The 60131-nt window shown below is 47.7% G+C and overlaps 2 protein-coding genes across 3 annotated transcripts; both read left to right on the top strand.

Moving 5' to 3' along the window:
* Nucleotides 1-2523: 2523 nt before the first annotated feature.
* Nucleotides 2524-28343, top strand: SUN3 (Sad1 and UNC84 domain containing 3). Its single transcript, XM_060247772.1, has 13 exons — nt 2524-2592; nt 4884-4970; nt 5934-5992; nt 6944-7034; nt 10277-10332; nt 12286-12371; nt 13931-13959; nt 14786-14957; nt 16684-16768; nt 18298-18413; nt 21499-21666; nt 25645-25734; nt 28118-28343. Exons 2-13 carry the CDS (start codon nt 4903-4905, stop codon nt 28220-28222), a joined length of 1125 nt encoding a protein of 374 aa, XP_060103755.1. The 5' UTR covers nt 2524-2592; nt 4884-4902; the 3' UTR covers nt 28223-28343.
* Nucleotides 28344-34962: 6619 nt separating this feature from the next.
* Nucleotides 34963-50673, top strand: HUS1 (HUS1 checkpoint clamp component). Of its 2 annotated transcripts, XM_060247770.1 has the most exons (8): nt 34963-35217; nt 38501-38628; nt 41207-41383; nt 43163-43270; nt 45718-45792; nt 46852-46951; nt 47703-47828; nt 50376-50673. In XM_060247770.1, exons 1-8 carry the CDS (start codon nt 35166-35168, stop codon nt 50456-50458), a joined length of 849 nt encoding a protein of 282 aa, XP_060103753.1. In that variant the 5' UTR covers nt 34963-35165; the 3' UTR covers nt 50459-50673. The 2 variants fall into 2 exon arrangements, with proteins under 2 accessions (XP_060103753.1, XP_060103754.1); XM_060247771.1 differs by lacking the exon at nt 47703-47828 and having other exon boundaries at nt 35008-35217.
* The last annotated feature ends 9458 nt before the right edge of the window (nt 50674-60131 follow it).

Below are 60131 nucleotides of genomic sequence, written 5' to 3'. Positions count from 1 at the left end.
TATGTTTAGGTCATCACAGGGCAGTGACATGCTTCATTTCTAAGGTGGAACAACTTCAAATTTGCATGGTCTACACGCATGTACACTGTATCCCCTAATCCACCACTGCCTATTAAATCTGTAAAGCATCCAAGTATAAGAATCTGCCAGTAGTTAAAGCATAACTAATCTGCATTAGAACCAAGCATGAGACCAGTGGCGCGTTTAAGAACAATAAACATGCCACCGAATTCAAACTCTGTTCTACTGCTTCCGCCCAACGTGGCTACCCACCTGAATCTATCATGGGTAATCCCAAACATGCACTTGCTGAAGAACATAGGTAATGATTTGCTGAATTAGACCGTGGTCCACCTATACAGCATTCTCAGAAGGAAACTCACTGGCCAAAATGTATCAGAAGGTCTGCCAGAAATTGCTCTGTGCACACCTCTGGATTGTGATCTACTGTCTATTCACAACTGCTTTATTTTTCGTGAATGTCACCGAATCCCCTCTATCAGAATACCAGAATATATGTGTGGGGAACACAAAAAACTCCTGCCACTGATACTGTGCCTTAACCTGGTAAAGATCAGCTTCGGTAACTTATTTACTTATTGCTCTTATATCCCACCCTATCCCATAATGGATTTCTCAACCTTATTCCAGCAAACACAACACCTCTTTGAATTTGTGTCTGTGATTACCAGTTAAAAGGCACAGAGTACTTGGGGGCGGGGGTGTTGTTAACCCACCAAAACAACTGTTTTGGCCCTATTTAGAGGGACCCTTGGCCTGCAGCAAGGTACCTCTTATTGGATGACAAGGACCTGAACAGAGGCACATTCTCCCCCCCCCCCAAAAAAAAATGCACCACACATACATAAAGAAATGTAACTTCCTTTTGCCCAGCAAGGAGCCCCCTGTCCCCGTACCTAAAACACCCCCAGGCTGAGCTGCTATTCCAGGGGTGGCCAAACTTGCTTAACGTAAGAGCCACAAAGAATAAATGCCAGATGACTGAGAGCCACAAGACACGACTGTCAGATGTTTGAGAGGCGCAAGACAGGAAGGAAGGGAGGGAAGGAGGAAAGCAAATTGAAGGGGAGTGTGAGGTAGGAAGAAAGCAACTTTAACTTTAAATGCATTCTCCAACCTGCCAGCTGGCTTGGCTTGGCCAAGTGATTTAAAAAGAGAAATGCCTTCTCCCAGCTGGCCAATGTGGCAATGGGGGCTTCAAAAGCCACACAATATGTGTGAAAAGAGCCACAGTTTGGCCAACTCTGTGCTATTCCAATTCACAGTCAGGCTTACCAACCTCCAGGTGGGGCCTGGAGATGTCTCAGAACTACAGCTGATCTCCCTATGGCCAAGATCAGAGCCCCTCTGGAGGAAATGGATGCTCTGAAAAGTGATGTCTGCGACCTTATACCCCACTGAAGAGCCCCCTTCCCCTACCCTGGTTCTACACCCCCTCCCCAATCTCCAGGAATTTTCCAGTTCATAGTTGGCAACCACATCAGGAGCAAAACCGGGCGAGACCGCGGCAGGATCGGTGGGTTCAAATCCACAAGGGCCCCCTTCTTGGGGCTGCCCCAACGGTAGGTTCAGGTGGCCCGGCTGACCTCGCAGGGCTGTTGAGAGGATGAGAAAACCCCACCCACCCCCTTAGGGTTGCCAAGTCCAATTCAAGAAATAGCTGGGGACTTTGGGGGTGGAGCCAGGAGACTTTGGGGGGCAGAGCCAGGAAAAAGGTTGCGACAAGCAGAATTGAACTCCAAAGAGCGTTCTGGCCAGCACACCTTTTATATGCCTTCTTCAATCCATTGGAAATAACGAAGGATAGGGGCGCTGCATTTTGGGGCTCACGGTCCAACCTTTTTGAAACTCAGCGGGTCTTTTGCGAAGAGGCATCAGATGTCATGTTGAAGATTTGGTGCCTCTACCTCAAAAAAACAGGCCTCCCCCCCCCCCCCCCAAGAGCCCTAGATAACCACAGATCAATTCTCCATTCAATTCTATAGGAATCGGCCTCCCTAGGGAATAAGGGAGTGCAAGGCAGCCGTCTCCCTTCCCCACACCTCTTTCTGATGACCCAAGCCAGGGGGTCTCCCGTCCCCACCTGGGGATTGGCAACCCTAGGCCGGCACCGGCCGACCTCGCAGGGCTGTGGAGAGGATGTGAAAACGCCGCGCATCCCTCTGCCTTGCTGGAGGCTGCGAAAGGCAGGCTCGGCTTCCCCCCGCCCCCGCCGCGAGAAAGGGGGCTCCCTCACCCTCGCCGCTCCCGCCGGCCGTCCAGCTTCGTTTGCCGCGGGGAGGCGGAGGCGACAGAACCTCGCGCGCCCCTTTACCGGCTTCCCGCCGGCCGCAAAAGTTCGAAGGAAGAAGAGCCTCGCGGCGGCGGCAGCGGCGGCGGCGGCAGGGAGAGCAAACAATCCGCGTCTCCTTGGCAACGGAACGCTCTCCTCTCCCCCCGCCCTTCCCTTCCTCGCGCTCCAGTCGCCGAGAGGAAGGGAAGGGCGGGGGGAAAAGAGAGAGGAAAAGAGAGAGGCGATTTAGTAGGCGGGGCCGGGGAGCGCCTCGCGCCGCGGAGGCGAGGCGAGGCTTGGTGAGGCGAGCGCCTTTTTCCCCCCGCGCGCTTTCTCCCCGCCCCCTTTTTGCCATACCCCATCCAATCAGGGACGGGCTGCCGCTGCCCCTGTAACGGTTCAACGGCCTTCCCCTCGCCGAGTTTGAACTGTCCTTGTGAAGTCTTAGGAGAGGGGAAGGGGGGCAATGGGGTTGCCATCTCCTGCTCGGGAGCGGCCGGGAGGTTTGGGGCTGGAGCTTGCAGGGGACGTTGGTTTGGGAGGGGAGGTCATCAGAAAGAGGTGTGGAGAAGGGAAATGGCTGCCGTGCACTCCCTTATTCAACGGGGTTGCCATCTCCTGCTCGGGAGCGGCCGGGAGATTTGGGGGTGAGGCTTGCAGGGGACGTTGGTTTGGGAGGGGAGGTCATCAGAAAGAGGTGTGGAGAAGGGAAGTGGCTGCCGTGCACTCCTTTATTCCCTATGGAGACCGATTCCCATAGAATTTAATGGAGAATTGATCTGTGGTTATCTGGGGCTCTTGTGGGGGGGGGAGGCCTGTTTTTTTGAGGTAGAGGCACCAAATCTTCAAAGCCGCCACTTTCCCCTCGGGGTACTAATCTCTGAAGGGTTTTTTTAATTGTTTAAAACATTTCTGTGCTTGGTTTAAGGTGGTTTAAGTCGTTAAAAGCATGCTGAGCTAAAATCAGTTATATTTCTGGAAGAACTTCAGCCCCCAGCCGTCTCCATAGGGAACAATGGAGTGCCCAGCAGGCATTTCCCTCCCCCTCCCCCCACTTTCTGATGACCCTGAAGTGGGGGGGAGGGCCTCCAAACCGGGGGATCCCCCGCCCCCACCTGGGGATTGGCAACCCTAGCCATCCTTTTGCAATCTAGCCTACCTCACAGGGCTGTCGTGTGAGGGAAATGGAGGCAGGGAGAACCACCTAAAACCGCACTGAGCTCCTGAAAAGAAAGGTAGGACGCAGATGTGTGGAGGTGAAAACTGGGACACTCACTGAGTACTTCATTTGTACTTAGCACACCCTACCATTTTAAGGATATGAAGTGGGGCGGGAATTACGTATGCTGCTTAGTTCATTTGCTGCCACAAACAATGGATGCACTTTTATAATGAATTATCATTTTTCACATTTATAATGAATTATTACCGAACAATTTGAAACAGTCTGATCATATGCAGAAGGTACCCGAAGGCTGGGCTGTTTCACACAGTTGTTGTTAGAAAGAGCTTGTTTTTTGAAAGAGACAAAACAATGCAGAAAGAGATTCCCCAGCCATAATGTGGAATATTTTTGGTTTGCTGGCAAACAAGAATTGAGTATCTCATTGCCCCAGTTGGTTGGGCTGGGAAAATGAATGATCCACTGGGATTGGACAAGTCTCAACCAAGAATTGGCAACCCTAGCTGGCCCAGGAATGAATGAAATTACACAAATGTGGTGCTGTAAAGGTATTAGTCTTTTGACCTTGAAGATTTTTTTCAAATACTTTCTGTAGACAACTAACAGCAAATTGACTAAAGTGGGCTAATTCATTTTTACCCTACATTTTGCAATGCAGAAGTCATACAAAATAGGTAAAGGTAGTCCCCTATGCAAGCACCAGTCATTTCTAACTCTGGGGTGACATTGCATCACGTTTTCACGGCTTTTTACAGGGTGGTTTGCCATTGCCTTCCCCAGTCATCTACGCTTTCCCTCCAGCAAGCTGGGTCCTCATTTTACTGATCTTGGAAGGATGGAAGGCTGAGTCAACCTTGAGTCAGCTACCTGAACTCAGCTTCCACCAAGATCGAACTTAGGTCGTGAGCAGAGAGTTTGGACTGCAGTACTGCAGCTTTACCACTCTGCACCACGGGGCTCCTCATAGAAGTTATGCTACAAACTTCAAAATTAACTGATACGGGGCACACCATAGTCATTTTTATAATTAACAGAAATGCCAAATCATGTGCAATGATTTCCATGTTCTTTGGTGATTCCCAAGTTTATAAGATAGCCTCCTATGGTTATTCTTCACAAACATATTTAGAAGAAGAAGAAGAAGATATTGGATTTATATCCCGCCCTCCACTCCAAAGAGTCTCAGAGCGGCTCACAATCACAATTTAAATTCTCTTTGGTTGTTCTTCTCTGTTCTTGAAGAAACATGCTGCTATGTGACAGTACCTTCCAGAAACCACTTCAAAATAATTGCAGGGTTTGACTTGTTTCTGCTGCCCCTGAATTTACAATTCCACTTTGCAAGCTGTTAGAAGTAGCGACTGTACAGCAGTTATTTTCCTCATTCTTTTGTCATTGTTCCAACAGCATCCCTGCACGTTAAAACATGGACAGAGTTGCAAGGACCTCAAACGACAACTGTTCAGATTCGGAAACTCAACAATGTTCACAGAAGTACGTTTTCATCATCACTAACTGATTGTAGTATGTTTGTATTCAAGGAACACATAAGACTAGAAGGAGATGTTTTCTCCATGCTCTGCCAAATGTGCTCCTTCGGCTTTTCGAAGGAGTAGCAGTATTTCAGTCAAGTGTCTGCGGCAGAGGTTTCCAACGCAGCGCTCATGGGCGCCATGCAGTCTGCTGATGCCTTTCTTGGCGCCCGCCAATTTTTAAGTGGGTGGGGCCAGGTTCAGCTTTTGCTCAGCAAAGATTCTGATTGGCTGTTGGCGATTTGATTGGCAGGTGTTTTAAAAGGTTGCTTTAGCAGCGGCTGCCGCCACAGCACAAGGACATCATTGTGCAGAATGTAAATTGCAGCTGCCATGTTCTGGCTATGCCAGAGCCCAAAGGCTCAGAAAGGTTGGAAACCCCTCAAACTTTTCACTTGACTTCAGCAGGTGGAGACCAGTGTTCCCTCTAAGCTGTGTTAGCGTGAGCTAGCTCGCAGTTTTTTAGCCTCCGGCTCACACATTTTTGTTTGAGCTCTGGAACGATGGCCCCAGAGCAAACTAATGTATGCAGTAGTTGTTATGTCTTGAACATAAGCTGTGTACCGCATGGCGATCGCTACTAAAGGCGACCGGTGGGTCCCCGGATGTGGCTCACCAGAAGCCCCGCCCATCAAGATCTGTGGCGGGAAGTTTGACTGGCCAGGATTGGACTGGCCAGACAAGGGGGCAGTTCCGGGTAATGTATATAAGCGGGGCCCGGTCCGCGTGTTCTCTCTCTTGTGATGTGCTACTGAATAAACTATGTTGCCTTCAAACCGTCTCGGTTCTCAGTACATTACAGTAGCTGACAATTTGAATGCCAGATGCTCATGAAGTAGCATTTTTTCTCACAAGACTTCACAGCTTACATAGCACAAATCTTCTGATCATCCTGTAAATCTGATGGTCACGTGTTATCTTTCAGCTGTGCCAGTAGTCACCCACTCTTCAATCAAGCGCGGAGAAATGCATGGCTACCCAAGAGTAAGTAAAATTACTGTTACAGCCAAGTTAATTTTGCTTTTGCATTTTCATGGGTTTTTTTTTTTAAATGGTGTATGAACCTGAACAGGTGTTTGTAGACAGAATTCATGGTCTTTGGATCTTTCATGGTGGGTTGTCAATCAAAAAAGGTGCAAGCAAAACAAAAAAGGATTGGGCATTGATTGCCTTTTAAAACATGGTTCCTGAAAAACCACTTTGGTACAGTAGAAATTATATATTTCCATTATTCTTCCTTAATAGTGCAACCCTACCTGGCAACCACCCATCAAGCAATGGGCTTGCAGTGTGCCTGATGGTGACTTGAATGTCCTTGGTAGCTGAAGACGCCAGTATTTGGGTCAACAGGATAACAAATAAGGGAATACCCTATATACTCGAGTATAAGCCTAGTTTTTCTGCCCAAATTTTGGGCAGAAAAAACCCCTCCTCGGCTTATACTCGAGTCACTATTCCGCCCGCATCCCCGGAATTCCAAGGACAGCTAAAGCTGCCCCCTGCTCTCCTCTCCTCAGTGAAGGGGGAGGGGTCGTGCTGGGACTGGTGTTTTCAGTCTGACCAGAAATGACTTCTGCCTTGGTATTGTTGATTTGTGTTCTGCACCACCATTCTCCTCATCTTTCATTGCAAGCAGCATTGTGGCCTTACCTGCCACAGGAATAGTAACTGCTGCGTTTCCCACCCTCGGCTTATACTCGAGTCAATAAGTTTTCCCAGATTTTTGGGGTAAAATTAGAAGCCTCGGCTTATATTCGGGTCGACTTATACTCGAGTATATACGGTAATTAAGTGCTCAGCTTACATCCCCCCACTACTTTCTGATGACCCTGAAGATCATCTGATGATCCAAACCTGAAGATCCCCTGCCCGCACCTGGGGATTGGCAACTCTATTCTAACTGTGTGTCATATTGCTTCATTTTGTACTTTCTAGGAACCATCACCAGGACCCTCTTAAATGTGATCTTCCTAAGCCTAATTACTCCATTTTGCTTAGGGAAAGTAGCCTGCTGCATTGCATTCAGGTAAAAGAGATCGCAAATTGTTTTTAAAGTATTTACTGAAAAAGGCTAACCTGTCATTCCACACCAGCACAGTAGCTGTGTCCACTGGTTGAAACAGAAATAAACAGGAATATAGTATCACTTAAAATACTTCAGGCATAAGCTTTTGTATACTGGAGGTCATTTCTTCAGATGCAGCATGGACTGGTCCATGGGATAGCTAAACGTGGGCTTTTTTAGATATAGCACTCTTACTCTCTTTAATTTTGCTCTGCAATTTTTTTGTTGCCCCTCTAAGCCCCCTTTTGTAATTCCAGACTTTGCAGGAGTATTTGATGTTACGCACCACAGAGTGCTTTAGCGGGAGGGGTGGGAAGGCCTGGGAAGACATTGCCTTTCCCTGAGCATCACAGGAACTCCCATCCTGCTCCTCCTCTGTTCAGATCTCTCTGTCGATCAAAACAGATTCCAGACTCCTAAAACAAGGGAAAGTAATGAGCGGTTGTATTTCAGGGCTGAATGAGATAAAGAGGAATTAAGAGAATACCTCTTCACCACCACCACCCAGGGCTACCAAGTTCCCACCCAGGGCGGGGGATCGCCCACTTTGGTGAGTCCCAACCCACTGGCAGGGAGGAGGCTGCCGGAGGAGCCCTGTGTCAGGCTCTGTTCATCTATGATATTAATAAATTCTGTTACTAACCGTATTCAATGCTGCATAAAAATGCTCACTAACCTAGAAGCCGGGATAGCCAGGAGGGAGGGGGGAAGAGTAGACGGCAGCTTCCCAGGAATATCAAAGGTTGCCAAGGTCCCTTTGAAGTAGACAGTGTGTGCCAGATTCTCACCTCCTCTCCAGAGGCCCCAAGGACATTGCCTCTGGGAATTGTAACCACCAACTGAAAAGATAAGGGGTGGGAGCCTTGGGAAAAGTCTCACATGCAAAGTAACCTTTTGTTTGGGGAATTAGAGGGTAGAAACGATTGCTTTGATGTAGAAGGTTAAATGCCAATAGTTCGAGCTGATCTCCATCAGTTCCAATACCTGCCATGCTGAAGTAACTCTGAAGTATCCAGTAAAGACAACTTTGTTTCAAATACCAAGTGTGCTTACTTGTGAGCTTCAATGAACCTACGCCTGACACCCTGCCCCCGAAAGAGTCCCAGAACTGCACGAAGTGTACAGTGCCCAGAAATGACGTATCATGCCAGATACATTGTGCGGGGGACTCTCTACGAATTTGTGGGAAACTCTATGGTTTCACACAGGGACACTAGCAATTTGGGGAATAGAGTTTCCTGCAAATTCCTAGAGCGCCCCCGCCAACCTGCTCAGTGCAATATGTCACTTCTAGGTGACGGCATCATGCCGCGCACACAAATTGTTCTCGGAAAAAGTCCCCCACTGGCAGCCTCGGGGGAATTGGCAACCCTACCACCAATTTCTGCCCTGTGCTCGAGCCGCTTGCTGCCAAGGCCAACTGATCCATTAGGCACAGCACGCACAGTGCCCAGGGCCCACGGTACTTTTAGGGGCCTATGGAAATGTTTTAATTTCTTTTAAAAACAAAAAGGGGGGGGAATGAACTTTTATGGTAGAAGGAAAAGTTTTAATATTTTTCTCACATTAAAAAAAATGAAATTTCTAGGACCCATGAAAATCTATTATAAGAACATAAGAGAAGCCATGTTGGATCCGGCCAACGGTCCGTCCAGTCCAACACTCTGTGTCACATAAGAACATAAGAGAAGCCATGTTGGATCAGGCCAATGGCCCATCCAGTCCAACACTCTGTGTCACATAAGAACATAAGAGAAGCCATGTTGGATCCGGCCAACGGTCCATCCAGTCCAACACTCTGTGTCACACAGTGGCCAAAAATTTTATATACACACATACACTGTGGCTAATAGCCATTGATGGACCTCTGCTCCATATTTTTATCTATATTTTATCCATATTTTTATCCATATTTATATTCCGTTATTATATTTGCATAAAACAGAAGAAAAACGTTGACACTTAAAATTACATCAAGAATAACTTTAATATTGATATAATTATGGCGGGAAAGTTTAGGGCCCACAAAAATCTATTGCATTTGCATAAAACAGAAAAAATGGTGACATTTAAAATTACATCAAGAATAATTGTAATACTGATATAATTATGGCCACGAAGGCCAAAGTGCTTAGGGCTCACTGCCGCCATCAGATGGGCATTTGAACAGAGCTGCCAACGCACAATTCTCCATGATACTCTCTGGGAATCAGTCTCCTTAGGGAATCATGGAGTGCCCAGTGGACATGTCCCTGCCCCCCCCCCACTTTCTGATGACCCTGAAGCACGGAGAGGCCCTCCAAACCGGGGGATCCCCTGCTACTCACCTGGGGATTGGCAACCCTACGCAGATGACCTCTGCTTTTATTCACACCGCTGGACACCTCTGCGCAGGTGCAGCATTCAGACCAGGAGAAATGCATTTTGCTACTCTCTGCTTGCCTGCCCCCCTTTGGATTGCTGCTTGGCAGCAGCAGGAAGAGATATGCAGTACCCATCTCCATGAGCAGGAGGGCCCAAGATTTAAAAGATACAGGGGCATTCTACAGGTGGTAGTCTGGCAGCCAAGAGGTATTCCGTTATTGTACTAAAACGAGGACTGGATTCATATGCACCTGAAGTCAGTGAGTGTCAAGTCGGCAGATTCAATAACGAGTCGTTGTTGATACAAAGAAACTACTTTATTGATACTGATACTTGAGGCCTAAGCCAATCATTGAAAGACTAAAGAACATACTGTAGATACACTGCATATAAGGGACACTTCAAAGGAATTCCTAAGGGGGGATTATGCAGGGAACATTCACACATTGATGTTACCCATTCGTTCTCAGGCTTGCATGGCCTTGATCGTAGTGGGCTCCTGACTCCCTTCTGTGAGCCCGGTCTGAGAAGGCACAGAAGACTTTCACATATTTCCATTTCAAAGTATAGCTACCTTCTACAGGAAAGGAGGGGGTAGGGAGAGTATAAGCTAGCAGCATTTGGTTATACTTTGGTTCTACCCAGAATGCTCTTTGACTGAGCCAGAGTTGCAGACAGACTTGACAGTGAGCATGCTACGAAGCCCCATTGTAGCGGCTGCGTCCTTTCACGACACCAGCACTGTAGGCCTTCCAGAACCTGGCTGTGAGCCGTCTGTTTGACGTTTTCTATGATTGATTGTGACACTACATTCATTCTGTGTCTTTGTTGTCTCTTAGGGGATACTCGTCTCACAAAATCGTCTTTTCGGCTACCCTGTTCCTGATGGTTTTTGGTGAGCTTTCTACGATAGCAGTAAATTGAGACGCTTCGATAAAGGGTTCACCACAACTGTGGTCAAGATGGCCAGCAGTTTGGAGAAAAGTGTCTTGTCCTTTTAAAATAGGTGTAGCAGGGTGTTATTCACCACGATAGTATTTAACTCCTTGGTATTTGAGGCAGAGAGTGATGACTCTCGAAAGCATGATCCAGAGCTTATTTTGTAGCAGGAGCTTCTTTGCATATTAAGCCACACACCCCTGATGTAGCCAATCCTCCAAGAGCTTACAGGGCTCTTCTCACAGGGCCAACTCTAAGCTCTTGGAGGATTGGCTACATCAGGGGTGCGTGGCCTAATATGCAAAGAAGCTCCTGCTACAAAATAAGCCCTATATATGCCCAGACTGTGGTTGATCTTTAAGAAGAAGAATTGCAGATTTATACCCCGCCCTTCTCTCTGAATCAGAGACTCAAAACGCCTTACAATCTCCTATACCTTCTCCCCCCCGCAACAGACACCCTGTGAGGTGGGTGGGGCTGAGAGGGCTCTCCCGGCAGCTGCCTTTTCAAGGACAACCTCTGCCAGAGCTGTGGCTAATGCTAACCCAAGGCCATTCCAGCAGCGTCAAGTGGAGGAGTGGGGAATCAAACCCGGTTCTCCCAGATAAGAGTCCGCACTCCTGGACTTGGATCTCGCTTACCTTCTTGTCATGAAAAGCTTCATCTGCTGATTTCCACACATTAAGCCTCTGTAGATGGCCCAGGCTAGGCCATTCTCATCAGATCCCGGAAGCTAAGCAGGGTAACCCAAGTAGTCCTTGACTGGGAGGCCACCAGGGAAGTTCAGGATCTGGACACAGAGGCAGCCGGTGGCAAACCACCTCTCAACATCCCTTGGAAACCCTATAGCAGGGGTGGCCATACTGCGACTCAAGGGCCACATGTGGCTCTTTTACATGTATTGTGTGGCTCTCAAAGCCTCCACCACCCCACACTGGAGAAGGCATCTGTCTCTTTAAATCAGCAGTTGGCAGCTTGGAGAATGCATCTAGAGTTAAAATTGCTTTCTTTCCCCCTCGCCCTCCCCTCATCTCTTTCCTTCCTGCCTGCTCTCAAAACGTCCAGTGTTCATGTCTTGCGGCTCTCCGACATCCGATGAGTATTCTACGTGGCTCTTACCTTAAGCAAGTTTGGCCACTCCTGCCCTATAGGGTCACATAAGTCAGCTGTGAGTTGACAGCACTTTCCACCACCACCAAGGATGTAAGCAGAGCCCAGCTGGACCATCTAGTCCAGCATCCGGTCTCATATAGTGGCTACCCAGTTACCCTGGAGAACACAGAGGCCAAAACCCTCGCCTGGTGTTGCCTTTCAGCACTGATATTCAGAAGTCTGCTGCTAGTTGCCATTAATGGCCTTGCCTTCCTTGCATGCTTGCAAATCATGGTGATTTCTGGCAATCCCCCTGACTTGGACATTTTCAGCAAGGTGCCTTGATACGCCTACCTCCGCGTCCCAGGCCTGGTTTTCTTTGGGAGGTCTCCCTTCCAAGTCCTAGCCAGGATCAGCCCTGCTTTGCTTTTGAGATCTGATGAGATCGGGCTTGTCTGGGCTGTCTGGGTCACGGCAACAATATTCTATTCTTCGGAGGGTTGCCAGGCCCAGCCTGGCCACCAGTGGGAAACGAGGACATGAGAGGCAGCCATCAGCAATGGCATGACATCCGTCCTGGGGAAAACCCCGAAGCGCTATAGACCTGACGGCAATTTTTTGTTTCCCTTTTCTCCCATGGCAGCGGGCAGGGGGGGTTTTGAGCAGGAATGCACAGGAACGCAGTTCCAGCTGGCTTGGCATCAGAAGGTGTGGCCTGATATGCAAATGAGTCCCTGCTGGGCTTTTTCTACCTGGCGGCAGGAAGTGGGTATGCCAAAAAAGATCAAATTTGTTGCAATATGGGTTTGTGTTATAGGTGCTTCTTACAACGGACTGATTGATCGGTGTTTTCAGCAACTTGGAGAGGACTGGAAGGACTTCTCCATTTGCGATTGCATCCAGGTGACTTTATTTTTGAAACTAACAGTTCAGTCTCCCTTACTGTTAGGTCAGAAATTGCTTACTGTTAATATGCTCTGGCTCATTGCACAGAAAGTACGATTACTCAGAAGTCCCCGGGGCATTTAACCAGAGTTAACTCTTCGCTGGGCACCTCAAAACCCGCCATTTCCTTTAGAAATTTAGAACGCCTTCTCTTACATACACGCCGTACATCTGGTTGTTCTTCAGATTAAAGTCGATAGGCAAAGAAAGGACAGGCAACCTCCACTTCAGAACTTGTTACTGGGTCCTTCTGACATAAGAACATAAGAGAAGCCATGTTGGATCAGGCCAATGGGCCATCCAGTCCAACACTCTGTGTCACACAGTGGCAAAAAATTTATATATACACACACACTGTGGCTAATAGCCACTGATGGACCTCTGCTCCATATTTTTATCTAAACCCCTCTTGAAGGTGGCTATGCTTGTGGCCGCCACCACCTCCTGTGGCAGTGAATTTCACATGTTAATCACCCTTTGGGTGAAGAAGTACTTCCTTTTATCCATTTTAACCTGTCTGCTCAGCAATTTCATCGAATGCCCACGAGTTCTTGTATTGTGAGAAAGGGAGAAAAGTACTTCTTTCTCTACTTTCTCCATCCCATGCATTATCAGGTTTGTATGTGCTTATCCTCAGCAATAGGATAGTGTCTGGCGTTTGCACTGACCTGGACAGCCCAGGCTGGCCTGATCCCATCACCTGTCGAATAGAAGCAGGGTCAGTCCTGGTTAGTACTTGGAGGGGAGACCCCTAAGGAGGACTATGGCTGTTATCCAGAGGCCAGCAGTGGCCACCTCTGTCCATTTCTTGTCTTGAAACTGTACACAGGAGTGTCGAACTCATTTGGTATGAGGGCCGGATCTGACATAAATGAGATCATGTTGGGCTGAGCCATGTTGGGTCGGGCCGTGTGTGTCCCTATTTAAGATTAGGTAGCAGAGATATAAACTTTATAAAAGACACAGACAAACACAATTAAAGTGGGTATTTTTAAACAAACCTGAACATAAAACATGCTTAAAACATTAGTACTCGTTGGTCTTAAGGTGTTTTCTTTGTTTCTCTTCTGTGGGATCCAGGGACAAAGGACAAGGAAGCTCTTGCTCTTTCCTTCCTTCCCCAGGGGGCCAGAAGGGGGAGGAGCCTCAGCCAATAGAAGGAAGAGAGGCTTGGCTCAGTAGCTCTGTGCAATTGAGAGAACCTGGCAAAGCAAGCTATTCCTCCCCAAGGGAGGAGCCTCAATGGAGAAAATAGAGACTGCTCTGTGGCTCCTGTGCGATTGAGGAAGCCTTGCAAAGCAAGCTATTTGCTAGAAGGAAGCAAGAGAGAGGGAGAAGAAAGCAGATGACAGCCTCCTGCTCAGGGGCCTGATAGGCGCCCTCCAAGGGTCTGATTCCGCCCCCAGGCTGCCTGTCACTGCTAGAGACTGACTTCCCATTGTTCGAATCTTCTGTTATTGTAGAATGATATTCATGATCTGTATGTCTGAATTTTGTAATAATTTCCCCCCATACAGGGTGAAACAAAGGATCTAAGGTCACTCATGTAAGAACACTTACTACATTTTTTTTCCCCTATCAATACCAGTCCAGTATTTCTGTCCTAATGAAAAGATTGTCTTGGCATCTCAACAACACACTCATTACAGTGTAACTTAATATTTAGAGATGGCAGGCTGTGCTGAATATGGGGCTTCTGGGCTTTAGGGTTGCAGCCGGCATTGCCCTTTGAATTCAGTGGGACCTCAAGAGGAATGGCCGTCTTAGAATTCCTTGCATACCCGAAGGAATGGAGCGAGCAATACTTTCTGTGGGAAAGGCACTGGGAAATTGGCATGATATTATCCCGTCACCAAAAACCCCGCTTAAATTTGGTCCATTTCAGAGGGATCAGACACTGGTGGTTGAAGCAACATGATCCCGACAGTGGTCCATGGTTGCCCATTCAGACTGCTAGGGCAGCTCTAGCACAGACCTGCCCAGGAAAGGGTTTTTTTTAAAAGCCCCCCCTGGTGTGTGCCCTCAAGCAGAGAAGCGCACAAGCGCTTCTTGGAGTGGGGTTGGTGGGGGGGGGCCCTATTTGGGCCAGAAATGGCTTAGCATGATCACACCGCTCTTCTACTTATGAGTCACACCTGGGCGTTCAGGCAGCCCATGAATATGAGAGCTAAATGCGATTCAGGGGGAAACTACCAGGAAGATCCAATCGGCTTTTTAATCGGGATAGGAGGCGTCTGGAGATAGAGTGAAAACAGGTGCAGCTTGGAGGGCAGATGTGCTTATGTGATTGTGTGCATTTAATCCGAATGGGAGGCGTGGCTATTGTGTGAAAGCACTCTATTGCTTTCCCTTCTCCATTTCCTCCTCTCTAGAAAGGCTACCCACATTTTGGAAAGAAAGGCGCGTCAAATCCCCTTCCTGAAAGAGGAGCTGCACCAGCTGCAATCCCAGCTGCATGTTCTGAGCTCAGATGCGAACACCCTGGCTCGTCGTGCTGTCAGCAAAGTTCTACAAAGCTACGTCAGCAAAGGCGTCACAACATGGGTAAAAGGAAGGAACAAGAGTCTGTGAACAGAAAGAAAGGCTGGGGCAAATCCTACCCCTGTCCTCCCACTCCCCTGAGCAAAGGTTGAATCCTTCCTCCAACTTAAGTGGTTCTTCTGGACACTTCTTTTCAAAGAAGGCTTCATAGGCTGGAGGAAGAAGAGGGTGGTTGGGTCTGCCCCACTAAATTTACCCAAAAGAAAGACTGGTGTTCCACTCCTCGCCCCCAAAGAAATATATGGGGGCAGGGCTTTTTTGGTAGAAAAAGCCCAGCAGGAACTCATTGGCATATTAAACCACACCATTAACATAAGCATTGTTCCACACAGGGCTTTTTTTGTTGAAAAAGCCCAGCGGGAACTCATTTGCATATTAAGCCACGCCCCTGACACCAAGCCAGCCAGAACTGCATTCCTGTGTGTTCCTGCTCAAAAAAAGCCCTGTACGGGGGTATCTTGCATCAGCATGTGAGTTAACCGTGTACAGTAATCAACATTTTCTTTTGGACGGGGTGGAAAGCACCAATAGATCCAAACATGTCATAACAGTAAATCAGCAGTGGCTAGCTCATTTTGGCAAGTTTACCCAAAGTCAAGGCCTTAGTAAGACCTGCACGATACTAATGTACTCTACAGTCCAGGGCTTTTTTTTGTAGCAGGAGCTCCTTTGCATATTGGGCCACACACCCCTGATGTAGCCAATTCTCCAAGAGCTTACAGTAGGCCCTGTAGAAGAGCCCTGTAAGCCAGGGGTATCGAACTCATTTATTATGAGGGCTCGATCTGACATAAATGAGACCTTGTCAGGCCGTGCCATGTGCGCCATAAAATTTAATGCCAGGTAGCAGAGATAGAAACTTTATAAAGCACACAAACCGAATTAAAGATTAAAACAAACTTAAAATAAAACACGCTAAAAACATTAGCACTCATTGGTCTTAAAGGTGCTTTCTTCCTGTGCAATCCAGGGAACTGGGCAAAGGAAGCTCTGGCTCTTTCCTTCCTTCCCCAGGGGAATGGGGAAGTGGGGGGAGCCTAACCAATAGAAGGAAGAGAGGCTTGGCACAGTAGCTCTACTGGCAAAGCAAGTTCTCTCTCCCCCCCTTCCTCCCCAAGTGAGGAGCCTCAGCCAATGGAGAAAACAGAGGCTTTGCTCTGAAGCTCCTGTGAGATTGAGCAAGCCTGGCAAAGTCAGCTGTGATGCAGAAGGAAGCAAGAGAGAGGGAGAAGGAAGCAGACGACAGCCAGATGCTTGGGGGCCTGATAGGAGCCCAATCAGGCCCTTGGGCTGCATGTTTGATACCCATGAAGGTCTTGGAGGATTGGCTACATCAGGGGAGTGTAGTCTAATATGCAAAGGAGTTCTTGCAACAAAAGAAGCCCTGCTATAGTCCATATGCAGCCCCTTGTGCCTGGACTATCATTGCCTCTACCTTATGTGGCTAGGAAGCAAACAGCTCTATGATGGAGAGGCAGGTCGGGGCAGAAGGCTTTCTGCTTATGTCCAGGCACATTTCATTGTAGCAGCGAATGGGCAGGTGAGCCGTGCCCAAAAAGAACAGCGCACCGTTCTTCGAAACAAAGCAGCAAATATCACTTGCAACCACAACAGAAGCTTTGACTTTAGGCCTGCACGTTTTTGTCTTTATTGCTATCTCTCTGCTTTGCACAGAGCTGCAGCAGTAATTATTTCTGTGTCACACATTCTTTCTCTGGTCTATTGACAGAGCATTCAAAAGATGCTGGAAAAAATCATGCGCAAGCTGGATGAAGATGAAGTTCAAATGCCTGACTATGCCCTCCAGTCATCAGGTGATGGTGCTGCTTACTAGAAACCAATCTCTTGCATTTGGAATGTTAGACATCTAAAAGTTCAGATATCAGTGTCGAAATGTACAGTCTTGGTCAGAATAAATATCATGAAGACTAAATTATAGTGGTGCAGCGCCTGTCACCTTCTACACCAGCTACAGTCTCTAAAAATTCTTCAAAGGCAGTTCCACATTCTAATAAACCGGTCCTGAAGAAGGAATCAGTGTAGCTCCATGCCAGTCTGCACTACAGGTTGCAGTTTTCGCAAAGCCAGTTGGTCCAAAAGCATTCCTAGCTATTGCCTTTCTTGTCACGGATCCAGCAATGAGATCCAGGAACGCCCTAGACCGAAACATTTAGTGGCTATCAGTGCAGTCCCTTCCAAAATTACTCCAGTAGAAATTCTGTCGATTTCAATGGGCTTAGACAGGAGTAAGCTGCCCCTAAGATAGCCCTGAAAGGGACCCTGGGTTCATCAGATTGTCTTCATTCTTCCAACCACATCAACTGTACTAGAGGCCATAAGATCCAAGGAGAAGTTTCTCTAGCGGATCTTCTCATACAGTGGGCAGCTGGGATTCCAGAGAAGCACATCACTATAGCCAAATCAGTGTCAGACTCACATTTGGCATCCAGATGCTCCTGAAGCCTCAAGACAGCCCACTGTTATTCATCCGTTGGATTCAGAGGTGGCATTTTGCAGTAGCCGTGATCCTTCTGGGAGGCAGATCCCAGAAGAAACTGGAGAAAAGTTTATACCCAGAATTAAACTTTGTTGGTCTTAAAAGTGTCAATGGACTCAAACTTTGTTCCACCAGGAGGTATGGTTTCCAAGGCATCTTGGGTTTTTACCTTGACTTCCAGATGACTCCTCTGTATCGCTATCGGTAGCAAGTTTGGTGTAGTGGTTAAGCGTGTGGCCTATCATTGGGAGAACCAGGTTTGCAGGGGTCATTTTGTAGAAAAAGAGGTGGTGGAGCTCATCCAGGGATTGTTATGCAGCTGCACCTACTATTCAATGGACAAGGAGGTGGAACTCTCAGAAAGGTTCAGGAGCTGTGCTCCTGTGAGCTCCCGCTGAATCTGAGATTGGCAGGTTTGATTTTCCACTCCACATGCAGCTGATGGGTGACCTTGGGTCAGTCATAACTCTCTCAGAGCTGTTCTGCTCAAGAGCCGTTTTTGTCAGGGCTCTTTCAGCCCCACCTATCTCACACAATGTGTGTCGTAGGGGCAGGCAGGGAAAGGAAGTTGTAAACTGCTCTGAGATTCCAAGTGAAGGACGAGGGCTCTTCTTCTGTTCCTCTTCTTGCAGCTGTTGCAACCTGGCGACGCTAACAAAAAAGAGTGAATTCTCTTATCTCCCAAGTTGCCATTCTTGTATAAATAAGTGGTCTTTTTTTAAAGGACCCAACATTTGAACTATTCTGTGTATTCTTGTGTAATAAACAATTATGCGCTTGAGATTTTGTTTGCACTTTGCATCTCGCTGTTTAAACATCAAAGCATTATTGTCTAACTGTTGACAGGTGCTCACATTGTTTGGTCCAGAACCACAAGGAGCTATCGCCACGAGGGAGGAAACTATTTCTGGGGGCCCATCAAGGTGCTCCCGTATGTGAAATCTGCAGATGTCATTCTTCAGGTACAAAAAGACGAGAAAGCTTTCAGGCAGGCCTCATTTTGGGCAGGAACTCACAGGAGCGGAGTTCTGGAACCTCTCACTTTGATTGTGCTCTTTCTTTCTTGCCCCTTCCCCCCAAAAAACTTGCTTCTGGGCTCCAGTCTTCAAACCCCCCGTGAGAATTTTGCTGGACTCTTAAGATTTGACAGACTTTCTAATATTTTTCCCCACCAAAAAAATGGGAAAATAACCAAAACGGATAAAGCAGACAGATGGAAATCTCCATCATGCCAATGTGGCCACATAGGAGAAAGTAATTTAAAAAGTATGATGGGAGTAAGGTTTTCTTATAATTTTAAAAGCATTTAAGGTAAATGCTGAGTTGATATAGTTTAATGCACCTCCCGGTGATGTCAGGCGTGTGTGATATAGGCAAATGCATTGTGCTAATAAGCACAACTCTTTTTCTGTGAAATGACCCCTGCTTTCAGGCATTCGGGGTTTTTCAGAAATTTCAACCCCTTTTTTCTTCCATCACCTTTTTCAAAGCTTGGAGAGCCAGTTTGGTGTAGTGGTTAAGTGTGTGGACTCTTATCTGGGAGAACCGGGTTTGATTCCCCACTCCTCCACTTGCACCTGCTAGCATGGCCTTGGGTCAGCCATAGCTCTGGCAGAGGTTGTCCTTGAAAGGGCAGCTGCTGTGAGAGCCCTCTCCAGCCCCACCCACCTCACAGGGTGTCTGTTGTGGGGGAGGAAGGTAAAGGAGATTGTGAGCTGCTCTGAGGCTCTTCGGAGTGGAGGGCGGGATATAAATCCAATATCTTCAATATCTTCTTTCCTATGGAAGGCCTAGTGTCGCTTCCATTCTAGGTGCAGCATGGTAGAAACGGGGCTTCCAGATAGCAGCTTTGCTCTAGTCCCAATGGAAACCATTCCCCCCAACATTCGGGGGGGGGGGGGTGGCTGAGGTTTCCTCTCCCGCAAGTGATAATAAATATCTGACCTGGATAGCTCAGGCTCGCCCAGTCTCATCAGATCTCAGAAGCTAAGCAGGGTCAGCCCTGGTTAGGACTTGGATGGGAGACCACCAAGGAAGTCCAGGGTCACTACGGAGAAATAGGCAATGGCAAACCATCTCTGTACAGTTTGGTGCAGTGGTTAAATGTGCGGACTCTTATCTGGGAGAACCGGGTTTGATTTCCCGCTCCTTGTCAGGACCTCAAGTCAAGGAATAACACAGTCCAATAATTCAGCAGTTTATTTCATAAGCATCATAAGGCAGCACGCCATCTTTGCTAAGACTAACGTCTTAGCCCAGGAGCTCTCCTTTTAACCCCTCACCCCAGCCGTTACATTTTCGAGTGCAAGTGCAGCAAAGCCAAAAGCGGGAACTGAGTTTTGGTGGGACCCTCTCCCACCCTCCTTGGAATCCACCCCTAGTTTCGCAGTCCAGATGTCTAATCTATACTTCCCCAGCGTCTGACCTTGAAGTCAGTGGAAACAGCATAACTAATCAGTTCCCGAGATAAGCATGCAGAGAGGATGAGCAAAGAAAGAATGTACCCAAGCAAATTGGTTACAGCACAAAACATGGCAGGAGGAATACAGAGGAGATGACTCTTGACACTCCTCCACTTACAGCTGCTGAAATGGCCTTGGGTCAGCCATAACTCTTGTAGGAGTTGTCCTTGAAAGGGCAGCGGCTGTAAGAGCTCTCTCAGCCCCACCCACCTCACAGGGTGTCTGTTGTGGAGGGGGAGGGGAAGGTAAAGGAGATTGTGACTGCTGTGTGACTCTGAGATTCAGAGCATAGGGCAGGATATAAATCCAATATCATCTTGCCTTGAAAACCCTGTCGGGTCACTGTAAGTCAATTGTGACTTGATGTGGGGGGGGGAGTAGACAAAAAAGGGGTCTCTGATGGCATTTAGAGAGGGAGTGGGCACCATGGGCAATGAAGCAGGGGAAATGTCTTTTGTGTTGGCAGGAGTGGGAGAATCCAGACTTTCCTCCCCAGTTGGCAAGCAACCCAGTTTTGCTGCAATCTTTTCCCAATCGTCACAGCATTTGCAACTGGGGAAACTGCCTCTGTCACCCATTTACTCTTCTCTTCATGGCCCCAAATCACTGTGGTTTCTAATGCCTGACAATCCGGGCTTTTTTGGTAGCAGGAACTCCTTTGCATATTAGGCCACACACCCCTGATGTAGCCAATCCTGGAGCTCACAGTAGGCCCTGTACGAAGAGCCCTTGGAGGATTCGCTACGACGGGGGTGTGTGGTGGCCTAATATGCAAAGGAGTTCCTGCTACAAAAAAAGCCCTGCTGACAATCATAGCTGTCAACCATGACCGAGAACTGGACGTGCTTCTTCGTTTTCCTGTTAAAGAACAATTGCTGGGAGGGCTGCTCTGGGCCTGGCTGGGTCAGAGGGTTGAACCCAACCCATTTCCCTGCTGGGGAGAAAGGAAAGAGTGGTCCTCTTTGCCTGCCAAACATGGCTGTGCCAAGAACTGGGGGAGGGGAGCTACAGGTACAAAAGCAACTCGGGAGGCTGTTGTAACAGGCCAGGGACATGGCAGGAGACCGGGTGAGAAAGCTGGCTGGATCCAGCCCCTTATGTGTCCAAGGCACCATTTAGTCGACACGTATGTATGGAACGCATCTTACATTGGACAGTGAGGAAGAGAGAAGTGAAAAGGGAACTAACAGCTATCAAATGAAGATTTGGACAGGAAACAAAAAAATAGCTGCGAGGAAAATGAAAAACAGAATTGATACGGAGACTTCCCCACAACGCTTGCATTACGGAGCGGCCGTCACGATTTTTTGGGTTGGCTGACTGCGTCTGTTCGTTGAAGCCCTATTAAGGCTTTCTGTCAAGAAGGCTAAATGTTTTCCCTAGTGATCAAGATTTTAAAGAAAGTTTTGAGTTGAAATCAGACTAAACTTTCAGTTCATTGGATATCCATGACCATTTCGAAGGGGACCAAATGGGCCAAAAGTAATCATTTTAAGTTAATTGGCTTTGGCTGAAAGGAAGCAGTGGCAAAGCTCGGCCAGGCGATGAGAAAACCAATCCCAATTGCTTTGTTGTTCTCTTGCAGCCTGATCGCTCTCCTGGAAACTGCTGGCCTTTTCCTGGACACCAAGGTGAAGCTCTTGTTAAACTAGCCACGGCAATCGTCCCAACGGCTGTTACAATAGACCACATATCGAAGAACATCTCCCCCACCGCAGAAATCTCAAGTGCTCCCAAAGATTTTGCCATTTACGTAAGCATCACCTTGGAGTTTTCATATAAAAAAATTAGGGAAGGGTTTTTTAAAGGATCAGTAAGCTATGGGTATAGATGGAACTCTCTGTCTGGGGCACGTAATGTTTTTTATTCTTGGTGCTTGGGGGGCAGCTGGGGGAGGGCTTCTAGTGTCCTGGCCCCTCTGGTGGATCTCCTGATGGAACCTGGGTTTTTTGGCTACTGTGTGACACAGAGTGTTGAACTGGATGGGCCACTGGCCTGATCCAACATGGCTTCTCTTATGTTCTTGTGTGTGACACAGAGTGTTGAACTAGATGGGCCACTGGTCTGATCCAACATGGCTTCTCTTATGTTCTTGTGTGTGACACAGAGTGTTGGACTGGATGGGCCATTGGCCTGATCCAACAGTGCTTCTCTTATGTTACACAGAGTGTTGGACTGGATGGGCCATTGGCCTGATCCTACAGGGCTTCTCTTATGTGACACAGAGTGTTGAACTGGATGGGCCACTGGCCTGATCCAACATGGCTTCTCTTATGTTCTTATGTGTGACACAGAGTGTTGGACTGGATGGGCCATTGGCCTGATCCAACAGTGCTTCTCTTATGTTCTTATGTGTGACACAGAGTGTTGGACTGGATGGGCCACTGGCCTGATCCAACAGTGCTTCTCTTATGTTCTTATGTGTGACACAGAGTGTTGGACTGGATGGGCCACTGGCCTGATCCAACAGTGCTTCTCTTATGTTACACAGAGTGTTGGACTGGAGGGGCCATTGGCCTGATCCTACAGGGCTTCTCTTATGTGACACAGAGTGTTGAACTGGATGGGCCACTGGCCTGATCCAACATGGCTTCTCTTATGTTCTTATGTGTGACACAGAGTGTTGGACTGGATGGGCCATTGGCCTGATCCAACAGTGCTTCTCTTATGTTCTTATGTGTGACACAGAGTGTTGGACTGGATGGGCCACTGGCCTGATCCAACAGTGCTTCTCTTATGTTCTTATGTGTGACACAGAGTGTTGGACTGGATGGGCCACTGGCCTGATCCAACAGTGCTTCTCTTATGTTACACAGAGTGTTGGACTGGAGGGGCCATTGGCCTGATCCTACAGGGCTTCTCTTATGTGACACAGAGTGTTGAACTGGATGGGCCACTGGCCTGATCCAACATGGCTTCTCTTATGTTCTTATGTGTGACACAGAGTGTTGGACTGGATGGGCCACTGGCCTGATCCAACAGTGCTTCTCTTATGTTCTTATGTGTGACACAGAGTGTTGGACTGGATGGGCCACTGGCCTGATCCAACAGTGCTTCTCTTATGTTCTTATGTGTGACACAGAGTGTTGGACTGGATGGGCCATTGGCCTGATCCAACAGGGCTTCTCTTATGTTCTTATGTGTGACACAGAGTGTTGGACTGGATGGGCCACTGGCCTGATCCAACAGTGCTTCTCTTATGTTCTTATGTGTGACACAGAGTGTTGGACTGGATGGGCCACTGGCCTGATCCAACAGTGCTTCTCTTATGTTCTTATGTGTGACACAGAGTGTTGGACTGGATGGGCCACTGGCCTGATCCAACAGGGCTTCTCTTATGTTCTTATGTGTGACACAGAGTGTTGGACTGGATGGGCCACTGGCCTGATCCAACAGGGCTTCTCTTATGTTCTTATGTGTGACACAGAGTGTTGGACTGGATGGGCCACTGGCCTGATCCAACAGGGCTTCTCTTATGTTCTTATGTGTGACACAGAGTGTTGGACTGGATGGGCCACTGGCCTGATCCAACAGGGCTTCTCTTATGTTCTTATGTGACACAGAGTGTTGAACTGGATGGGCCACTGGCCTGATCCAACATGGCTTCCCTTATGTTCTTATTTCAACCTGCAACGTTTCTTTTTTGATACAAAAGAAAATAATCTCCAGATTTTAAACAACCCTATTTCCATTAATTATATAAAACTTTAACTAGAATAGATTCCAAATAGTTTGCTATAATCATAGCCTATCCAAGAGATGTGTTTTGCACACAAATGCTGTTCAGGGATACTAAATTTTGACGTTTACTCAAGCAAATGATCTCATACTGTGTTAGGAAATCTTTAAAAATATACATGCATTCCTGCAATGGTTAGAGTTGCCCCTGATCAGCTTAATTCACTAACTCCTCATTGGGATAGGTAGTGTCACACTTGGGTGATGTAAAACTATTTCAACAGAAAGACCGATTTCACACTCACCTTACGCTGCTCTCACTTTAGTCTTCTCATCATGGCTTCCTTCCAATTTCACACTACCTGCCCTGGGGTTGCAGCAAGCGTCAGCGTTTTCGTGCGGCAAACAGAAACCGCTAAAAACCAGTTTCTGTTTGCTGTACGAAAATGCCGACTCTTGCTGCAGCCCTGGGACAGATAGTGGGAAATCGGAAGGAAGCCGTGCTGAGAAGACGAACGTGAGAGCAGCGTAAGGCGAGTGGGAGATCAGTGAAAATGTGTCTGACAGCTATATATAAATACTTGAGCATTCTCGTCCAAGTTCAGGGTTCACTAACTTACCATAAGAAAAACTGAGCCTTCTATGTAGAATGAGGGCATTGTCTCAGTCTGCTTTAGCTGAAAACTCTAGACAGGCAATATTTGCACAGCTAAAAGAAAAAGTTGAGTGTTTTCGCACTGACCTTACTCGGGAGCGACGTCCCTCTTCACCGCGCAGCGTCTGCGCAGATTTCGCACTAATTGCTCCGCAGAACCCGGAAGAGCCGCAAAGTCCCACGGCTTTTGCGTCGCAAATGTAAACTGGCCAAAAACCAGTTTACATTTGCGACGCAAAAGCCGCGGGACTTTGCGGCTCTTCCGGGTTCTGCGGCGCAATTAGTGCGAAATCCGCGCAGACGCGGCGCGGTGAAGAGGGACGTCGCTCCCGAGTAAGGTCAGTGCGAAAACGCCCGTTGTGATTAATCATGTAATCCACCTACAGCGTCCCAGACTATTGGCACTTTAACACCAAATGAAAAGGATTTACTGCTTACATTAGAGGAAATGTCCAAGTCTCAAGATACAGCTAGACTTTACTATGGAGTTTTTCCCCAGAGGGAGGAAATCCCCTGAATAGGTCTGATGTGCGACTAGAATGCCAAATGCTGCAGATGAAATCACTTGCATCCTCTCTGGATTCCACAGTTGGTCCAAGTTTGCGTGATATAATATAGTGGGTTCAATGCAATGAAGAGGCGAGGTGGTCGTGATCATCAGCTCTTTATTAAGGACAGCATAGTATCGGGCTGCACTCAAAGACTGCCTAACTGGGCCCGCAGGGCCAGCAATATACAACTCAAGGTTCCTGTGCAAGCACGCTATTGGATCATTCAAACCTGCAGGGAGCCCGTGATTGGAGCAGGGCAGCAGGGATTTGGATCCTGCAGCTCATTGTTCCCGAGTCCCCAAGGTCAGTCCTTATGGCTCCAATGAGCCTTGCAGGAACACCCAATAAGTCTTCATTAAGGTCCACCTACACAACAGGTTATGTGTCTGGAGTGATCTGATGGTTTGGTGTGGATAGCAAGGTTTTAACTGGTGAAGATCCGTTTCCCGCTTGCTCCTTCAAACTTAAGCATCACGGCTTGCGATATCTGGTTGGCCCTGCGCTCATCCTCTGAGGATATAAAAAAGTTGGTGGTTGTCACTAATAACGGGCAGCCAAGATGCCTAGCCAACACTTGTGGATCGCTCTTGGGAAGACGAGGCCACTGCTGTAGGGCACACGTCCTCCTGACAATGCATCGGGTTTTGATGACACGTTAAATACTATACAAATGCCTTCATTGCAATATTCTCTGATTATTCAAAAATTTTTTAAGTTTTAAGAAATTGAGCAACCCATGTTATTTGTAATAGCAGAACTGTGCCACGCCCAAAACAACCTACAGCGCTTTCTGATCTAAGCAATTCTTTGTTTGCTAATGATATGCCTCCCCCTCCTGCTCCCCAAGGGATTAAAAAAAGAAGAGGAGGACGGGACTTTCTTAGGCCAGTTTGTTTATGATGCTGAAGGACCCATGGTGCAGACTTTCCAACTGAAGGTATGGTGAGCGTGATAGAAAAGATAACAGGGGTCATTTTGTAGAAAAATAGGTGGTGGAGCTCATCCAGGGATTGTTATGCAGCTGCACATCCTATTCAATGGACAAAGAGGTGGAACTCTCAGAAAGGTTCAGGAGCTGCGCTCCTGTGAGCTTCCACTGAATCTGAGGCCTGGAAAAGAACAACACAATTCTAATGCCATTCGAGAGAGCAGCGGATGTTTTTTTGAGAAAGTCACCTGGCCAAATGCTTCCATCTTTGCTCATTGGAGTGGTAGGATCCAGGCCACTGTGATTTCTCGACTGAACAAAATGTTCTAAAACTGAACAAAATGTCTGTTTCTAGAAATCTATCAAGATGGGGAGCCATGTTCATTTGTAGCAGTAGAAAAGAGACCGATTTCCCACTCACCTTACACTTCCTCATGTTCCTCTTCTCGGTGGGCCTTCCTTCCAATTTCACACTATGTGCCCCGGGGCTGCAGCTAGCGTTGGGGTTTTTTGCGCGGCAAACAGAAACCGGTTTTTAGAGGGTCTTGTTTTCTGTGCAAAAGAGGCAGAGCAAGTCACTGCTCGCTTCTTCAGACGCAGCTAGAATGGGAGAGCATCTGTCCTCTATATTGGAAAGACAATCTGTAGTACAGCTGGGCTCCCATTCTAGCTGGGTCTGAAGAAGCGAGCAGGGATTCACGAACGCTCATCCCTGTCACAAATTTTGTTAGTCTTAAAGATGCTTCTGGAAATCTAGCCACAGTCCTACCTTAGCAAAGACTAAACTGAGGAATAATTACATTCAGTGGTACCAGCTGGGCAATAATGAGAATAGGTGTAGTGGTTAAGTGCATGGATTCTAAATCTGGGAGAACCAGGTTTGATTCCCCACTCTTCCACCTACAGCTGCCTGTGTGACCCTCGGTCAGCCACAAGTTCTCAGGAGAGCTGTTCTGCTCAAGAGCAGTTCTCTCAGAGCTCTCTCAGTCCTACCTACCTCACAGGGTGTCTGTTGTAGAGAGAGGAGGGAAAAGGAGATTGTAAACCACTCTGAGAGCAGGGTGGAGTATAAATCCAGTTCTCTTTCTTCTTCTCAATAGCAGGAAGTAGAAAGTAAAACGAGGCAAGGCTGGGACTCTTCAGTCAACAAAAGCGGCAGCTGGGGGGTGGACACGATAGAGGCTTATACAATCATGCCTAGGATAAATAAAGTGAATAAAGAACTTCTCCTCTACTATTGGAAGAACTTGGGCACACCCCATGAGATTGCTTGCAAATACATTCAGGAGAGATGAAGGGAATTATCTTTATACTTACTTATTAGTACTTACATTGGGGCCAGGGCTGGCGCTAGGGTAGGCCCTAGGCAGGCCTACTACCTGCCCGCCACTCTCCTCTGTGGCATCACTCCCCACCCCCTGCATGGCAAAGTAGGGCAGGGAGGGCACCCGGGAAGGGAGGTAAAAGCGCACAAGCCAGGCAAAGCAAAGCTACCAGGCACTGTGCAACCAGGGCATTTGCCTAGGGCACCAGGAGGGGGGAGCACCCAATTTGAGCCCCTGCAGCCCAGTGCCCTGGGCTTAACGCCTAGTGGCAGAGCCAGACCTGATTGCAGCATTCACTGCCAGTGGGCCTCATGATGAACGTATGAAGCTGCCTTCTACTGAATCGGACCTTTGGTCCATCAAAGTCAGTATCATCTACTCAGACTGGAGTGGCTTTCCGGGGTCTCAAGCTGAGGTTTTTCACGCCTGTTTGCCTGGACCCTTTTTAGTTGGAGATGCCAGGGATTGAACCTGGGACCTTCTGCTTCCCGAGCAGATGCTCTGCCACTGAGCCACAGCCCCATTCATGGTTCTCCGGGGTCTCAAGCTGAGGTTTTTCACGCCTATTTGCCTGGACCCTTTTTAGTTGGAGATGCCGGATATTGAACCTGGGACTTTCTGCTTCCTGAGCAGATGCTCTGCCACTGAGCCACAGCCCCATTCATGGCTTTCCGGGGTCTCAAGCTGAGGTTTTTCACGCCTGTTTGCCTGGACCCTTTTTAGTTGGAGATGCCGGGGATTGAACCTGGGACCTTCTGCTTCCCAAGCAGATGCTCTGCCACTGAGCCACCGTCCCTCCCCTAATTCACAGGCACAGATGACTTTTATAAAGGGTTAGGAGGGCTCTGGCCATGGTGCCTTCATGAAGGGAGACTCCATCCCCCGAGGCAGCAGACCTCCAAAGACAACCGTCTCCTAGGCAACATCCTCAGAAGGCCTCCGTTTCTCTGCCCGCTTGGTTTGCCCCCTATGTTGGCCATTAAGTGACAGCCAAGAGGTTGCTGGATTAGGTGGGCAACTGGTCTAGTCCAGAAGGATATGCTTAAGATATCTACTCTTCCTTTCAGGGAAACTCTTCCGATATTATAACCCATGTGAAACTGAAAGTGCTCAGCAACTGGGGCAAGCCCGCATACACCTGTGTCTATCGCTTCAGGGTTCACGGAGACTGAGGAAACCACTGAGCATCCTGTGGCTGGAACAGAGTTGCCACGCCATACAGCCATGAATGTGCTGGGCTGTTTTTCAGTTAATACAAAACGTGTATCGCTGACCATTAAAAGCTTGCCAAAAGTTGTTTTCATTCTTCACTTTCACAACGGGGAGGGGTGTGTGTGCAGTCAGAACAGCTGCCACCCCTATTCTTTTAAACTACCCCCCAGCTGCCGATTGATTCAGAGAGGAAGAAATGGGATGAGGAATCACGTATTAAATAAGCAGGAGAGATGCGGGGTCTTTCGCTTTAAAACGGGGGTGGCTGAACTGTGGCTCAGGAGCCACATGTGGCTTTTTCACACATTTTGTGTGGCTCTCAAAGCCCCCACCGCCCAGTCAGCCGGCTTGGAGAAGGCATTTGTCTTTAAAGCACTTCTCCAAGCCAACCCAGCTGGCAACTAGAAGAATGCATTTATAGTTAAAGTAGCTTTCTTTCCACCTCTTCCTCTCCCTCCCCCATCTATTTGCCTGCCTGCCTGCCTGCCTTCCTTCCTTCGTCTTACAGCTCTCAAACATCTGATGTTCATATCTTGGGGCTCTCAAACATCTGCCATTTACTCTATGTGGCTCTTACATTAAGCAAGTTTGGCCACCACTGCTTTAAAACATCAGTCCACCTGAACCTTACACTAACAGGGCAGTCCTAAGCAGAGTTGTATCCTTCTAAGCCCATTGATTTCAGTGGACGTAGAAAGGCATAGCTCTGGTTAGGATTGCATTGTTAATGTACCAGCAATACAACTAGATAATACAGATTATAACATAAATTGTATTAAGTAGTAAGAAAACTGACAAAATATTCACAACTATAGTCATTTTGAGTGTATTTTTCTCAGGAAACACGATTCTATAAAGTTTCTGCATCTACAAATGACCATCACCCAGGAGAGCCAGTTTGGTGTAGTGGTTAAGTGTGCAGACTTTTATCTGGGAGAACCGGGTTTGGTTCCCCACTCCTCCACTGGCACCTGCTGGAATGGCCTTGGGTCAGCCAGAGCTCTTGCAGAGGTTGTCCTTGAAAGGGCAGCTGCTGGGAGAGCCCTCTCCAGCTCCACCCACCTCACAGGGTGTCTGTTGTGGGGGAGGAAGGGAAAGGAGATTGTGAGCCGCTCTAAGACTCTTCGGAGTGGAGGGCGGGATATAAATCCAATATCTTCTTCTTTATCACCCATGATACTGAAGGAGTAGAAAAATGTTGGAGTCCACCAACAAAATTTTAGTCAAGGGATAAGCATTTGTGAACATGCACACTTCTTCAGATGCATTATGCATATTATGCAAACTGTTGAGGGATTTCTCTGTTCAGAAATTGTCTGGAAACCACCCAAACATTCAATGGGCTGGACTGAGACTGGCAAGAGATGTCAGAGAGAGACAACCAAGACTGACTTTACCTTAGAAATGTGAAAAACATAATGCAAAATTTTGCATGATGTTCTATTTTATTCAGTTAAATACCAAGATAACCAGATTGCTCAGAGCATGTCAGCCCAGTGTATATGTATCGACCACTAGTAAAGAGATCTCTTTACATTGTGGTTGTGTGGTACATTTCAGTGCAGTTGTCTGTTTAGACATATGTTGCTCTATCTGTAGGCATTGCAATATTTAATTCTGGCCCTTACATGAATTAAACAGCCATCCCACACATTTCTGTTATCCGTGCCAACATGTAGGAGAGGAGGGATTTGCGGAATCCTTTTCTCCTGCAATTCAGCAGGGGCCAGCCAAAGTCTCTGAAGTAGTAATCTCCCTTTCTTCCTTCCTTGCATCTTGGTGATTGTGTGACTTCTCCATATATATTTTACTCCGCCTTCAAGCAGCAAGTTTTCGCATTTGTTCCCATGGGGAGATCGCCTTCAACCTGAAGAGGAAGAAAGCTGAAGGTTGCATTTGAACGCAAACATTGCAGTCAACAGGGTGCTAAATAAGTGTCCCCAACACCCACCCTGAGTCCTGACTTGGTCAGGAGAAAGGCAGGTGTATACATTTCTTAAATAAATGAAATAACATGCATTAGGGTCCCCACCCCAAATGAAAGAACAGAAGACAGAGAAGAAAGATCAGTCTCCAATTAAAGTAGGTGTTTCAAAGGGTCAATCCAATGAGAGAGGAAATTAACTCCTTCACATGACCTCATGAAGTTTCCTTATACCAAGTCAGACCATGGATCTGTTAAGGTCAGTATTGTCTGCTCTGACTGGCAACAGCTCTCCATGGGAATCAGATTTCACATCATCTATTGCCTGATCCTTTCAACAGAAGATGCTGGGGACTGAACCTGGTATTTTCTGCCAGCAGCTGCTCTGCCACTGAGCTATGGCCTCTTCTATTTAATTCTAGAACAGCAGAGGCCCAACCAAGTTGAGTGTCAGTCACTCTCTCTCCTGCTTGCTCTTTCATTTTTGCTGTTGCTCTCATTTGCTCTCTCTCTCCTGCTCACTGCTGCTCTTACTGTCTCTCTCTCTCTCTGCTGTCTCTCTCACACAGTCACTCTCCTGCTTGCTCTCTCACTTTTGCTGTCGCTCTCTCATTTGCTCTCTCTCCTGCTCACTGCTGCTCTTGCTGTCTCTCTTTCATGCTGTTTCTCACACAGTCACGCTCCTGCTTGCTCTCTCACCTTTGCTCACTCTCTCATTTGCTCTCTCTCTCTCCTGCTTGCTCTCTTTTGCTGTCGCTCTCTCATTTGCTCTCTCTCCTGCTCACTGCTGCTCTTGCTGTCTCTCTCATACACAGTCACTCTCTCTTCTGCTTGCTCTCTCACTTTTGCTGTCACTCTCTCATTTGCTCTTTCTCGTGCTCACTGCTGCTCTTGCTGTCTCTCTTGTTCTCTCTCTCACACACAGTCACTCTCTCTTCTTGCTCTCTCACTTTTGCTGTCACTCTCTCATTTGCTCTTTCTCGTGCTCAGTGCTGCTCTTGCTGTCTCTCTTGCTGTCTCTCTCACACACAGTCACTCTCTCTTCTTGCTCTCTCACTTTTGCTGTCGCTCTCTCATTTGCTCTCTCCTGCTCACTGCTGCTCTTGCTGTCTCTCTTTCATGCTGTTTCTCACACAGTCACGCTCCTGCTTGCTCTCTCACCTTTGCTCACTCTCTCATTTGCTCTCTCTCTCTCCTGCTTGCTCTCTTTTGCTGTCGCTCTCTCATTTGCTCTCTCTCCTGCTCACTGCTGCTCTTGCTGTCTCTCTCATACACAGTCACTCTCTCTTCTGCTTGCTCTCTCACTTTTGCTGTCACTCTCTCATTTGCTCTTTCTCGTGCTCACTGCTGCTCTTGCTGTCTCTCTTGTTCTCTCTCTCACACACAGTCACTCTCTCTTCTTGCTCTCTCACTTTTGCTGTCACTCTCTCCTTTGCTGTCTCGTGCTGTCACTCTCTCTCCTGCTTGCTCTCACTTTTGCTGTCTCATTTGCTCTCTCTCGTGCTCACTGCTGCTCTTGCTGTCCCTCTCGTGCTGTCTCTCTCTCTCCTTGCTCTCTCACTTTTGCTGTCACTCTCATTTGCTCTCTCTCGTGCTCACTGCTGCTCTTGCTGTCTCTCATGCTGTCACTCTCTCCCCTGCTTGCTCTCTCACTTTTGCTGTCTCATTTGCTCTCTCTCGTGCTCACTGCTGCCCCTGTTGTGCTGTCTCTCTCACACAGTCACTCTCTCTCCTGCTTGCTCTCTCACTTTTGCTGTCTCTCTCCTTTGCTCTCTCTCGTGCTCATTGCTGTTCTTCCTCTCTCTCTCTCGTGCTGTCACTCTCTCTCATTTGCTCCCTCTCTCACAAACTGTCGCTTTCTCTCCCCAACCCTAGGCAGGGCGCTCAGCTGCTCGCTCGGGGTGCCTTTGGAGCGCGCTGCTGCCTGAGGGACGAGGAGGAGGGTGGCAGGACTGGGCCTTCACTCAGGCCGCTCACCCGCCAGGGCTGAAGACTCTGCGGCCACTGCCCCCGCCGAACCTCTCCCAAGTCAACCCTTGGCGGCAGAGGGGGCCACGCGAGCTCACCCAGGCAGCCGATTCGCCCCACTCCGCCCCGCCCACTCGACTGGCGCGTGCGAAGGGAGGCAGCTCCACGTGCTCCCCGACTGGCTCTCTGGAGGAGAAGCACATGCGGCGGCTGTGCAGACGCCTGGGTGAGAGGGATGGCGGCAGAGATAGAGGGCTGAGTGATTTCACTCCGTGTGCCTTATTCCCCGCCGGTTCTATCGTTATCTACCTTCCGTTTAAAATTGGAAAATGACAAATAAGTCCTTCTGTTGTGCAGAATGTCTCCTTGAGGCCCCTGTCACGTTCTTTTTGACTCATACCCCTCTCTCTCCCTACGGGCGAATTCCAGGATTGAAGCAAAGGGAGAAAAACCCTTTTAAAACTGGCTGTGATGAACTTCTTAGAAGCTGCAATGTGGGGTTAGCCTGGGGTTGCCAACTCCGGGTTGGGAACTACCTGGAGACTTGGAGGGGGGTGTTTGAGGAGGGTCTAAGACCATACAGGCCACCTCCCCAGGGGGCCATTTCCTCCAGGACATGCTAAAACGAATAACAAGATTGCCCATAGGAAACAATGGGAGAGACTGGATTGCCCATTGGACGGGACACGCTAAGACGGGATTGCCTGTTGGAAAACGATGAGAGAGGCCGGATTGCCCATTGAATATAATGGGAGTCAAGACTGCCAATTGACTTGCATGGGCTCCATTGAAATCCATTGCAGCACAAAAGCGGCTGTCGTTCGTTTTAGTACAGGGGTGGCCAAACTGTGGCTCAGGAGCCACGTGGCTCTTTCGCGCATATTGTGTGGCTCTTGAAGCCCCCATTGCCCCGTTGGCTGGTGGCTTGGAGAATGCATTTAAAGTTGAAGTTGCTTTCTTTCCACCTCCCCTCTCCCCTCATTGATTTGCCTTCCTGTCTTGTAGCTCTCGAACACCTGACATTCATGTCTTGCGGCTCTCAAACATCTGATGTTTATTCTCTGTGGCTCTTACGTTTAGTAAGTTTGGCCACCCCTGTTTTAGTATGTCCCCAGCAGGATCCCTCCCTTTTGCACCCGGCTGCCTTGCCCCATCAGCATCACTAGATAGAAGATGAAGAAGATATTGGATTTATATCCCGCCCTCCACTCCGAAGAGTCTCAGAGCAGCTCACAATCTCCTTTATCTTCCTCCCCCACAACAGGCACCCTGTGAGGTAGATGAAGATATTAGATTTATATCCTGCCCACGCCGAAAAGTCTCAGAGCGGCTCACAATCTCCTTTCCCTTCCTCCCCCACAACAGACACCCTGTGAGGTGGGTGGGGCCGAGAGGGCTCTCACAGCAGCTGCCCTTTCAAGGACAACCTCTGCCAGAGCTATGGCTGACCCAAGGCCGTTCCAGCAGGTGCAAATGGAGGAGTGGGGAATCAAACCCAGTTCTCCCAGATAAGAGTCCGCACACTTCACCACTACACCAAACTGGCTCTCCCCCAAACTTGCACTAGCTTGTCAGCCTCTGGATGGGGGGCAGGGCTTACGGTCTCCTGGAATTATGACTTCAGGCAGGTGGAAGCAGCAGAACACCGTTGGAGTCCAGTGGCACCCTGAAGATTCACCAAGTTTACTTCTGGCTATCAGCTCTGGCGGTGCAAGCACACACACACTCTCTCCCTCTCTCCTTCAGATGCAAGGCGAAGTCGGTTTCAGCGTCTCTGAAGAAGGTTGCACGTGGACATAAATAAACGGAGCCCCAGAATTAAACTTTACAATAGGAAAGAGCCTAGTGGCACCTTTAGAACTAACAAATTTTATCGTCGCATAAGCTTTTGAGAATAGGATTGCCAAGTCCAGTTCAAGAAATCTCTGGGGACTTTGGGGGTGGAGCCAGGAGACATTGGGGGCGGAGCCAGGAGCAAGGGTGTGACAAGCATCATTGAACTCCAAAGGGAATTCTGGCTATCACATTTTAAGAGACCGCACACCTTTTAAGTGCCTTCCCTCCACTGGAAATAAGGATAGGGGCGCCTTCTTTGGGGGCTCATAGATTTGGATCCCTTGGTACAATCCTTTTGAAACTTGGAGGGTACGTTGTGGAGAAGCACTGGATGCTATGCTGCAAATTTGGTGCCTCTACCTCAAAAAACAGCTGCCCCCAGAGCCTCAGGGATCAAGTCTCCATTATAGCCTATGGGAATCGATCTCCACAGGGAATAATGGAGTGCCCAGCAGATATCCCCCTCCCCCACTTTCTGATGCCCCCTCCTGGGGATTGGCAACTCTTGGAGAAACACAGCTCTCTTCCTCAGATGCAAGAGAGCTGTGTTTCTCGAAAGGTGATGCTACAGTGGAATGTAGATACATCCAAGTGGGCAGCCGTGTTGGTCTGAAATCAGAATTACAGAGTTGAAAGGGACCTCCAGGGTCACCTAGTCCAACCCCCCGCACAATGCAGGAGACTCACAAACACCTCTCCCCAAATTCACAGGATGCTCATTGCTGTCAGATGGCCCCCTAGCCTCTGTTTAAAAACCTCCTTCGTTGGTCTTAAAGGGGCAACATGACTCCTACTTTGTGCTACAATAAAATGTGTTAGTCCTAAGGAGGCTACTTGGGCTTTTTCCTATTTTGCACCAACAGACTCCTCCAGGATTAAACTTTGTGGATCTTTCCAGGCGCCTCCCTGGACTCACAATACGGTTCAGAGGAGTTGTAACCGACACTACACTTCCGGTTCCCTCTAGGCAGCAGGGAGGCCATAGAGAGTCCGGGGGGAGGGTTTTGGAGCGGCCGCTTCCTGCCTTGCACGCGAAGAGCTTCCGGGCCCGCAGACAGCGACGTTCGAATGGGAGCCCGAAGTGCCGGTTGGTCCCTGGCGGGGCCTTCCCTCCTGGGCTTCGCTGCTGCTGGCGGGGCGGGTTTCGGGGCGCCGCCGGAGCTGCCTCTCCCGCCATGCGCTTCCGAGCCAAGATCGTCGACGTGGGCTGCCTCAACCACTTTACTCGTGAGTAGGCTTTGGGGGAGCAGCGTGGTGGGGGGGAGACGTCTGCTGGGCACTCCATTATTCCCTATGGAGACTGATTCCTATAAAGAATAATGGAGAATTGATCTGTGGGCATATGGGGCTCTGGGTGGGGGTGGGGGGTAGTTTTTTGAGGCAGAAGCACCAAATTTTCCGCATAGCATCCAGTGCCTCTCCCCAAAATACCCTCCAAGTTTCAAAAGGATTGGACCAGGGGCTCCAATTCCATGAGCCCCCAAAGAAGACGCCCCTATCCTTTCTTGTTTCCAGTGGAGGGAAGGCATTTGAAGGGTGTGCGGTCCCTTTAAAAGTGATGCCCAGAGCTCCCTTGGAGTTACACGCCCAGGGAAATGCTGATTGCCATATTGGGGTCAGGAAGCAATTTTTGTCCCGGCCACTTTGGCCAGGAATCCTGGAAGTTTTAGCTGTCTTTTGGACATGGAGCAGGCGCCACGGTGGGGGTGGGGAGGCATTTGTGAGTTCCCTGCATTGTGTAGGGGGTTGGACTAGATGACCCTGGAGGTCCCTTCCAACTCTTTATGATTCGATGATTCTTCTGTGCCTGATTAATATAGACTTCCTTAATTCTTACATATATGTGTTTATTTCAATGTTGTAGATTGCCCAGAGCCTGGCACATCAAGTTTAATAAATAGTAATCATACATACATACAGGTGGAGAGCGGGTTGGGTGGGGACTTAGTTGCTAAAGAGGACTAATTGGCTGTACTTGTTGTTCATTATTACTCTTTATCTTATTGCTCCGTATCTTAACTCTTTATTAGCCCTACTGGGCAACAACCCCCCTCCTCCTCCCCCCCCCCCCCCCCCGGTTTTTAATGTATCTGTAGGAGTGGCCGTCTACATGTGCTAAGCCACTCAGTCCTCGCTTATACCCAGAATTAAACTTTGTTGGTCTTGGAGGTGCTTAGGGTTGCCAAGTCCAATTCAAGAAATATCTGGGGACTTTGGGGTGGAGCCAGGAGACATTGGGGGTGGAGCCAGGAGCAAGGGTGTGACAAGCATAATTGAACTCCAAAGGGAGTTCTGGCCATCACATTCAAAGGGACCGCACAACTTTCTAAATGCCTTCCTTCCATAGGAAGTAATGAAGGATCAGGGCACCTTCTTTTGGGGCTCGTAGAATTGGACCCCCTGATCCAATCTTTTTTAAAATTGGGGGGGTTGTTTGGGGAGAGGCGTGGGATGCTATACTGAAAGTTTGGTGCCTCTGCCTCAAAAAACAGCCCCTCCAGAGCCTCAGATACCCGCAGATCAATTCTCCATTATTTCCTGTGGGAAATGTCTCCATACGGAACAATACAGTTCCCAGCAGACATTTCCCCCCACCCTGCTTTCTGATGGACCTGAAGCGGGGGGAGGGCCTCCAACCCCGGGGGATCTCCTGCCCACACCTGGGGATTGGCAACCCTAGAGGCGCTACTAGACTCAAACTGAGTTCTCAGATCTGTTTGTTAATTCTTGTGCGTGCATGCTAATTTGCTGCCTCTCTCAGGTTTTACCAACTGTGTTAATCCAATCTTAGCAGTATCTGTTGCTCAGTTATTTATGCAGCTTGATTCTTTTTAGCCCTATTTGGCAATTAAATCCCCTTTCCCCCCTCCCTCCATGTAAGGCTTGAGGAAGTCTGTTTTATGGTATCTGAAGAAGCATGCATGCACATTAAAGTTTATACCCAGAATTAAATGTTGTTGGTCTTAAAGGTGCTACTGGGCTCAAATATTGTTATGTCTCCCAACTGGCTACTTCAAACCAGTGATCACTATGACAAATCTCATTCAAAATGCCTCTACTCTGATCTATGCTCTGATAATTGCTGCTGACTAGCAATATCCCTAACCTTCCAAAGCCAAAAAGAGGACATTTTCATCACTTTCTAAAAATGAGCACAAAACAGGCAGACACACACACAAAAAAAGGGAACATCTTCTCTAAGAAGAGGACCTCTGGGAGCTCTGTTAAAGTTATGCTTTTGAAACTTCCTGCTATGTATTTCAGGTGTTTGACTCAGAGCTGTTCCATAGGAACGGTAAGGAGGTGGTACATCCTAAGGCGCAAGAAGGGATTGTACCGCTTGTGGGCAAAAAAACCACTGACAGTTATCCTAAATCATCTGTAGAAATATTTGTTATCTCTCGGCTTGACTTCGCGAACGAAGATTTAAGAAGGGTGCAGTAGTCCACGTCTGCTGCAGGTTCGCTGGTGGCTGACAATACCAATGCGGGACAGGCAGATCCGGCCACAGTGGCTTCCAGTGGCATCTTCCACCTGCCGTTTCGCCCGTTGCCCATCGCTGCAGGACTTGGTGTGTTGTGGGTTGTGGATGTGGATATGCCCTTCAGGCCTGCGCAGAGGAATTTTTAGGTGAAGCACCGTGTGCGCGGTACTGGCTCCACCCTTTCACCTTGGGGTCATCTGCCATGGCCCAGTAAGCCGGGATGCCGGCAGCGAGTCCTCCAGGTGGTAGGTGTTACATTAACGAGCTCTATCTGCCCGGGTTTGATGTTAGAGTTTTCCTTCTCTTGGCTGGCGAGGTCGGTGAGCCCAGCCTGCCCATCCGGTTATACCGCCGGACATTCGGTCGCACCATGACGTGGCAAACTCTGTGAGAAACGGCGGGGACCAGCGGGAAGGTGTTGCCACGGATGCAGTAATGCAGGAGAGGCCATTGCAGTGACCATCTGCCAGGCATAGCCGGACAGTGACCACGCGGTGTTCACTACACCGGGAAAGGAGAGGCTATGTATTGCGCATACACTTTCCCTGAGGGGGCAGGATACCCAAGAGGGAGCCCACCCCTCCCCCCCCCCATTTGTTATAACAAACAGCTAAATTCCTTCCCCCCTCCTCTCATGATGATTACAAATTTTGCCAAAAATATATCCCTAAGGAGATGTTTGTTGGCTTCATACTCTGCTGTGTGACCCTCAAATGTCCCCTTTTCAACCGTCTCAATGTCAGATGTTTGGAGAACGACAAACTTTAATTCCGGGTATAAGCTTTTGTGTGCATGCGCACTTGTTCGGAAATGTGCATTACACACGAAAGCTGATCCTCAGAATTAAACCTTGCCGGTCTTCAAGGTGCCACTGGACTCAAGCTTTGTTCTGTTGCTTCAGACCAACATGGCCGCTCCCCTGAGCCTGTACGGAGCAGGGTTTTTCTCAGAGTGGTGGGGTCGTGAATGAAGACCCGTGTAGGGGTGACTTGGAGGAAGTGACTTTTGCAGCTCCTCTCTCGGCAGGGACGATCAACACCATCACCAAGCTGACCAAGGCCTGCGCCCTCCGCCTCACGGTGGACAAGCTTTACTTCATCCTGAACGACAGAGTGGCCAATGGAGGCGTGGGCATGTGGTGTGAGCTCTGCCAGGTGAGAGCCACAGGGGAAAGAGCCAGGGCAGCTGCGCCGTTTTGTTTCCTGCTTGGTTCCTTGAACCTCCCTCTGCCCATTGAAAGAGGAGGATTTATACCCTGCCCTTCACTTGGAGTCTCAGAGCGACTTGCAATCTCTTTTCCTTTCCTCTCCCCACAACAGACACCTTGTGAGGGAGGTGGGGCTGAGAGAGCTCTTTTTTTGAGAACTGCTCTTGAGAGAACAGCCCTGGGAGAACTGGGACAGACCCAAGGCCACCCAGCAGCTGCATGTAGAGGAGCAGGGAATCAAACCCGGCTCTCCAGTTTAGAGTCTGCCGCTCTTAACTGCAACACCACACTGGGTCTCGGTGGCCTTGGGAAGGACCAGTCTGCAGGGAAGAAGCTGGGAGAAGGAGGAGACTGCCTTAACTCTTTCTCACAATACGAGAACTCGCGGGGCACTCAATGAAATTGCTGAGCAGTCGGGTTAGAACGGATAAAAGGAAGTCCTTCACCAAAAGGGTGATTAACACATGGAATTCACTGCCACAGGAGGTGCTGGTGGCAACAAGCATAGCCAGCTTCAAGAGGGGTTTAGATAAAAATATGGAGCAGAGGTCCATCAGTGGCTATTAGCCACAGAGTATTGTTGGAACTCTCTGTCTGGGGCAGTGATGCTCTATTCTTGGTGCTTGGGGGGGGGGGTGGGATGGAAGGGCTTCTAGCCCCACTTGTGGACCTCCTGATGGCACTTGGGAGTTGTTGTTTTTTTTGGCAACTGTGTGACACAGAGTGTTGGACTGGATGGGCCATTGGCCTGATCCAACATGGCTTCTCTTATGTTCTTTCCCTTCGTGCTGCTTTTTCCTTTTCCATCCCCTCCTCTTGCTGTGTCAGACCTGTGTTTGTGAGGGTTCCTGAATCCTGGTTGGCCTGGAGCTAGTTTTGAGCAGAAAATAACTGACGGGGGAAGAGGGAAGCACCCTCCTCTGCACTACCCGTTAAGCTACATCAGTACAAAACACGCCCTGGCCTTCTGAACAACAGAAAGCGGACGTGTGCCGTTTGATTAGCCTTCCCGATGCCGTCTTTCAAACTACACAGCGTTCTCTACCACAGGGGTGTCGAACTCATTTGTTATGAGGGCTGGATCTGACATAAATGAGACTTTGTTGGGCCGGGCCATGTCAGGTTGGGCCAGGCCATGCGTGTACCTAGTTAACATTAGGTAGCAGAGATATAAACTTTGTAAAGGACACAGACAAACACACACACACACACACTAAAAACTTAAAACAGGCTTAAAACGTTAGCACTTGTTGATCTTAAAGGTGCTTTCTATGTATTTTTCCCATGGGATCCAGGGAAATGGGCAAAGGAAGCTCTGGCTCTTTCCTTCCTTCCCCAGGGGACTGGGGCGGGGAGAGCCTCAGCCAATAGAAGGAAGAGAAGCTTGGCTCAGTAGCTCTGCTGTGCGATTGAGAGAGCCTGGAAAAACAAGCTCTGCCTCCCCCCCTTCCTCCCTAAGGGAGGAGTTTCAGCTAATGGAGAAAATAGAGGTTTTGCTCTGTAGCTCTTGTGCAATTGAACAAGCCTTGCAAAGCATGCTGTTATGCAGAAGGAAGCAAGCGAGAGGGAGAAGGAAGCAGATGACAGCCAGTTACTCGGGGGGCCTGATAGGAGCCCTCCAGGGGCCTGATTCGGCCCCCGGATGGCATGTTGGACACCCTTGCTCTTGCAAGTATGGGATATTTGGAACAAAAATGTCCTTCCGCATCCAAAGCTGGTGGGTGATGAGGCACCGATATGTAGGCACACAAATACAATTATTTTATTGCCCTTGTTTCATGGCGAGATGTTTGGCACATTCCAGGCGTGGGTGAGACCCGCAGATTCCACTGAGGATGGGGGAAGACATGTTGGCAGAGTGAGGAACACAGCAATGGTGCCCAGCCTGATTAAAGGGTAGAGAGAGGCTTATTTAGGAACTAAAATACTTGATGGGAAAGAGAAGACAAAGAGGTAGGTGCCTAACTACATCTGTAGCTGAGAGAGCGAGGAGACTCAGTGTAGCACGTCCAAGAGGAAGGGGGGTGTTGCCCTAAAAGTAGCAATCTGGAGACAGGCAAGGAATGACACTTAACAGGTGAGAGAAGGTAATGTCCTCACTTTCCTATTCAGGGCTTTTTTAGTAGCAGAAACTCGTTTCCATATTAGACCACACCCCCTGATGCAGCCAATCGTCCTGGAGCTTACAGTAGGCCCTGTAAGAAGAGCCTGTAAGCTCTTAGAGGATTGGCTGCATCAGGGGTGTGCGGCCTAATATGCAAAGGAGCTCCTGCTACAAAAAAAAGCCCTGGGTCCTATTGAATTGTCTTCTTGCTGCCCCCTTCTTCTTTGTACACCAGACATTGCGTTTTCTGCTTTGCTTTCTCTGAATAACAGGCGAAGTCTGTACTCGGTGATGAGCCCAGCCTCTTCGTCCTCTCTTCTCCCGCGGAACTCGCTTTTGTAAAGAGAAGGAGGGGTTTTGCGGTTGTTTTACATCCAGTATTCTCCGTGCCATTGTTCCCAACCCTGCTTTGTTGTTTTAGGGCAATTTCTTTGATGAGTTCCAGATGGAGGGGGTGGCTGCCGAACACAATGAGATTTATTTGGAGCTGACGCCTGAAAACCTCGCCAGAGCCTTAAAAGCTGCCCAGAACGCCAAGGCGGTGAAAATCAAGTTGACCAATAAGCACTGCCCTTGCCTCACGGTCGCTGTGGAGCTGGTGAGGGCCAGAAACACACCTGAATTGTTATCCTTGATGGAATGTGTTGTCCTTTTGTTCTGTGTGTGTCTGTCTCTCTCTCTCTTTTTTTTTTAAACTTACATTTTTATTATTTTTAATATACATCATAATCATAATTAATATAAGATAAAGAAATGAGCATATACATATGTTGGAGAGCCAGTTTGGTGTAGTGCTTAAGTGTGCGGACTCTTATCTGGGAGAACCGGGTTTGATTCCCCACTCCTCCACTTGCACCTGCTAGCATGGCCTTGGGTCAGCCATAGCTCTGGCAGAGGTTGTCCTTGAAAGGGCAGCTGCTGTGAGAGCCCTCTCCAGCCCTACCCACCTCACAGGGTGTCTGTTGTTGGGGAGGAAGGTAAAGGAGATTGCAGGCCGCTCTGAGACTCTGTCTTGAAAGGGCAGCTGCTCTGAGAGCCCTCTCCAGCCTCACCCACCTCATAGGGTGCCTGTTGTGGGGGAGGAAGGTAAAGGAGATTGTAGGCTGCTCTGAGACTCTGTCCTTGAAAGGGCAGCTGCTCTGAGAGCCCTCTCCGGCCTCACCTACCTCACAGGGTGTCTGTTGTGGGGGAGGAAGGTAAAGGAGATTGTGACCGCAGTGAGACTCTTTGGAGTGGAGGGCAGGATATAAATCCAATATCATCATCATCATCTTCTTCTCCATATGTATACATTAATAATAATAATTAAAAAATAAATATTAGAACTTAAATTTCAATACACAGTCTAGTATATGAAGTCAAGATGCGAAAGTTCACTTTTGTACATACATGTTAATACAATACAATGTCTAAATAATTTTTTTGGCATTTTACATTTTTTTTTAAGATTTCTCATTGACAAACTCAAAAAAGGCATGCCATTTTTCTATAAAATTCTCACCTGCCTTACGGTTTTCACTGAGTAAGAGTTGAGAAGCTATCTTATCTTGGATTACAATGTCCCACACCTTCTGGAACCAAAGAGTTAGGGAAGGAATTTTTACTAATTTCCAGTATTTAGCCAGTATAATTTTTCCTGCCAGAAGTAGTAGTGATATTAGTTCTGCTTTAAGAGAAAAGAAATTACTGTGTGGCCAGAAATTTAAGAGAATAGATTCTGGGGTTCATGGGACTGATTCATTAACTATTTCATCTATCTTGTCTATTATTGCAGTCCAGTAGGCTTGGATTTTTTTGGCAGGACCACCAACGGTGTAGAAATGTTCCTGTCTCTCCACAACCTTTCCAGCAGAAGGAATTGGGAATCAGCTTTGCATGACATAAAGAATGTTGAGTTAAATACCACCTGGAAAATACTTTGTAATGTTGTCACTTGAAAATTGTAGATTTAGATTTGAACAGTGGGGAGGTCCTTAGTTTTGACCATGGTTCCTCTGTTAGTTGTGTGGAACAGTCTTTTTGCCATGAGTTTTGTCTCTCTCTCTCTTTTTGAATATTATAACTATTATATCCAACTGCTGAGAACAAGCCTTTACAAACACCTCCCCCCAGCTTCATCTCTGGTGTGTCTAGTGATGGGGGAGAGTCAGCAGCCCAAAGACCAAGTTGTAGGTTCCCCCCCCCTCCCCCTGTTCTGCATCCCTCTGCTATACATGAAGCTTCAACCATACCCATAGTCTGGGCTCTACAGATCAAAGTGATTTTGGTGGACTGGCTAACAAAAGTCATCAGAAACAACGTGGCCAGTGTCGTTACAGGGATTCGGTCTTTCTAAACGTGACCGTGGATTTGATTGAACGTTTTTCCTTCTCCATAGCCATCCTTGTCCAGCAGTAGCCGCATCGTGACTCACGACATTCCAGCGAGAGTCATCCCAAGGAAACTCTGGAGTGACTTCAGCGAGCCGATCATCCCGGATTTTGATGTGAGCTTTTTTTTTCTTTTCTTTTTTTACATTTTCACAAGATAAAACTTTTTTTTCGATACAGTTTCAGCAGCACGGGGGGTTAGAGGAACATCTCGGTCGGCAATAATTCTACCTTTTTTATGTTGTGTAAGGAAATCGTTCCTTCTGCTGCAGGGGGCTGCAAGGGGGAGGGAAGGAAACGCAGGAGGGAAAATGCAAAATACGCACAGGTGGGAGGGAGTGAAGAAAACAGGAGATACGAAGAAAGTGCGGGTGGAACAAGTGGGTATGAGGAAGTAAGAAAAAAAGAGCAAGCAGAGCCTATATAGGGAGGGAGACCAGTAAGGGGGGGCAATATGATTCCCCCCACACACACACACACACAAATCCATTCAGGTCCCTCACTTGTAATTTTTAACCAGCAATGTTGAGTCTTTTTGTGTTTCTTGGAATGGATTTCTGACCTTCAGATCTGCTGAGAGATTGTACCTTCCTTCTCTGGTTCAGGTAGTACGTCAGAAGGCCGTTGGTCAGTCAGAATTTGTTTCGCTCAGTATACTTACTGGCTTGAGTATATCTTTTGAGCTTCATGTTTGTGCTATTTGAAACTCCTGTTACAAGTTAGATGTGAGCTTCACCTTCCATTTTCATATTTTCCAATTATCTCAGCATAAATGGATTGACTTCTTTGAGACCCACATTCCCCTCATTTGGGAAAATACGTCTTCTGCTGGCACCCAAAAGAGAATGCACCTATAAGATTCCCCATTATTAGAATACCCTACCTTGCCCCACTGTTGTCAACTTCTCTGTTTAAATGTACCTTGTTCTCCCCTGAGTCCATTGTCATCTTGTAGATATTTCCAAGGGTGGAATTCTAGCAGGAGCTCCTTTGCACATTAGGCCACACCCCCATGATGTAGCCAATCCTCCAAGAGCTTACAAAAAAAAAGCCTTGTGGAGGATTGGCTGCATCAGAGGGGTGTGGCCTAATACACAAAGGAGCTCCTGCTAGAATTCCACCCTTGGATATTTCTAAGATAGGTTTTTGTTCCGTCTGCAATTGAAGCCATCGGCCAGTAATACTATGGGATGTTTGTGATGTGCCTCTAGTGTCTTCAATGGGCGTCAATGTGGCAGATGTGGTTCAATGTGGCCAAGTGCAAAGTAATGCACATTGGGGCCAAGAATCCCAGCTGAAAATACAAGTTGATGGGGTGTGAACTGGCAGAGACTGACCAAGAGAGAGATCTTGGGGTCGTGGTAGGTAACTCACTGAAAATGTCAAGACAGTGTGCGATTGCAATAAAAAAGGCCAGCGCCATGCTGGGTATTATTAGGAAGGGAATTGAAAACAAATCAGCCAGTATCATAATGCCCCTGTATAAATCGATAGTGCGGTCTCATTTGGAATACTGTGTGCAAATCTGGTCACCGCACCTCAAAAAGGATATTATAGCATTGGAAAAAGTGCAGAAAAGGGCAACTAGAATGATTACAGGTTTGGAACACTTTCCCTATGAAGAAAGGTTAAAACGCTTGGGGCTCTTTAGCTTGGAGAAACGTCGACTGCGTGGTGACATGATAGAGGTTTGCAAGATAATGCATGGGATGGAGAAGGTTGAGAAAGAAGTCCTTTTCTCCCTTTCTCACAATACAAGAACTCGTGGGCATTCAATGAAATTGCTGAGCAGTCGGGTTCGAACGGATAAAAGGAGGTACTTCTTCACCCAAAGGGTGATTAACATGTGGAATTCACTGCCACAGGAGGTGGTGGCGGCTACAAGCATAGCCAGCTTCAAGAGGGTTACATAAAAATATGGAGCAGAGGTCCATCAGTGGCTATTAGCCACAGTGTGTGTGTGTGTGTGTGTGTGTGTGTGTGTGTGTGTATATATATATATATATATATATATATATATATATATATATATATATATATGTATACACACTGTGTAAATTTTTGGCCACTGTGTGACACAGAGTGTTGGACTGGATGGGCCATTGGCCTGATCCAACATGGCTTCTCTTATGTTCTTCTGTGACACAGAGTGTTGGACTGGATGGGCCACTGGCCTGATCCAACATGGCTTCTCTTATGTTCTTAAGTGACACAGAGTGTTGGACTGGATGGGCCACTGGCCTGATCCAACATGGCTTCTCTTATGTTCTTCTGTGACACAGAGTGTTGGACTGGATGGGCCATGGGCCTGATCCAACATGGCTTCTCTTATGTTCTTAAGTGACACAGAGTGTTGGACTGGATGGGCCACTGGCCTGATCCAACATGGCTTCTCTTATGTTCTTAAGTGACACAGAGTGTAGGACTGGAGGGGCCACTGGCCTGATCCAACATGGCTTCTCTTATGTTCTTAAGTGACACAGAGTGTTGGACTGGATGGGCCATTGGCCTGATCCAACATGGCTTCTCTTATGTTCTTAATGCACTTGTTCTGCTTTCGTAGGTCAGCATTTATCTACCGGCCTTGAAGACCATGAAGAGCATCGTGGAGAGGATGAAGAACATCAGCAACTCTATAGTGAGTTACTTGCATTCTGACTGCATGGGGAGAACTGGTCACATTCTCTAAGGAGGGTTTTTGCTTTAGACCCAAGCAGTTCCCGTCTTGGCGGAGGTTTCTGGGCCTCCCTGGGCTGTGGTGTCTGGCATGAGAGATAGAAGCCTCAGCCCATTTAGCAGGGAAGGAGCAATGGCCCTGCTAACTCCCAATTGCGGCTAGCTACCAAGGTCAACTACACTTGACGGCAGAACTGAAAAAAATAAAGCTAGTCTTCCACTGGAGTCAACGCTGTATATTGTGGGTTGTAGAACAAAATAGGAGTCGATGGCACCTTTAAGACCAGCTTAGTTTTATTCAGAACGTAAGCTTTCGTGTGCTGTCTAAGCACACTTCATCAGACGAGGAATCCAGCACAGTGAGCAAAGCCATACAGAGCTGGTAGGCAGTGGCCCAGAATGCAACATGGTACAGATTTAAGAACCAACGACAGTGAAGTAAAATTGTCTGGTAGGCAGTGGTTTAGAATAGTGAAATTAACAAAGTGAGCAAATCTTTTGATCTGAGCAGCATGAGCATGCAAAAGCAACAAAACAGTAGTGTGTTAAAATGTGAGAGTATCTGCCTGCTATGAACCGGGGCCAAAAGGAAGGAATTATTATGTTTTCCCATCCAACTAACCCACCTTTAAACATGCAACATACATATAGTTTGTCATTAGGAGAAAAATACATAAATTTAGCGGGTGATGGGTTCAATATATGTAATGGGATAAGCAACCAATGTCCCTGTTGGAGTGTGCCAATACGACTAAAAGAGAAATACATTGGCTAGTGATATTCTAGTCCACCTAATTTACTTTTTAACATGTAAACATTCTAATTTGCCATAGAAAAAAAAGAATATAATAAAATATATTAAAAAGGGGTAAAGTATATGTAATGAGATGCAGTTGTCCTTCTGTGTATCTGTTGCTCTATCTACAGGTATATTTTCAGGCCCACCTATCCTTTTGAGGCACGCTAAGCAGAGAGTACTTGCTGGTTATTAGATACCACAGTTGTTTCCCTTCCCTTTTAGGTAATAGAAGCAAATCGAAATGGGGACATGAACTTGAAAATTGAAACCGAACTCGTGTCTGTCACAACTCATTTCAAGGAACTCGGGAATCCTCCCTGGGGTAGGTTTTCCTTTCCCCTTTCAGAGAAAAGATCTTTGTTTCTTAAATTTATATCCCAGCCACCCCATAGTGGGCTCAGGGTGGCTGACAACCAGTAAAAACACAACATGGAAGCATGAGACATAAACAACAAAATACTATACCATAAAACAAGCAGTTAAAATTATATTGTCAGTGCTACCGATACCATCCAAGGATCTTGTCAGGTATGGCACTCGTGATGCTAATGCTGTGATGTTGGCCAAGTTTGTCATGATGTTAATACAATAACGTTGGCCAATTAAGTAATGGGATCTGAGAAGTTTAACAGGTTGGCACACAAGGAAATTGTTGCTTCAAAGCATTCCAACTGTTTCGAAAACCCCACTTGCAAGAATTTTTAGGTTGGGACAGAAATCTGGTACCCACGTGAACATCAACTGATATTTATAACTTGCCTGCTGAAAATAAGGTCGCGTTGGTTCTGTTAACTCTGTTTCATAGAATCATAGATTTGGAAGGGACCTCCTGGGTCATCTAGTCCAACCCCTTGCACAATGCAGTCAGAAGTCCTTCATATAATTTGGGGACGGTAATGGTCACCCTCGCAGGGTTGATGTGACAGAAATATAAGTATTCTAGTATATTCTACATCAGTCAGCTTGAGGCCCCACTGGTTGCCACCTCAGACTGTTCACCAAGTGATTTATCGCTGATCTCGAAAGGAGGTTTTGCAGTGAGCACAAAGTTTCTTCTTTATGTGAATTTGTAGTTTCTGGAACCGGCTCTCAAAATTCGACCCAGGATCCGGAGAGCATGGCGAAGGCATGCATCGACATCAAGAAGTTTCTTCAGTTCCTTGCTGGGCAGCATGTGAATCCGACAAAGGCCCTGTGCAGTGAGTGCTCTTTTTGGCCTCTTCTTTTGATGAGTTGTTTCCTGTCCTGGAGAGCAGCGGGGAGGCAGCAAATCATGGAACTTTCTTGGGAGGCACTGCTCTGTCCTTTCTGTATGAGCAGGTCCCCAAGTTATCTTGCGTGAATGCGCTTTTGGATGTCCTTTCTTAAAAGGCTACAAGCATAGAGGGGATTGGAGAAACATAGAGCAGAGGCCCATCAGTGACTGTTAGCTGCAAAGTATAGATGGAATACTCTGTCTGGGGCAGAGATGGTCTGTATTAAGAACATAAGAGAAGCCATGTTGGATCAGGCCAATGGCCCATCCAGTCCAACACTGTGTCACACAGTGGCCAAAAAATTTATATATACACACACACTGTGGCTAATAGCCACTGATGGACCTCTGCTCCATATTTTTATCTAAACCCCTCTTGAAGGTGGCCATGCTTGTGGCCGCCACCACCTCCTGTGGCAGTGAATTCCACATGTTAATCACCCTCTGGGTGAAGAAGTACTTCCTTTTATCCGTTTTAACCTGTCTGCTCAACAATTTCATGGAATGCCCATGAGTTCTTGTATTGTGAGAAAGGGAGAAAAGTACCTCTTTCTCTACTTTCTCCATCCCATGCATTATCTTGTAAACCTCTATCATGTCACCCCGCAGTCGACGTTTCTCCAAGCTAAAGAGACCCAAGCGTTTCAACCTTTCTTCATAGGGAAAGTGTTCCAGCCCTTTAATCATTCTAGTTGCCCTTTTCTGGACTTTCTCCAATGCTATAATATCCTTTTTGAGGTGCAGCGACCAGAACTGCACGCAGTACTCCAAATGAGACCGCACCATCGATTTATACAAGGGCATTATGATACTGGCTGATTTGTTTTCAATTCCTTTCCTAATAATTCCCAGCATGGCGTTGGCCTTTTTTATTGCAAACGCACACTGTCTTGACATTTTCTTGGTGCTTGGGGGGGGGAGGGCAACAGTGGGAGGGCTTCTAGTGTCCTGGCCCCACTAGTGGACCTCCTGATGGCACTTTTTTTTGGGCCAGTGTGTTGACAGTGTTGGACTGGGTGGGCCATTAGCTTGATCCATCATGACTTCTCTTATGTTCCTAGGTTGTTTAGAATTGCAGATTTGAAAACTGTTGTGTTCCTAAGACTACAACAGCTGATTTGGAAGCATCTCCCGATGCCTTGATGGGTGTGGTTGTGTGGAGAAAGTAGTAGTAATGTGATGGAAAGATTTGGAAAGTAGTAATAATGTGATGGTTCCAGGCATTTAATCCCTGATTAGTCTGGGAGACATCTGCTGTGCTAGCAAACTGGTTTGCCTACATAAACATCCTGATTTCCTACAGGCTGGTATACTGGATTGTCATCCCTAATGGTCTGCCTGAATAATGCTGAAAAGTAATCAGGCTGACCTGGCATGCAGTGGCCAGAATAGTAACTAGTGTTGGTTGGAGAGGGCATATAACAGCTGCAGTTAGAAAATTGTCTAGAATTTGTATAATTTCTGGGCAGCGTGCTTGATGCCGCGCTTGAGCCAAAGAGTCCCGTATGTCTCATTTTAAGGTAACAGAAGGAATGTGTTTTCTCACTTGTTCTGCAACAAGCTCTGAGGATATTAGCAGGAGTTTGCCCCAGCTTTTTGAGGAGGCTACGAGGCCTTGAAAGCATTGGAAGAGCCCTGCTGGATCAGACCAGCGATCCCTCTAGTCCAGCGTCCTGTCTCTCACAGTGGCTAGCCAATTCTTCTGGAGGGCCAGCAACAGAGGCCGAGACCTTCTCCTGATGTTGCCTCCTCGCTCTGGGATTCAGAGGTTTTGTGCCTCTGAACATGGAACGTTTTCTTTATAAGAAGGCATTCCAAGCATGTTCACTTTCTACTATCCAGAGTCTGGCTCATACCCAATTTATCCAGTCTTTGGTTTGACTGTTCAAATGGTTTTTAATCTTCTACTACTGTGCTCCTGGAGAGCCAGTTTGGTGCAGTGGTTAAGTGTGCGGACTCTTATCTGGGAGAACCGGGTTTGATTCCCCACTCCTCCACTTGCACCTGCTGGAATGGCCTTGGGTCAGCCGTAGCTCTCACAGGAATTGTCCTTGAAAGGGCAGCTTCTGGGAGAGCTCCCTCAGCCCCACCCACCTCACAGGGTGTCTGTTGTGGTGGTGGGGGAGGTAAAGGAGATTGTGAGCCGCTCTGAGATTCAGAGCGGAGGGTGGGATACAAATCCAATGTCGTCGTCTTCTTACAAATTGAACGTGATCCGTTTAGTTTTACGATGAGGTCATTTTGCTGTATCCCTGCATTGCTCCGGAGGCCTGCCTGGCTCTGTCAAGGAATCTCCCCAGCTGATGCCTCATGGACTGCAAAGAGATCGTAGCCCAGCTCGGGGGGAGAGGGTTGTTCTGAACCTCAAGCTGCTTGGCTGTGGACTGCCCAGCCCCCCACACTAGAGGATCTGGCCACTACTCATGAGCCACAAGGTTATGGCGTTTGGGGCCTCGTGGCATCGTTTCCAAACGAGACTTGTCTTTTGCAGATATTGTAAGCGAGAGAATGGTTCACTTCATCCTGCTCCATGAGGACGTTTCCCTTCAGTATTTCATTCCGGCCCTTGCGTGAATTGAGCTGCCATCCCACACACTGCCGTTATCCGTGCCAGCCTCCCCTCTCAAGGTGTCGAAATAAAGAACAGAAGGGTTTAGATGGTAGTCACCTTATGTTTTTAACTGTTTTTCTGTGTTTAGAAGAATATTTTTAGAGTCTTGCTTCACTTGTAAATACATCTCGATATCTGTTGGTATTTATATCTTTTATTAAACCATTTTTTGGCAGTTTTGGTCGTTCTCTTTTTTATGAAGAAGAATCAAGTTCTGATGTTATGACGAAGAAAGTCACCTTTTAAGTATGAAGCAGGGGTGGCCAAACTTGCTTAACCTAGGAGTCACGTAAAATAAATGTCTGATGTTTGAGAGCCGCAAGACATGAACAATCAGATGTTTGAGAGCCGCAGGACGGAGGGAGGAAGGAAAAAAGGAAAATAGATGGGGGAGGGGGGACAAATGGAAAGAAAGCAACTTTAAGTACATTCTCCAAGCTGCTGGCTGGCTTGGCTTGGAGAAGTGATTTAAAGAGAGAAATGCCTTCTCCAAGCTGGCCAACAGGGTAGGGGGGGCTTCAAGAGCCACATCATGTGTGTGAAAGAGCCACATGTGGCTCCCGACCCACAGTTTGGCCACCCCTGGTATAAAGTTTGATTTGTCACAGTTGGGAGAATGCTGGGCTGTATCCTGCCAACTTTTCCACTAGCAAAAAAGGGAGAAGCAGTTTGGGTCGTTCTCTTTTTATGAAGAAGAATTAAGTTTTGTGGTTATGAAGAAGAAAGCCGCTTTTTAAATAGAAAGTTTGATTTCTCAGAGTTGGGGGAACATTGGGCTGTATCCTGCCAGCTTTTCCACTAGCAAAAGAGGGAGAAAGAGCCCCTTTTGATCGCCCACAAGGTTTGCTAGGGCTCGTGGCACCCCGTATGGTGACTGAAGTGAAAAAAATCGGAAGAGCAGAAGATCTGATAGGATCCGTGTTACTGATGGTGTTTAAAAACATACACACACAAACTGGGAAACAGAAATTTCACTCTTGTATCAAGAAGAGACGATATTGGATTTGTATTCCGCCCTTCACTACCCGAAGGAGTCTCAGAGCGGTTTACAATCTCCTTTCCTTTCCCCTCTCCACAGAGGTAGGTGGAGCTGAGAGAGCTCTAACAGAAATTGCTCTTGAGAGGAACAGCTCTGTGAGAACTTGTGACTGACTCAAGGTTACATCAGTGGGCGCATGTGGAGGAGTGGGGAATCAAACCCGGTTCTCTCAGATAAGAGTCTGCACGCTTAACCACTACACCAAACTGACTTAACCACTACACCAAATTGGCTCTCAAAAAAATAAGCAAGTGGCATCATAATTATAATTTTTATGAGGTATACCACATTCCTCCAGTAATCTGAGTGACATTTTTAGTTTAGCAGTGGAGAAGGGACCCTGTGGCTGAGGAGGTGAGGGGGGGAAACCATCTAATCTCAGTATCCAGACAAAGAACTGAGGATTGCTGGGAACTTACACTCCCAGGAACATTACTGGAGGACGACAAGAAGAAGACTGGCCAGAGAGGCAGCAGCTGGAGGGAACTTGCTTCTCCTTCCTCTAATTTCAGTTTATACACACTTGGTAAAGCGGTGGTGATGCAGGTTCCATATAACAAAGGCACTTCTCCCACTACCACCATGTGATGGTGAATTAGAGGCCCATCCCATCCTATCATTGGGAAACCCTTTTGGTCTTTATTTTGACATGAAAATTGTGGTTTTTTGATGGCGGGGAGGCGGGGAGCCCTGTCCCAACTCCTGCCTGTGACAAATTTTCTGTCAAAGGTCCCCAAAAACCATGATTGAAGAAATCAGAGTTTAAAAACGGGACAGTCGCCGTAAACGAAACTGTGAGGCAATTATCTGGCTTCCTGCATCATATCTCTCACGGAGAAAATGTAAATGTTTAGTCTCACGATTTATCTTTTGTTTATATTCAATAGAAGGCAGCTGTTCAAAGGGCAAGGCAATGACAGGCGTGTATGTCTATATAATGTATTTTTATAAGAAAGCTGTTAATGCTTCATTCCTGCTAAGCAGCCTGCTTCATTGAGCCAGTTCATTGTTGGTGCTTGGGGGGTGGGGTGGGAGGGCTTCTAGCGTCCTGGCCCCACTGGTGGACCTCTTGATGGCACCTGGGGGTTTTGGCCACTGTGTGACAGAGTGTTGGACTGGATGGGCCATTGGCCTGATCCAATATGGCTTCTCTTATGTTCAGTCTTCTTGATACTAATCCTTCTTTACCTATGGCCTAATTTCCCTATCTAGAATGGCTAGTGAATTATAAGCAAAAGCACACTAGAAGAAGAAGAATTGTAGATTTATACCCCGCCCTTCTCCCTGAATCAGAGACTCAGAGCGGCTTGAAATCTCCTTTATCTTCTCCCCCCACAACAGACACCCTGTGAGGTGGGTGGGGCTGAGAGGGCTCTCCCAGCAGCTGCCCTTTCAAGGACAACCTCTGCCAGAGCTATGGCTGACCCAAGGCCATTCCAGCAGGTGCAAGTGGAGGAGTGGAAAATCAAACCCGGTTTTCCCAGATAAGAGTCCACACACTTAACCACTGCACCAAACTGGCACTCCTGGTTTTGGAGTAAAAAACTACTGATTTTGAAGTAAAAATAAACTAAATTGAGATGTAGGCCACATACACAGGGGTGGGATGGCTACTAGAATCTTCCTGAGTATTCTGGTGTCAGACACAAGCAGTTACGGTGTGTTGTGGAATTTTGCTTGGACTGGTCCGAACTTGAGAAGTTCCTTCAGTTCTTACTGCTCTTTAGCACTATATGTAGCTAGGCCTCAAGAAAATTTCAGTTCCTGAAGACCAGGAAAGATATCCAGAGCTACTGAAGTACATATATGTCCCTATTAATAAATGAAATGTACTTTTCTCTCTCAGGATGTTACCAAGAAATAGAACATGATATAGGAAGTGCTCCAGAAATAAAGCTATCAGTTGAGAAGCACAGAAGAAGATACCTCAAAACAGAAATGTCTGTGTGGGGCGGAGCTTCCTTGGAAGCACCAATTATTATGTTGTTGAACTTTACTGGGAGTGAGAGAGAGAGAGCCAAAGGAAACAGAAAAAGGCCATCTGTAACTCATTTGCATATTAGGCCACACCCCTTGTTGCCAAGCCAGCAACCTGTGTGTTCCTGCATTCCTGTGTGTTCCTGCTCAAAAAAGGCCCTGAATGTTTTAATTAAATAACATTTCTCCGCTCCTTTACCAAAGAGACCTTTCATGCGTACAGAAACATCTGCCATTCCCTGAACCTCTCACAATCCCCCTGCCCCCATCATGTTAGCCAGGTCTTCAGCAAACTAACTGACCCATGATGTTGGTTCTTCATCGCTTCCAACTGGCTCTGGCGTCTCTTTCTGACAAATACTTGCTCAGCCAGTCACCAAGCACAGGAACTAACTGCTGGCTCAGCTTCCAAAATCTGAATAAAGGTAAAGGTAGTCCCCTCTGCAAGCACCAGTCATTTCCGACTCGGGGGTGACATCGCATCACAACGTTTTTATAGGGTGGTTTGCCCTTGCCTTCCGCAGACATCTGCACTTTCTCCCCAGCAAGCTGGGGACTCATTTGACCGACCTCGGAAGGGTGAGTCAACCTGGAGCCGGCTACCTGAACCCAGTTTCCGCTGGGATCGGATTCCGGTCATGAGCAGAGAGCTCGGATTGCAGTACTGCAGCTTTACCACTCTGCACCACAGGGCTGCTTACCAAGATGAAAAAAGGATTCAGAAAGGAAGGACTCGGGTGCGAATAGAGCTCTTTCTGTTAAGAACATAAGAAAAGCCCTGTTGGATCAGGCCAGTGGCCCATCCAGTCCAACTCTCTGGGTCACATAAGAACATAAGAGAAGCCCTGTTGGATCAGGCCAGTGGCTCATCCAGTCCAACACTCTGTGTCACACAGTGGCCAATATATATGTGTGTGTGTGTGTATATATATATGTATGTGTGTGTGTGTATATATATATACACACACACACATACATATACACACACATAAAAGCAACTGTGTCATGATGGATGCTTTTGAAAAGGAAAAGGAATTTTAACATTTGTGATGGCAGGGACTGGGTGGAAAATGTGTCTAGGTGTATGCTCTAAACTTGACTTGACCTTCAAATGATGTCTGTCCAAACCTGCTGCCTAATGCAGCAAAAAATTGACCTTTGGTTATAGTTATTTTTGGATGTCACTTCTTCCAAATACCTCAGCGTCTTCATGTCCCCTGGGTCCTGCATTCAAAGAAAATACTTGGGAGGTTAAAAAGCTGGCTAGAAGATCCACCTTCAGACCACACCCAAAAGAACTGTCCTGTACAATTCCAGCCATCTATGTTTTTATGAACAGTACAATCCATCTAATAGCATGGTGCAGAGTGGTAAAGCTGCAGTACTGCAGTCTGAGCTCTCTGCTCAAGACCTGAGTTCGATCCCAGCAGAAGCTGGGTTCAGGTAGCCGACTCCAGGTTTCCATCCTTCCTAGGTCAGTCAAATGAGGACCCAGCTTGCTGGGGGGTGGAGGGGGGGAAGTGTAGATGACTGGGAAAGGCAACGGCAAACCACCCCGTAAAAAAGTCTGCCGTGAAAACGTTGCGATGCGACGTCACCCCAGAGTCAGAAACGACTGGTGCTTGGACTACCTTTACCTTTTTAAAATCCATCTAAAGAAATAGTGACAGTTGAAGTTACAAAAATGCATTGAACTCTCAGGGCCAGTAGGTGGTGCTAGAAGGAAGAAAATATCTTTCAGCTCTTTGACTTTTTGATGCAGAAAAGGCAAAGATTCTGGGATGGTTTTCTTGTTATGTTTCTACCGGTTTTATTCTTACATAACAAATCTGTTTCCTAAGCGCCACTGTGGGCGACCAATGATTATTTGATGTTAAGGCGCCCGAGAAGCCAAATCCATCAAACTGTTGGCTGCCCTGAGGGCTTAATTCACAGACTGTTAGAAGTCTCAACCTGTGGTACATCGATGATACCTGGATTCACATGGTGTAATGTCCTGGAGGTAGAGATGTCAGCCTTCATGTGGGACCTGGGGATCCCCTGTAATTACAACTCCTCTCCAGGCTACAGAGACCGGCTCCCCTGGAGAAAATGGCCGCTTTTGATGGTGAATTCAATGCTATTGTACCCCAATGAGGTACTTGTCCTCCTCAGGCTCCACTTCCAGGAGTTTCTCAACCTGAATCTTGCAACCCGAAACCCCGTCACCCACTAATGGCCGGGAGGGTCCTGGCAACCCTATCTGAGGGGGTCCCATGGAAGGGTTTTACGTCAGTGGGGCCACCTGCCTGTTTAGACCTCCCCCAGAACCCTACAGAGACTCAAGAGTTTATCTTCTCAGTAACCTAGCCCAGGTGACCTCAGGCTTCTGTCTGAGCCTGAAAACGGTTAGGGTTTAGATATACGATTAGCAGAGTAACGTGGAGAGAACCACAAATAACAGCCAGGCACACGGTTTAGCTTAAGAATAAAAGTAGTTTACTTTACTAATGAGGAAAAGTTATGACTGGGATTTCTAGAAAACAAGAAAGGATTCTATATCCTATCTAGCTTCTAAGCTACATCTCGACTCTCTCGAGTCCTAACTTCAACTGCATGGAGATCTAAGGGCTTAACACAAAGGGCAATAAAAATGACCAAATGTTTTCCCCTAGACCACCACCCAAATATATGGATTAGCCTATTAGGGCTCTCCCTGAATGGTCGCTATGCATATTGACACCTAGCCTTGGCGGGAAGTACATGCAAACATTCTCATTGGCTCTACCTATCTCACTGGCTAAACATTAGCATGCATACACAAACACTTAATTAACTCATGACAACAGGAAGTGAAATTGCATCAAAAACCCAACAAAAACAAAGGCACCGAAATTATATGGATGATGCCTCCACAGATCACGAAGTCAATTATTTCAAAACACAGTGTAAAAATCAAAACTCTTAATGCAACTGGAAGCTGCAAACTATTTGAATGAGTTTCCTAGGTTTGCATGATAGCAGGCATGGAATGCCAAGCCGTAGTTACTGAGAACGTACACAGTCTGCCCACTATTCCCTAGCAGAAGACGAAGTACCAACTTACTCTATGACTGAAAACGGTCAAGCTTGTGCCCCTTTTTCATTTGGTTGTGGGCTGCGGTTGCCCAGTCCCTCTTGGCAACTGACCGGGGATTAGGGTTGCCAAGTCCCATTTAAAAAATATCTGGGGACTTTGGGGGTGGAGCCAGGAGACTTTGGGGGGTGGAGCCAGGAGACACTGGGGTGGAGCTAGGGGGAGGGGGGAAACGGCACCGGGGAGCGTGGCGAGCCGCCCGGTCTCGGACCGGGCGACGTCGCTGCGCTGCTGGCGCCTCTTCTCGGCTCGCCGTGGCTGCTCCTCCGAGATGGGCTCAGGCTGGGCCCATCTTGGAGGAGCAGCTGCCGGGGGGGGGGGGCGGCAGCGGCGCGGCGGCGTCGCGTGCTCCGCTCCGCCTCTGGGTTGGAATCGGAGGGGGGTTGGAGGCATGCTGGGGACGTGGCGAGCCGCGAGTCCGGGTCCTAGAAGGGCCCGGATTCACGGCTCGCCATGCTCCTGGCCTGCCTCCGCCCTCCCCTTCTCCGGTTTTGCCTGCTCCTCCGAGATGGGCTCATCCTGGGCCCATCTCGGAGGAGCAGCTGCGGTGGGTGGGGGAGGGGGGCGGCGCGGTGGCGTGGCACGGCGCAGCAGCGTCGCCCGCTCCGGGATGGGGCGGCTCGCTATGCTCGTGGCGCTGTTTTCCCCCCTCCCCCCGCTTCCGTTTTTCTGGGGAGCGGGGGAAGAGGGTGGAAATCCTGGCGTCCCCCGCCAGAGCGGGAGGGTTGGGAAGCCTACCGGGGATAAGCGGGGGGGACTTACCAGGAGCAGAAGGGAGGCCCAGCTAATGTGCAGCAACCTGCTTACATCACTGCCCATGTGACCCAGAAGTGACATCATCATGTCAGAGATGTTGGGGGCTCTGGTATTTGGGCAAAAACTCTATGGTAAGTTTGACTTCTACCACAGAGTCTTTGCCCAAATACCACAGTGTCACTCCAATGTGATGGTGTCACTTCTGGGTCACATGGGCAGTGACCTAGGCAGGGCTTTTTTGTAGCAAGAACTCCTTTGCATATTAGGCCCTGATGTAGCCAGTCCTTCAAGATGCTTCAAGAGCTTACAGGCCTCTTAGTACAGGGCTTACTATAAGCTCCAGGAGTATGTGCAACATCAGGGGTGCACGGCCTAATATGCAAAGGAGTTCCTGCTACAAAAAAAGCCCTGGATGTAGGCACATCACTCCAAATCAACTGGAAGTCCTTCTTTTTCAGGTATATCCCCCCAGCTGGCCTGCTGATGGGCTGTGAGGCCTGGCAACCTCACAGTGAAGGACCCCCACCTCCACCAGGGGCCTGGCAACTCTATTGTGTGTGGTTGTGGGTTTGAAGAATCTATAGGAGTGGCCAGAGTGAGGGACTGGATATTCTTCAGTCCAGAAGGCAGTTGTCTCAGAACCGCCTGCCTCTCCTCACCCCATAGTTCCCTAGCCTCCACTCTTCCTTAACTGGCTGTTTTCATCTATGTTTGGCCTGCGATATTTTTAAAAGGAACGACAGAGCTCCCGTTTCCATATATTTGTCAAATACGCATAAGGCTTAAAACGGTTGCAGGTGGCAGAAAAGTTAGACTTAGAGGAGTCTGACAGGAAAGGAAGCTTCTTAACGAAAGACGATGGGAACCTTGTACACTTTTTAGTCAGACAGCGTGGTCCTGTGCAGAGTCACTCCCATCTAGGCTCACAGGACTGAATGATTTCAGTCGGGAGTAAATCTGTCAAGGATTCTACTGTGAACGTCTCTTTCGAACCACAGAATATGCCCACCCCTGCCAGCAGCCTTCAGGCAAAATGGCACAGAAAGTGACAATGTGATCCTGAGAGGTTGCAATAACCATTCCCATCGATGGTGCGGTCTCATTTGGAGTACTGTGTGCAGTTCTGGTCGCCGCACCTCAAAAAGGATATTATAGCATTGGAGAAAGTGCAGAAAAGGGCAACTAGAATGATTAAAGGGCTGGAGCACTTTCCCTATGAAGAAAGGTTGAAACGCTTGGGACTCTTTAGCTTGGAGAAACATCGACTGCGGGGTGACACGATAGAGGTTTACAAGATTATGCATGGGATGGAGAAAGTAGAGAAAGAAGTACTTTTCTCCCTTTCTCACAATACAAGAACTCGTGGGCATTCGATGAAATTGCTGAGCAGACAGGTTAAAACGGATAAAAGGAAGTACTTCTTCACCCAAAGGGTGATTAACATGTGGAATTCACTGCCACAGGAGGTGGTGGTGGCCACAAGTATAGCCACCTTCAAGAAGGGTTTAGATAAAAATATGGAGCACAGGTCCATCAGTGGCTATTAGCCACAGTGTATGTGTGTATATAAAATTTTTTGCCACTGTGTGACACAGAGTGTTGGACTTGATGGGCCGTTGGCCTGATCCAACATGGCTTCTCTTATGTTCTTATGTTCCAGAGTGCAACTTGTACAGTCTTTCTCACAGGAAAAGCACATCCAGGCTCATAGGAGCCAAACTGTTAGAAATTGTCCCCTCCCCCCCACCTCTTTTTTCTTCTTTGCAAACACTTCAACAGGCAAATTTTACACCAAGTCTCCCAACCAATGTTCCCTCGAAGCTGAAGCAAAAATTCTACTTTGTGAGCGACTGCATAAATTATCGTGCACTGGGGTCATCCTTCCTGAGCTAAGACAAAAACGTGGGAACTGAAGGCTAAAAACCTGTGAGCTAGCTCACACTAACTCAGCTTAGAAGGAACACTGCTCCTAACAGGGCCGTTACTCTGGCCAGTCTTTTCCATAATGGAAGTGGAGGTTCCTTGCTGTTTCCTCCTCTTCCTGAGAATTTAGCCAAATCTGAGAATTCCCCCGCCCCTTGTAGGACGCTGCCCCTTTCCTTTTTAAACTCTTTTCCTCGAGACCAAGATCACAGTCTGTGATCCCTCAGACTAAACACAACCCAACCTAGCCAGGACCGTGACAAATAGGGCTGCTGACCACAGGAGAGATTCATGGTGAAGACCAGGGGTGGCCAAACTGTGGCTCTTGAAGCTCCTACCACCCGGTCGGCTGGCTTGGAGAAAGCCTTTCTCTCTTTAAATCACTTCTCTAAGCCAAGCCAGCAGGCAGCTTGGAGAATGCATTTAAAGTTAAAGTCGCACCTCTTCCTTCCCATCTATTTCCCTCCCGACTTGTGGCTCTCAAACATCTGAGATTTATTCTATGTGGCTGAGATTTAATCAAGTTTGGCCACCCCGGGGTAGACAGTACAACCAAGCAACTACAAAGGACAGTGAATATAATTATAATTAGTTACAGTTTTCTCCAGAAACTTTTTTCCAAAACAAATTGTTGCTGTTCACTACTGAAGGATCTGGTCAGACAGTATGCCTCTCTGAGGAAGATTTACAATGCCACAGTTCTCGTTAGATGCTTGAGGAAGCCCATCCCATCCAGAACCAGCGATATCAACATATAGGAATATCCTGAAGGAGACAAAGACGTTATTTGAAATATTTTATTTGGACTTCAGAGGATCAGCAGCAG

The sequence above is a fragment of the Heteronotia binoei genome, chromosome 10 (genome assembly GCF_032191835.1).
Source record: "Heteronotia binoei isolate CCM8104 ecotype False Entrance Well chromosome 10, APGP_CSIRO_Hbin_v1, whole genome shotgun sequence".
NCBI lineage: Eukaryota > Metazoa > Chordata > Lepidosauria > Squamata > Gekkonidae > Heteronotia > Heteronotia binoei.
Note: the sequence above shows the minus strand (reverse complement) of the source record. Positions and strands in the feature narration are given on the sequence as shown.

Excerpts from the sequence above, each read along its gene's own strand:
- HUS1 (XM_060247770.1), top strand. The coding sequence starts at position 35,166 with ATGCGCTTCCGAGCCAAGATCGTCGACGTGGGCTGCCTCAACCACTTT. Across the intron at positions 35,218-38,500 it reads CTGCCTCAACCACTTTACTC|GGACGATCAACACCATCACC; the intron begins GTGAGTAGGCTT and ends CTCTCTCGGCAG. Across the intron at positions 45,793-46,851 it reads AGAACATCAGCAACTCTATA|GTAATAGAAGCAAATCGAAA; the intron begins GTGAGTTACTTG and ends CTTCCCTTTTAG.
- SUN3 (XM_060247772.1), top strand. The coding sequence starts at position 4,903 with ATGGACAGAGTTGCAAGGACCTCAAACGACAACTGTTCAGATTCGGAA. Across the intron at positions 14,958-16,683 it reads GCAAAGGCGTCACAACATGG|AGCATTCAAAAGATGCTGGA; the intron begins GTAAAAGGAAGG and ends GTCTATTGACAG. Across the intron at positions 16,769-18,297 it reads CTATGCCCTCCAGTCATCAG|GTGCTCACATTGTTTGGTCC; the intron begins GTGATGGTGCTG and ends AACTGTTGACAG.